Source organism: Papaver somniferum, chromosome 2 (genome assembly GCF_003573695.1).
Source record: "Papaver somniferum cultivar HN1 chromosome 2, ASM357369v1, whole genome shotgun sequence".
Classification (NCBI taxonomy): domain Eukaryota; kingdom Viridiplantae; phylum Streptophyta; class Magnoliopsida; order Ranunculales; family Papaveraceae; genus Papaver; species Papaver somniferum.
The window spans coordinates 146,181,859-146,253,947 of NC_039359.1; the positions used below are offsets into that span (position 1 = coordinate 146,181,859).

A 72,089-nucleotide genomic window follows, 5' to 3' on the forward strand; every position below is an offset into this window, starting at 1 on the left:
GAAAATTCTGGGCAGTAGCTTTAGAAAACAAGAGAGAGTCATCAGCAAACAACAGATGTGCCATTTCTGGAGCATCTTTACAAACTTTGATACCTTCTAAAGTTCCATTCTTTTGAAGGCTATCAATATAAGAAGACAAGGCTTCAGAGCATATGATGTAAAGATAAGGAGAAAGAGGGTCCCTTGTCTCAAACCTCTTTCCGGTTGGAAAAACCCAGTTGGGCAACCATTGAGAAAGACAGAGTATGAGACAATAGAAACACACTGGTTAATAAGTTTAATCCAGTGGTTTGAAAGTCCCATTTTAGTTAACACCTTTTCTAACAAACTTCATTCAAGCTTATCATAAGCCTTAGACATGTCAAGCTTGATGACAGCTATGCCTTCAATTTTGTCATTATGATTGACAACATATATGGTCTCATTAGCTAGCAGAATATTATCAGAAATACTCTTCTTTGGTATAAAGGCACTTTGGTGTTGGGAAATATGTTATTCATAAAAGGTTCAAGTCTATTAGCAAGAGTTTTTGAAAGAATTTTGTAAATGAAATTACAGAGCACTATTGGTCTGTACTGGGATACAAGTTCATGAAGGGGAACTTTAGGAATAAGGGCAATATTAGTATGGTCAAAAACCTTAGAAATATGCCCTGTTCTGAAACAAGTTTGGGTCATATCAATGACAGCATCTCCTACAATATCCCAGTGCTTTTGGTAAAAAAGACCTGTAAAGCCATCAGGTCCTGGAGCCTTCTTCCCCCTATTTCGAAAACAAACATTCTTAATTTCCTCTGGAGTAAGAGGCATATTTAAGAAGGAGTTGTCCTCAGTGGAGAACTTAATAGGGAGGTCAGCAAGGATTTCATCCTGGAATTGCGGAGGATGGGAGGAGTACAAATTTTTGAAGTAGTTTATAAAAGAAGTTCCAATACTATCTCTATCAGTTAGAATAATATTTAAAAAAATTCTTAATCCAGCTAATAGCATTTCTTTTCCTCCTAAAGAGAGTTACTCTATGAAAATAGGGTGAGTTTCTATCACCTTCCATGAGCCAAACCTCCCTAGATTTATCCTTCCAGTATAACTCTTCTAAATTATAAAGATACTCTTTGAGTCTAAAAGCAGTACTGGTATCAGTGGGGTTTGAGATATGTATATCAGTTAGATCTTTTCGAATGGTAGAAATATTAGTTTGAATATTACAAAAAGAAGATTTATTCCAATCTCTTAGACCTTTCTTAGAGGTTAAAAGCTTAGCTCTAAGCTTATAGGCTGGGAAACCCACCACATTGACAGACCAAGAATTACCAATAATATCCCTACGAGTAGGATGTTCAATCCACATAGCCATAAAATGAAAAGATCTAGGCATACAAACATCCTCATAATTGAAACCTATATGCATGGGACAGTGATCAGAAGAATCCCTGGAAAGATTATTAACACAAAGTTTAGGACAAAGGTCCTCAGCAGATTGGTTTATAAAGCATCTATCTAATCTTTCAAGGATTAGATCAAGTCCCTACCAGTCTTGAATCAGGCTAGTCGGAACTTGATTAATTAGCCCCAGCTCTGATGGCTCTCTGTGGGAAGATATAAGACATATAGAGAGTAAATGCCGAGTCGCATCAAGTTTCTCCAATCAAATGTGAAATGAACTCTTGGAAACTGAAGTAGTCAGACTGTCGTACATTATCCAATCCCATACACAACGAGATATGGTCAAAATTTTAAAAATAATGCACATGAAAATTATTAGAACCAGCTCAAATGGCTTATTCAAGCAACACAGACGCTTACAAAACAATCGTTTGTCCACATTTAGCGCAGGGACGTATGCAAATGCGCAAGGATCACATTGCACCAAACAATTTTAGTATTAAAATGTACAATACTGAAAGGGGTAGGTTCGAGTCTAAGGCTCTAAGCCATGTTGCGTATTGGGGTTTTAACTTTTACTAACGTGTTATATTAAATCAAAGTATGGCGGATTCTGGGGGAGTAGTTGCATTGAAAAACAGTAGTATGGGGAAAGTACACTAGTAGTTTGACTTTAATTCATAATGTTATTATCCGTGGTGCTAGCCTCGATCTTAACATTTCAAATGCAAGCCCCCATCATGGCATCATCAATCCTACACCCCCATTGCCGAGACTCAACCGGAATATGCTGCAAATGACGATTTAGTTGTAGTACAGACAAAGATGAGCAAGAATAGCTCAAGAAACGGGGCAGGCCATTATGGCAAACAAGATTCAGCAGAAAGTAAGAAGACTACTAAACAAGGAGAAGAAGCAGATGAGATTGCGGCGGTGACGAATCGAGTTCCGTTTTTCAAGCTGTTCTCGTTTGCTGATTCTAAAGTTGTCATTTTGATGGTTATCGGTACAATTGCAGCTTTGGTTAATGGTTTGAAAATGCCCATTATGGCCGTTCTAGGTGGGCAACTTGTTGATTCATTTGCAATAACTGGCGACTCCAATGAGTTGCTTAAACAAGTTTCAAAGGTATTTTCTCCGATTCTGTTATACCTTAAGCAAAATATGTTAGTCAGCTCAGCTAGCTAGTTCATTTATCTCTTGTTTATATTTTCAGGTATCTCTGCAATTTGTTTATCTCGGACTGGGGTCTGGTTTGGCGGCATTCATCCGTAAGTTCATATGTTTAATTCATATATGGTGGTACAAGAATTTGAAGTCAGACAATTAGTCTCTGAGATTAAAATCAATTTTTGATATTTTGCTAGAGGTGGCATGCTGGATGATCACAGGGGAGAGACAGGCTGTACGAATCCGAGGTTTATACCTGACAACGATATTGCGGCAAGATATTGCTTTCTTTGACAAGGAAACTACTCGGGGAGAAGTTATTGGGAGCATGTCAGGTGACATTATTCTCATTCAGGGTGCTATTGGCGAGAAGGTACTAGTAAATCTATGAAATTTATTAAGAACTCAAAATCTATGTTGTAATAGGCGCCCTGGGCGCTCTAGGCGCACTAGGCCCTCAAGGGGGGCCTAGAAAGAAAGGCGCCCTAGGCGCCAAATCATGTGTAATTCTGCGGATTTTTGAGTCAAAATCGAAAAACATGATTTCGGCTAAATAATTTAAAGTAGGTGGTTATCATCAAACTCTTTCTAATTTGCAGGCTGGCGAATTTTTTGAGCTAATTTCTACAGTTCTTGCTGGTTTTACCATTGCATTCGTCAAAGGGTGGCTTCTCACATTTGTCATGTTATCTACTGTTCCTGTTCTTGCCATTTGTGCGGCGTTTATGTTCATTTTAATGCGCAAGCAAGCATCTCGTGCACAAGCTGACTATTTGCAAGCAGGAATTGTTGTAGATGAAACTATCAGCTCAATCAGAACGGTTTGTAGCATCAATCCATACACTGGGTCACGTAACTACATTATTTTCCTATATGATATTGATTAACCAGCAAAATGCGTAATAATACATAGGTTGCATCATTTACTGGGGAGAATCAAGCTATCTTTAACTATGACAAGTCCTTAACGAAGGTGTACAAATCTGGCGTTCGGGAGGGAGTAGTTGCGGGATTAGGCCTTGGTTCGTTTTCATGTATCCTTTATTCTTCTTATGGCTTAGCCACATGGTTCGGTGCAAGAATGATAATTCAGAAAGATTATACTGGGGGTGATGTCATTAATGTCATAGTGGCAATATTAACCGGCTTCATGTAAGATCCTCTAGCTACATCTTCTTTGATTAGTATCTAAACGAAAACGTACGCATTCCTTAAGCTTTGAGAGACTCTTTGATATTTTCAGGCCTCTGGCGAATCTATCCTTATGCCTAGGTGCATTTGCCGCGGGACAAGCTGCAGCCTTTAAAGTGTTTAAGACAATTCATAGAATGCCAGAGATTGATGCATATGACACCACCAGTGGGAGAATTTTAGATGATATTCGCGGAGATATTGAGTTCAGGGATGTTTGCTTTAGTTATCCAACTAGACCAGACGAGAAAATATTCAAAGGATTCTCCTTATGTATACCAAGTGGTAAGACCTTTGCTTTGGTTGGCCAAAGTGGAAGTGGAAAATCAACTGTGATTAGTCTTTTAGAAAGATTTTACGACCCGCAAGACGGTGAAATTCTTATAGATGGTATAAATCTGAAGGAATTTCAGCTGTTGTGGGTTAGGGAGAAAATCGGGATTGTCAGCCAGGAACCTGTGCTCTTTACATCCAGCATTAAAGATAACATTTCTTATGGGAAGGAGAATGCAACTCTTGAAGAAATTAGAGTTGCAACTGAGCTGGCTAATGCTGCACAATTCATACAGAATTTACCTCAGGTTCTCTCTCTTTCTCGCGCACGTAGACACACATTGTAACTCAGCTGTATATGCTTTCAAGTTGACTTCCATATGCTTTATGCCTATATCATGATTTCAGGGTTTAGACACGTTGGTTGGTGAAAATGGGACTCAGCTGTCTGGAGGACAGAAACAGAGAATTGCCATAGCAAGGGCAATTTTGAAAAATCCGCGGATTCTACTTCTTGATGAAGCTACAAGTGCACTTGATACGGAGTCTGAGCGAATTGTGCAAGAAGCTCTAGATAAAGTAATGGTGAACCGAACTACAGTCGTTGTCGCACATCGCTTGAGCACGGTTAAGAATGCTGATACCATTGTGGTCATACATCAAGGGAATATAGTTGAAAAAGGTATGTGCCTAACCAAGAAAACCTTTAGTGTAGTATTTCCGCAAATCGTTCAAGGAGGTTTTGGGAACTAGAACACTATTAAAGAGCTTTTCCTGATACTTCAAGAAACTTTCAGGTTCACATTTGGAGCTCCTTAATGACCCTGATGGCGCTTACTGTCAGCTCATAAGCTTGCAAGAAGTTGACAAACCACCAGAAGCTAGCACATTGAAACCAGAAATTAGGATGGAGTTTTACAAGCATTCACGAAACTTGACAATCCCATCTGATCAGCCTTCTTCAGGCCTTGGTATTCAAGAAAAATCTATGGCACACCATGTTAATAATGTTGATTCTCCTGAAAAATCACAAATGCCAATTAAAGAGAAGGACCAAAAGGTTTCATTTGGCCGTCTTGCCAAGCTATTAGGAGAGTTAGATTTATGGGCTCGAGACCCATCTTCACAGTCTCAGTTTGAGACCCAAGACCACAGTCTCAGTTCACAGTTATCACCACTGTTATGGACAGTCCAATGATTCAACTGTTATGGACAGTCCAATGATTCAACTGTTATGGACAGTCCAATGATTCAACTGTTATGGACAGTCCATTGTAAGGTCGAACTCTAGGGTTGTATATCTTGTATAAGAGGCAGATTGAATGAATGAAGGATATACGAAACTATTTTGATATATGAGTTTTACAAAATCTAACATGGCATCACGAGCCAGAGTTGATTAACACGAATAAACCCTAGAACAGTAACCATGGCGGATGATACAGAATCATCTAAAAGAGGAAAAGAGGTAGAAAACAACATGCAAAAGAAGAAACCAGAATATCATCTGGGATCCAGTGATGGACCAGGGATTATCATCACACCTATTGTATTAAAGGGAGCAAACTATGATGAATGGGCTAGAGCAGTGAGAAGATCATTGATAGCCAAACGAAAATTTGGTTTTGTTGATGGAACCATCAAAGAACCAACAGAACCTGAGGAGTTAGAGGAGTGGATTGCAGTGCATTCGATGCTGGTCTCTTGGATCAGCAATACATTGGAGACAAATATTAGATCAACGTTGGGGGATTATGATGATGCGAGCATGTTATGGATGCACTTGAATAGGAGATTTTGTGTTGTAAGTGGAACTCGGATCTGCCAGTTGAAAGCTGCCTTAAGTGAATGCAAACATAAGAAAACTGAGGAGGTTGCAGTGTACTATGGGAGATTGAACAAGATATGGGATGAGATGGTGACGTACATGAAGATACCAAAGTGTAGCTGTGGCCAGTGCACGTGTAACATTGCAACACATGTTAGTACGTTGAGAGAAGAAGATTTCTTACACTATTTTTTGATTGGTTTGGATACCATGTATAGCTCCCTGCGTGAACAATTACTGGCAAGAGAACCACTGCCATCTATAGACGTGTCTTATCAAGCTGTGGTTAATTCGGAACGTCTAAAATTGGGGGAAGGAGTTGTGTCGTCTCAGACACAGGAAAATATTATGGCGTTCAAGGTTCAGTCAGATCAGCGTCCATACAATAATATGTATGATCCTAACAAATTTTGCAAGCATTGTAGCCGAGAAGGGCACTCACAGGAAGGGTGTTTTCAGCTGATTGGATACCCGGAATGGTGGGGTGACAGACAAAGAGGTGGAAGAGGATATGGTCGAGGAGGCCGAACTGGTGGTAGAGCTGGTGGTAGAGGACGTGCTGGTGCCGGTTTTGTGAAAAGCAGAGGAGGTAGAGGACAAGACAATATACGTGCGCATAATTTGAACATCTCGGGAGCAACAACATCATCTCATCCTGCCACTGGATCTTCAGGAGATGCATCAGGACTGACATGCGTGACTGCAAGTCAAGTTCAGCAGGTTCTTGAATATTTAAATTCAAGAAAAATCAGTTCCCAACTCCAAGGTAAGACAAATCAAACATCCTGGATTATAGACACAGGAGCTACAAATCATGTCACGTGTAAAAGAGATGATATGATAAATGTAAAAGATATTAGAGCATGTTCAGTGGGACTGCCGGACGGAAAACATGCTCACTCTGAGAAAATAGGAACAATTATTCTTCCTGGTGGTTTGAGATTGGACAATGTGCTTTATGTGCCACAGATAACTTGTAACTTGATTTCGGTTACACAACTCATTGATGAGGTAGTATGTAATGTTCAATGTACTAACACTTTATGTCTTATACAGGACCGGTTGACGAGGAAGGTGATTGGAGTGGGTGAGCGACGAGGTGGACTATATATGTTCTGTGGTGTGCCTCCAGTTAAAGTGCTTACCGTGAGTGAAGATACGTATGAGCTGTGGCATCAGCGATTGGGACATCCATCAGAGAAAGTGTTACAACAGTTACCAGGTCTGGGTAGATTATTGAAGAAAAATAATGATGCGTGTGATATTTGTCCACGTGCAAAACATCGTAGAAGTAGTTTTGCTAGTAGTTTGAGCAAATCCAGTTGTAGTTTTGATTTGGTTCATATAGATTTATGGGGTCCTTATAAGACGTGCTCGTCTTCTGGAGCACAATATTTTTTGACAATAGTAGATGATTTTTCAAGAGGTGTGTGGATTTATTTAATTCAAAGCAAAACTGAGTTTGCAACAATATTTCTTAACTTTATTGCGCTTGTGAAACGTCAATTTGGTAAAGAAATCAAAATTGTCAGAAGTGATAATGGAACCGAATTTAATGCATTGCGTGGCTACTTTAAGACTAATGGAATAGTTTTTGAGACATCCTGTGTAGGAACACCTCAACAAAATGGAAGAGTTGAGAGAAAACATCAGCACATAATGAATGTGGCAAGAGATTTGAGGTTTCAAGCAAATTTACCGATCAGATTTTGGGGAGAATGTGCTTTGACAGCAGCGTATTTGATTAATCGTACGCCTACACCGGTTCTAAATAACAAAACTCCATATGAAGTTCTATTTGGGAAACCGGCACCATATAGTCAGTTGAAAGTATTTGGTTGCTTGTGCACATGATCAAAGTAGTAAAGGGGATAAGTTTGCAAGTCGAGGAAGAATATGCGTCTTTCTGGGTTATCCTTTTGGGAAGAAGGCATGGCAATTATATGACTTAGACAAGAGACAATTTTTAGTTTCAAGGGATGTAGAGTTTCATGAACATCAGTTTCCTTACATATCTAGGGTGCCTGATCAGCCAACTGAGACAGTTCAGGCTAATAATGACGTGTGTTGGAGTGATGATGAAGAAATAGTGCAGCAAGAGAACCCAGAAGATATTACTGAGAACCCAATATACATTACTGAGAACCCAGAAGACAACACTGCGAACCCAGAATATATTACTGGGAACCAGGAAGGTATTACTGCGAACCCAGAAAACATTACTGAGAACCCGGAAGACATTACTGAGAACCCTGCAGATAATACTGAGAACCCAGAATATATTACTGAGAACCCTATGGTCTCGAAGGAAGTGACGGATGCTAGTATGGGTAAAGGAAGGAGACAGAAGATTCCGTCTAGTAGGCTCAAAGGTTTTGTAACGCACACTGTACGACAAAATAGTTCATCTCATGCTCACTCTCCACAATCGTCATCCTCATGTACGCCGTATCCTTTGACATATTGTTAGTTGTGATAAATTCTCTACAGTTCATAAAAAGTTTCTTGCAGCAATTACTGCTGGGTCTGCGCCTAAAAATTTCAAAGAAGCCATGAAGTATCCAGGATGGCGTAAGGCAATGGCAGAAGAAATACGAGCTTTAGAAGAACAAGGAACATGGGAATTAGAAGAATTACCGCCGGGAAAGAAAGCTCTTGGTAGTAAATGGATTTACACAGAGAAGTATGATGAGAATGGACAGTTGGTGCGGCTCAAAGCTAGACTGGTGATCTTTGGGAATCATCAAGTAGAAGGGTTGGATTACAATGAGACATTTGCACCAGTAGCGAAAATGACGACAATGCGGACTTTCCTAGCTGTGGCAGCAATTCAGAATTGGGAAGTACATCAGATGGATGTACATAATACATTTCTTCATGGAGACTTGGAAGAAGAAGTGTATATGAAAATACCACCTGGATTTTCTCAAGGTAAGTCTAATATGGTGTGTAGGATGAAAAAATCTTTATATGGTTTAAAGCAGGCACCTCGGTGTTGGTTTGCAAAATTGTCTGCAGCTTTGAAGAATTATGGGTTTCGGCAATCATATTCTGATTATTCTCTTTTTATCATGACTAAGAGAAAAACCCAATTTAATGTTTTGGTCTATGTGGATGATTTGATTGTTGCGGGTAATGATTTGGTTGCGCTTGATCAATTCAAACGTTACTTGGGACAATGCTTCAAGATGAAAGATTTGGGAAAATTGAAGTATTTTCTGGGTTTGGAGGTAGCACGGAGTGCACAAGGTTTTTATATGTGTCAACGCAAATATGCGTTGGATATCATCATGGAAGCAGGTTTATTAGGTGCAAAACCTGCAGAATTTCCAATGGAAACTAATCACCGTCTTTCTTTGGACAAAGGAGATTTGTTCACGGATGTGGAAAAATATCAAGATTGATTGGGCGTTTGATCTATTTGTCCGTGACTCGGCCAGACCTAGCATATTCTGTTCATATTTTGTCTCAATTCATGCAACTGCCGAGAATAGCACATTGGGAAGCAGCTCTTCGTGTGGTTCGATATTTGAAGAAGAATCCTGGGCAAGGAATTCTGTTGCGCTCTGATAGTGGTCTTAATTTGAAAGGATGGTGTGACTCTGATTGGGCTGGTTGTCCCTTAACTAGACGCTCGTAGACGGGTTGGTTTGTTCTTCTTGGGTATTCTCCAATATCCTGGAAAACTAAGAAGCAACATATTGTTTCTCGTTCGTCAGCTGAAGCGGAATATAGATCTATGGCAGCGGCGACGTGTGAATTAAAATGGTTGAAAAAATTACTGGGTGATTTGGGAGTTCATCATCCACATGGAATGCGTCTTCTCTGTGATAGTCAATCGGCTTTGTATATTGCTCAGAATCCAGTTTTTCATGAACGAACAAAGCATATTGAAGTTGATTGTCATCTGGTTAGAGATGCTATCGTGCAGAAGCTTATTACGCCTTCTTACACTCCTACAACAGTGCAATTGGCGGACATTTTTACTAAATCTTTAGGGAAAGCTCAGTTTCAGTTTCTTATGTCCAAGATGGGCATGTGTGACCTCCATGCTCCGTCTTGAGGGAGGGTATTAGGAGAGTTAGATTTATGGGCTCGAGACCCATCTTCACAGTCTCAGTTTGAGACCCAAGACCACAGTCTCAGTTCACAGTTATCACCACTGTTATGGACAGTCCAATAATTCCACTGTGATGGACAGTCCAATGATTCAACTGTTATGGACAGTCCAATGATTCAACTGTTATGGACAGTCCATTGTAAGGTCGAACTATAGGGTTGTATATCTTGTATAAGAGGCAGATTGATTGAATGAAGGATATACGAAACTATTTTGATATATGAGTTTTACAAAATCTAACACAAGCTTAACAAGCCATAGCTCCATATTCTATTGTTTGGTGTTTTGTTTGCAGTGGTCAATGGAATTGTATTTCCTGCTTATGCTGTAATGTTTTCTGGTATGATAACTACATTCTATGAACCACCAAGTAAGCTTCGGAAAGATTCGAGATTCTGGGCGTTGATGTATGTCGCCCTTGGCATTGTATCACTGGTGGCAGCCCCGGCAAAAGGATACTTCTTTGCAGTAGCTGGTTGTAAATTAATAAAACGTACTCGTTCAATGTGTTTCAAGAAGGTTGTGCACATGGATATTAGTTGGTTTGATGAGCCTGAACACTCTTCTGGTGCCATAGGTGCAAGGCTTTCTGCAGATGCAGCGACAGTACGCAGTCTTGTCGGGGATGCACTTGGTTTTCTTATTGAAAACATTGCAACACTAATTGTTGGTTTAGGTGTCGCATTCTTAGCCAACTGGAAATTGGCTCTTATTGTTGTTGTTTTGCTACCTCTGTTAGGACTAAATGCATGGGTTCAAGTGAAGCTCATGAAGGGATTTGGTGGGGATGCAAAGGTTTGATCTACTAACACCTAAAGATTTACCATGAAGTGTGGCATTCGTCTAAGGAACTACAGTTTCATGATTGCAGGTGATGTATGAAGAAGCAAGTCAAGTTGCTTCAGACGCTGTCGGGAATATGAGAACAGTTGCTTCATTTTGTGCTGAAGGGAAGGTGATTAACTTGTACCGAAACAAGTGTAACGGCCTAAAGAAGACGGGAATAAAGCGAGGTTTACTTAGTGGAATCATTTTCGGCATCTCCTTTTTCTTCATGTTCGGTGTTTACGCTACAACCTTTTATGCTGGAGCAGTATTACTCAAGCATGGCAAGATAACATTTCCGGAGGTTTTCCGTGTATGTATTTCATATACCACTGAGCCAATAAATATTGCAGGATATGCACCAAGGTGCATCTGCTGGTAAATTACCTGATATTTCTTTTGTTGGTCGACTGCAGGTTTTCCTTGTTCTCACTATGACAGCAATTGGTATTTCTACGGCAAGTTCGATGGCACCAAATTTCAGCAAAGCCAAGAGTTCAACTATATCCATATTTGCAATTCTTGATGGAATATCAAAACTTGATTCAAGTGATGCCTCTCGGATTACACTAGAGGCTTTGAAGGGTGAAATTGAGTTTCAAAATGTTAGTTTCAAGTATCCTCTAAGGCCCGACGTTCTGATATTTCGTGACCTTTGCCTAACTATTCAATCCGGCCAGGTACATATAACTGACTCATATTTGGCATTTATGAACTGAAATATGCATATATGGTCAACTTTATCGTGACAGATGTTACATTTTGTACGAGCAATCCTGTTAAAGGGGCGACATGTTCCATTGGAGGGGCGGCAAGGGTGATAGCAATGTCCCTCTTATTGGTTAGGGGATGTCCTATAGGGAGTGTAAATTGACAAGATTACCCTACTCCTATTTTTAACCTAATGGAATCAGAAAAATCAAAACAGTTTTTTTGATTTTTTTCATCTTCTCTTCTCTTCTCCTCCTCCATTAAAATTGAAATTTTCATCAACTCGATTAATCAGCGCTTTGAAAAATTGATAACCGTTGATTGAAAACTATATTTCCAAAAGACCCAGTTAGGATTTTGTTTATTGTGTTTGATTTAAGTTAGTTTTGTATCAAAAATTAGGATTTTGGATCAAAATTTAAATTGAAATTTCTGTGTTGCATGTGAGTTACGGTTGGTAATAACTCCAATTGGAACCGTAACTATAGATTTGGTTGATGTTACGGTTCATTTAACTCAAATACCAACCGTAAGTTCTTGATTTTGAGATAAAATATTCAGTTACGAATTTTTTTTCCAACCGTAAATTACTTACGGTTGGTCTTGTTACTTCAGTTACGAACCGTAAGTTGTCCTGGATGTTTCATTTTCTTTTACGTACGGTTTGTAATTGCATCACTGTTACCAACCGTATTTGAGTTACGACTTGTAACTCAAATAATCTTACCAACCATAGGTTAATTACGGTTGATCTCGATTCATTAATTACCAACCGTAATTTGTTACGGTTGCTATATGTTTTCATTCTACTAACCGTAACTGGTATTACGATTGGGTTTTCACCAAATTGAACCAGTTACGGTTGGTATTCGATACTTTTGGAACCGTAACTGAGAGTTGCGGTTGGTAACGAGCTAAATTCCAACCGTAAGTTCTTCTGAAATTTTAAAAGTTTCGATTTTTTACGTACTTTAGATAATTTTGAGCGGCAAAAAACTAATGGGAACTAATTTAGAGATTCACGCATCTCAAATTTGTCACTAGAATCACTCATTTTGGTTGAGTGAATCAAAATCTAGGGTTTCACAAAAATGTCTTTTTTCTTCTCCTCATAACTTTTTTTTTCAACTCTAAAAATCTGATTTTAGAGTTATTATAAGTGAAAAATTAATTATCAACACTAATCTTGATTATCATCACTAATCTTGATTATTAATAATAAGGATTAATTGATCATTTCCATTTTTTGATAAGGGGTGGCATGAATTACCATGTAATGACCCTTTTGTCTTATTAGATTGCCGCCCCTATAATGGATCATGCCGCCCATTTAATAGGATAGAGATTTAAGGTAGTTGCCTTGGTTGGAGAAAGTGGAAGCGGAGAATCAACAGTTGCATCACTGTTGCAGCCGTTTTACGAGCCTGATTCGGGCCAAGTTAGATTAGATGGCTGTGAAATTCAAAAGTTTCAGTTGAGATGGTTGAGACAGCAAATGGGGTTGGTAAGCCAGGAACCTGTACTATTCAATGGCACAATCCGAGAAAACATCGCATATGGAAAGGAAGGAACTGCAACAGAGGCCGAGATTCTTGAGGCTGCAAAACAAGCAAATGCGCACAATTTCATAAGTGGTTTACAGAAGGGGTATGATACAATAGTTGGAGAGCGAGGAATCCAATTGTCAGGTGGGCAGAAACAACGTGTGGCCATTGCCCGCGCCATTGTTAAAGGGCCGAAGATATTGTTATTAGACGAGGCAACAAGTGCACTGGATTCAGAATCAGAACGAGTAGTTCAAGATGCATTGGACAGAGTGATGCAGAACAGGACTACAGTTGTGGTGGCGCATCGATTAACGACAATTAAAAATGCTGATGTGATTGCTGTGGTGAAAAATGGGATAATTGCCGAGAAAGGAAATCATAGTACGTTAATGAGTATGGAAGATGGATTATATGCGTCTCTTGTAGCACTGAACATGGATGGTGCATCTTAAAGAAATTTGATCTGCTTACCTTATATATTCTTGTAAGAATTTATGTACATTGGATTTTATGTTACAAGTAGATATCACGGCAAATTGCAACACGAACAACATACTTATAGCTTTAATAAATCTCCACCAATAACACTGTAGGTTATTGTCTTGGTAAGTTCATCCACATTTTCTAACCTTTTCATCTCTTCCATCATAATGGGAGCTCCTTCAACCAATGTACCTATGATTATTGGAAATCCGGTAACACACCCAAATGGAAAGTAAGTAAGATCTACAACATGATAAACACAAGAACTTAAGTTTATTTATTAATCTCAAGCGAAATACAAGTTACACTCGTGAGTTACTAGGAAATCCTAATTCCTTCTCCAAGCCTATGAATTACAAGGAAACCCTAATTCTATCTCTCCTATTCTAGACCTTTCCCTATCCACCAGATCTCTCCCCTTACATTGCCCCAAGGTCTCTATTTATAGCCTCCAACAACCCTAATGGTATACAACCCACATTATCTCGCCGAGGTTACTTTATACTTCGCCTGGAGCATATTCCATAAAGTTTTCCCCCACCTTTCGCTGACTTCACGTGGTCTTGTCGGGACACCTGTCCTATTTCTTGCCCGATATTTCATCTACTTCGTGGGAGTAGCTTTTCTTCCAAGCCAAGTCACATTATTTCGTGGTCATTTCGTAATGGACATCTGATTCCTTTCGCGCTTTTCATCCCCTTTGGCGAGTTACCTCGTCCCAAACTTTACTTCACTGCCGTGCAGATGGATAATTCTGACTTGATTTGACAAGTCCCTGATGACGAATCTCGGGGCTTGAAGTAAGATCTTTTCACCATATTCCCGCGCCTTCCTATGGCCACGTGTCGGCTTACACTTTGGTAACTACATTTTGCCTTTTCTTATTCTGCTCGATTATAAAGGGAGGAGAATAAGAACCGTCTGAAGTTTGATAACCGCCTTTCCTCCCTTTCTTCGTCTTCCACGTGGTTTTCTTTTCCTCGTAACCGTCGATTACCGGTTCATATTCTTCAGTCGTGGGTTGTTTTACCAGTTATCAGGTATAAATACTCCTTCTTCACATCTATTTAAGACTTTAGCCTTCTCCTCCTTCCCCCCTTTTATCTCTAGTAAGCCCTGTTCTTCTATTTTTTAATGGCTCTCAGAAAGGTTCCCCCTCCAACCATATCCTGGACCTATGAAGAGTTTACGTCCGATCTTGATAAGGTCGGAATCACCTTATCTCCCGCAATCGATTCCTCTGTTACTTCTTTTATCACTGCTACTGATTCGATGGAATTAAACTACCGGTGGATCCAAGCTGAAACCTGGACTTCATCGAGGATGATCATCACCATTGGACAGTTAAGAGAAGGGATTTCTTTTCCCCTATATGATCCCAAGAATCCTCTGTTCCTTGAGATTTTAGCTCATCATAGCCCTGGTGTTTATCTGCTAAGTGGGAACGCTATTCGCTTGGCTAACGAATTTGTTCGAAGATCAAATGGCCTTCCTTCACAGATTCCTGAATTAGGGTCGTAATTTCCTTCTGTTGATTATAACGTCGAATCTTTTCTGGAAAATTACTTAGTCCAGTACTTGTCCACAAGATCGTACCAAGAGTGGGGTGTAAAGTTTACCCATAAGATCTTGGCTGACCCATACAAGGCATTACTTTTCGATGTCGATCCTACTGGCGAAAAGAGGAACATGTATCTTCGCTTATCCAACGTCGAAAATTGGATGATGTATCCTCTAGTGATCGAAGGTCCCTTCGTGTGGGGATTAGACGAGAATGGTGTGCCTCGTTCCGGTCCTCTTCCAGAGCACGACCATCTCGCCGAATATGAACCGGGTCGGTTTAATTGGCCCAAGATGCCCCATGGGGTAAGTTTGACTTTTCATTCAATTTTCCCTCTATTGACTGTACACCCCTCTAACACCCTTTTTTTTTCCTTAGTATTCCTTCCCTCCTCCTGGCATGATAAAGGACCGCTCCAATAAGCCACCTCCAGCTCAGGTCTCTATCTCGCGAATCATATCTTCTCAATTTCTTATTCCAACTTCTAATCTTTTACTTCGCAGAGGGGGGAATCTCAACCTGTAGTTGGCCCTGCTGTAAACACAAGAAAGCGTGTCCGCTCAAAGGTTTCCTCCTCCTCCGCTCAGGTTCGTCCCTATCTCGCGGCTTTCCTTTCTCCCTTTGATTCACCTACTAACTTTGTGGATTTTAGGATGACTCTTCAACCTCTCCTCGTGCTTGGGAGCCTCCTCAACATCGCCCTCGTACATTGGATGTAGGCGGGATGTCTCAAGTTCGTCCTTCGGGACTGACCCGTCCTCCTAGATCCTCTCGCCCTCAGGTTGATGATTCTAAAGACCCAAGATATCTTCCTGTTATGAAATTTCTTCGGGATATCTTCGTGACAACTCGTTCGAACCCTTCCTTGAGATCTGCGTCTGATGAATCTCTGACCTCCTTGAGCTCTGATTCCTTTCTAGACGCTGATCAAAGGTTTATCCAAAATGCTTCTTTGAATCTCTCCACTCAACAACATGCTGCCCTGCTGTGTTTGGTAAGTGTGACAGCTGATTTTATTTTTCTGAGACCTTAACAGAATTACCTTGCTCATTTCTTTCTTATTCTCCTTCTCAGGGACATAATCACAGCATGTCCCATCTCGTGTAACTTCACGAAAGCCTGGACCTTATTGGACGCAAGAATGCTCGTATCGCTCAGTAAGAATCGCAACTCGCTGAGGATAAAAACATCTCGTCTGCTCTTCGTCGTAAGTTTTCCTTTCTTATCCATTTGGTTTTGCCTTAGATTTGCCTTAGATTTCCAAATAACCTACTTACTCATCATTCTGTATCTCAGGGTCTGAACAAAAGCTTAAGGACCAAGTCTCTTATCTCCGAGAATATGTTTGTAGCTTAAACGAGGATCTCGACAAGATGGCGATGGACGCGGTTTTACTTGCAAAGAAGCTTCGCCGAAATTCCCAAGATGAAAAGGTCAGGCTCTTTAATGAATTCTGCGACTCAGAGAATATTCCTCGTGTTCCCCTGGAGCTTGAGGTGTTTTCAGATGACGAACCCGAACCAGAGCCTGCTATCCACGAATCAATTCTTCCTTCCGACGAAGGCACGGAGTCTGATGAAGATGATGGAGATGATGATTAGAGAACACGGTCCTTTACCCTTGTACTCGTCGCCTATGTATATAAACTTTAATCCTATATGTATATTATGATCTTGCTATTTTGTCAATTAGAATTGTTGTTTCCACCTTTAGTCTTTTCACACCCAAGTATATACTTGTGCCCTGGTTGTAAAAATATGCCTTCGACTTTGCTCTTTTCCTTCGTGCTCCTTTCTCTGATGTCTTGTCTTGTAGGTTTAAATTATGCCTTAAGCACTTCGTAGTCTTGAGAGGAGAATGCTAAAAAGGAACAAAAAATATAAAAAGTATATACTTGCCTCTTGTTCTTATCGAGCTTTGTCCGATCAAGACGAGATTGCCCTGATTACGCTCTTCATAACTACGCCATTCCGGTGTGTACGTCTATTTTTGGTTTACCTTTTGTTTTCTTATTTATGAGGTCTTAGTGCGCCTCCTAGTTAAGGTCTTATTGCGCCTCACCCTATTATGAAGGGTATTTCTTTGGAGAAGTCTCAAGCACTTGTTACCCTTGCGAATAACAATCCATCAACCTCGCCTTAACATCCTGATCAAGTTTTTCCTTGCGACAATATGACAGGCCTAACTATTTCCATGAGCAGTAGACCCATGACATTGCCGTATTTTTTGGTCACACATCTCCCTAATATGGAGGGTGCCATTCCTTTATATTCCCTCTGAGTTCCCCTTCAAGGAAGTTAACCCTAACATGCATGTTGTTCTCCTCCCATCCGGTTATTACGACATTCAGTTGTTTTCGTGACTTCTTATCCCCTTCGCCGATGAGGCTCAAGGTTACGAGGTCACACCCAAAGTGAGGTTTCTTTGGGATCGATTGCATCGTAGCCAAGACTTTCTAGAAGGACATGTTCGGTAACGCTCCAGACGTCCCAGGAACCCGCATCTCAACCGAATACGTCGGTTCCTTGGTCATATTTCTGCACCCTTACCGCAGGCCATCATAAAAGGGACCCTCAACGGATAGGTCTAATCATTTCCCCTAACTTTCTGCCTGAGAATTTTCCACGACATGCGTTAGGTATTTGCCTCTTGCATTTTTATGCGAACTAGGGTGCATGCCGTGGGTTCCCAGCCTTCCTAGGCGAAGGTTTTAAGTTTCCCTAGAAACTATTTATTTCGTCGTCATTATTTGCCTCCTAATGTGAGGTCGTATCTGCTCGTGTAAATGGATCCATTCGTATAAAATTGTAGAAATATTTTATTGATAAATTCTGTTCGCTTCTTACATTTAGGGATAATATTTATTAATGTAAACAGGATTCCAAGGATGATCTAGCCTTCTATCTTGTCGTTCTACTTCGCCGTAAATTATCTTCCCTTCTTCGTCGGTATACTTCCCTTCGCAGTCTGCTAATTCATATGCCCCGTTCCCAACAACCCTCTTTACGATGTATGGACCCTCCCAAGTGGATTCTAGCTTTCCTCCTGGTCCTCGCTGATAAGGTGGTATTTCTCGTAGCACCAGCTCTCCTGGGATGAAGCTTCTTGGTTTTACCCTTTTATTATATTCTCTCGACAGCCTCTGGTGGTAGTTCGTCATATGCTGTAACGCAATTTCTCTATTTTCCTCGAGATCGTCCAATCTTGCAAGAATTAAGTCCGTGTTTAACCCATTTTCCCATGCTTCTCTCCTCGTTGTGAGCAGGATGGTTTATGTTGGTAGCACTGCCTCTGCTCCGTACGTTAAACATAATGGAGATAATCCTGTTGCTTCTCGCCTTGTGGTTCTATATGACCATAGAACGTTCGGGATCTGCTCACACCATCCTTTATGATTCCCTTCCATCTTCTTTTTCAACGTGGAAGCCACCGTTTTATTTGTAGCCTCTGCCTGCCCATTACTCTGGGGATATAATGGAGTAGATTTCCCGGATTGAATCTTAAAGGCGTTGAACAACATCTTCACATTCTCCCCTTCAAACTGCTTTCCATTGTCTGAAACAACCAGGACTGGTATGCCAAATCTACAAATGATGTGCTCAAGGATAAAATCATATATATCCCCGTTTTTTGTATGCTGCACAGCCTTTGCCTCTACCCACTTCGTGAAGTAGTCTGTTGCTACAATCAAGTACCTTCTTTGCTTCGTCCTCGTGACAAATGATCCCGCGATATCTATCCCCCACATGGCGAATGGACACACGCTCAACACTGAGTTCAAACTTGTGGCCGGAGCACGTATTCTTTTGCCGAGCCTTTGACACGCCACACACCTTATAGAAATGTCTTTCGCATATTTATGCATGTAGGGCCAAAAGTAACCCTGTGTTCGGGTCTTGTAAGCTAGTGATCTGGTTCCGCAGTGGTTTCCAGCGTCTCCATAATGAATTGACTTCATAATTTCAATCCCTTCCTCCTGCGATAAGCACCTCATCAATGGGCCCAAAAATGATCGCCTATAAAGGATCCCTTCTCTCACCTCGTAATTCGTGGATTTACTTTTGATTTTGTTTGCCTCTTGTCTATCTCGTGGCAAGTATCCTTTTGTCAAGTAGTTGTTGGCAGGCCTCGAAAGGGGTATAAAGATGAAGCGTGATAAAAACGGGGGCCTACAGTAATACCGCAAGTGCACGGTCGTCAGTTGTAGCTCGTGCAAGTACGGGTCGATCCACAGAGATCGGGTGTGTTTTGGAAGTGTTTTAGCTAATTGGGTTCCTAGATTTGCTTTGGGCTTAGAAGCCTTTTGGCTTAAATTGGGCTTTAAGTACTAATGGGTTTGATAACAATAAAATGAACTGAGCTTGGGCTCAGTTGGTCTTTGAAGTGCAAATGGGCTTTGGCCTTAAACTTAGGCTTTTGATTAAGCCTGAATTGGATTGGGCCTTAATGAATTTGGGCTTTTAACCTTAACCTAAACTGTGGTTGGGCTTTAATAAACTTGGGCTTTGGTCTTAAACAACTGGGCTTTGGTTAAGCCCACAGTTGACTGAATTGGGTTTCAGTTTGAGTTGAGCTTTGGGCTTGAGTGCACAACAATGAACTGAATTGGGCTCAGCTGGCTTTGATCTTTACTTGTGCTGCAGGAACTGTAAGACTGCACAGCAGCTGCACAAGTGACAGAGAAGGCAATGCACAGCAGGAGAAAAGCAATGCAGCAGCAGGCAGTGAAGAAAATGCACAGCAGGAGAAAAGCAATGCAGCAGCAACAGGGTTGCAGCAGCAGAGAAGAAGCAACAACAGCAGAGGCAGCAGTGTAGCAGAATGTACAAGCAATGAAAGGCAGCAGGAATAACAAGGCAGATGGGTTGCAGCAGCAGCTGCACTGCAGGGTAAAAGTAACAGCAACAGCAACTGCAGCAGAACAAGCCAAAGGAAAACAACACAGTGCAAAAACAAGGAACAAAGCAAATTGAACCAAGGCCTAAGGCCAAGGGCAGGGATGTGAATGAAACTAAAATGAAGCAATACTAAGGCAAGAATACAGGCAAACCTATAGAATGGAAGAAAACTAGCTTGCTATGAGCACTAGTTTCTCCCAATGCACAATCAACACTGCAACCTAAGCATACAACAAGAATGGCAAGAAAATCAGCTTGCTATGAGCACTGATTTCTTCCATTGCACAATCACATCAAATGCTTCACAAATATCTAGCCTAGAATTCCATCAATTGTGACAGCAAATTAAACACAACAGGAACATTTGATGGCAGTGAGCAACAACACATGTTAACAGGACAAATATAACAGGAATGAATTGGAAATCAAACATGAAATTACACAAGCACATAACATTAACAGAACATAACATAAGCACATTTAACAGTGACAAAGCAAGAAATTAAAACATATACATTTAACTGAAATTGAACTGAAACATGAACTGAGCTGAAACTGAAAATTAACAGGACATGAAAGTCCTGGATGTTGGCTACTCCAAGCATAGTTTCTACAACACACCCACACCCATATATATATACCCACAGACAATTAGGGTTCTACCCATTTTCACCCAAAAATCCCCAAACTGACAGAGCTAGGGTTTGGTAATTACTCACCTAATTTGATACAACCACTCCATTTTGATGTCGACCCATTACTCTATTTGTTCTTCTCGACCTCTCCATGCCTTCAATTTCACTCTAGCTCAACCTAATTTACCAATTTTGCACGCTAGGGTTTCTGATAGAGAACGTGCAAAAATTGAGAAAATAGGTGGCTAAGGAGAAGGGAAACAGATGGTATTGGTTACTTTGGGTGATAGGGTGATGATGGTGGAGGTGTGGTGGTGGCAGTGAGTTGGTGAAGAAGGTGGTGGTGTATGGTGGTTTCTGCAGAGGAGTGGGTGGAGGAGAAGGCGACTGAGTTTGGGGTAGGGTGCGTTTGGGTGGCTGGTATAGGTTCGGTTGATAGGGTGTGAGGCGGCTTCATCCAATCTTGATGTTCTGTGACGCTGAGTCACTGGATGCGAAGCTGGTAGGTGAATCGGATGGTGATGCGGAGGCAAGCGAGGAGCGACCGTCGGATGAATGGATACGACGAAATGAACGGTACTTGATGGAGTTAGGTACTGTAGTGTAAGGCGGAGATATCAATCTTCGATGCACAGCAAGGGAGCGACCGTTGGATTCAACTACCATCTAATCTGAAGGCTTGGAATTTCAGCGCTGTGGTGCTTGGCAGAGACTTCAGATTTTGATGCTCTATGAAGGAGCGACCGTCGGATGCTTCTGAGAACTGATCTGATGGCTGAGAACGGATGCGCTTTTGTGTGTAGAAAATGAGGTTGTGCGCACCATTCTTTGCGGCTTCCTTGCGTGATTTCTCCCGGGTTTTCACTACTTTTCTGCTCTTTTCGCTCCGCGACTCATCCGAACTTTATTTATTACCTAAAAATGCAAAATTAATTAATAAAAATATTTATTCTTGAAAACAATGAAAATACAGAATATGGGATAAAATGTAGAATTAATGCACAAAAGATGAGTTAAAATGCCAACAAAAAGGGATAAATATATACAATATTTGGCACTCATCAGTTGTACATTGGTGTTCTCCAGTCCTCTTTGCTCATTACTGAGTTCCTTTCTTCTACCGTCATTACCTGAAGTTCTCTTTCTTCTCTGCTTACTGATGGTTGCATCAACCGCTGAATCACAATATGCCCGATTTTCAGATTCTCAATCATGGAAGCTATGAAGGATAATGCATCTGCATGTCGATTGTTATCTCTATTTATGTTTCTCCATATGATACTTCGTATTTTTTTGGCCGAATAGTCTTGCACGAGCTGCTGATATTTCTTCATCACTGGATCGGCTGCCTTATACACTCCTTCAATCTAACGAACTACCAGTTGTGAGTCACTAGTAATTATTATTTCGTCTAATTCCATTTCTATTGCAATTCTCAAAGACTGTATTACTGCCTCATACTCGGTTTCATTATTCGTGGCTTTGTATTCCAGCCGAAAACAAAATACTATTCGCTCGCCTGCAGGCGAAGTGAATACTATTCCTACATCCCCTCCACAGCTATTATATGCCCCATCAACGAATATTTCCCATCTCCTGGGATGACTTTGCTTTAACAGATCTCTTGGGTCCGGTCGGCTTTCGTCTATCTCCATCATGTCTTCCCACTCCCATCTTCTTCCGAAGGAAATTAAGCGAGAAACTCTTCTATTATATGCGACTTCGTCGAAGTCTGTACTTCGTACTTCATCCCGAAATGGTTGATGTGAGTGTTCCACCTCTCTACTCTCCCAACCCTTTGGGAATGCTTTAAAACTGACTCTATGGGTACCCTTGTGAGGACTTTGATCTTGTGGGTTTGGAAATAAGTCCGTACTTTTTGTGATGCATAAAATAATGCCAATATCAATTTTTCGATCTTAGGATAATTTCTTTCGGCGGAGTTCAGGATTTTACTCACGTAGAATATGGGTTGTTCTACTCCTCCGTCGTTCCTGAGTAGGACTGCACTAGTAGCATTTGGTGTGGATGCGAGACAGAGTAACAACTCCTCTCCTGGTTCCGGCTTTTGCAGGATTGATAACTTGATTAGGTGTTCTTTTATGTCCTTCAAAGCTTCCTCACACTCTTGTGTCCACGCTAAGTTTGCTCCCTTCTTTAAAATGTCAAAGAAGTGTTTACATTTATCAGATGACCGCGAGATGAACCTTCCCAGTGCCGCGATCTGCCCATTTAATTTTTGCATATCTTTTACGGTAGCTAGTGATGGCATTTATAGTATCGCCTGTACTTTTGTAGGATCCACCTCTATACCTTTCGAGAAACTATATGGCCTAAGAACTTCGCTGATTCTACCCCGAAAATGCACTTCAATGGATTGACTTTCATCTTGTATCTCCTCATCTGATCGAAGATCTCTTTTAGGTCTTCCACATGATCTCCGGAGTCTTTGGTTTTGACCCAACATGTCGTCTACATAAACTTCCAACGTTGTGTGTACCCATTTTGCGAATACTTTTTCCACCATTCGTTGGTATATGTCCCCTGCATTTTTCAATCCAAATGGCATTCTCATGTATCAGTACAGCCCTCTAGGAGCGAAGAAAGCCGTATGATCCTGGTCTTCTTCGGCCAAAGGTATTTGATTGTATCCACAATATCCATCCATGGATGATAACCTTTTGTACCCGGACGCTGCTTCCACCATCTGAGGGATATTTGGTAAAGGGAAACTATTCTTGGGACAAGCGGTATTTAGATCACTGAAATCAATACAGATTCTTATGCCATTGTTCTTCTTTGGTACAATTACCATATTCGCAACCCAATCTGGATATTTCGCCGGCTTTATGATGCCTGCCTTCATCATCTTCTGAAGTTCCTTGTCAATTTTCTCATGATAGGTCGTCGCTATCTTCCTTATTAGTTGTCTTACTGGCTTGATTGTTGGGTCTAATTTCAACCGATGGCACGCAACACACGAATCAATTCCTGGATTTCCTCCATGCTCCACGCAAATATGTCTTCATATTTTGTTAATAGTTCCACCAACCTCCTTTCTTCTTCCACCTCCATCTTCGTACCAATTTTTATGATCTTTGGTTCGTCTTCCGTTCCTAGAATTACATCTTTCGTCGGTTTGACTGCGGCGAAATTCAAGATTGGCTCCCCAACAGGGTTGGTTTTTTTATGGGCTTCGCGGGTTCTCCCACCTTTTCTGGTACCTCGCTAGGTATTTCCCACCCTTCTTTATCATTTTCCAGGTATACCCGTAATTCGTCATTCTTCTTTAGCTCCAGTACCTTCCTCTTTCGTTCCTTCTTCCTTTTCACTTTATTCTCGTAAAGATCAATATCTGTCTCGTTGCGGCTCTCGGCTTCTTCGCCGCTTCCTCGTATTTCGCCGATTCTACTTGGCATAGGGAACCGTATCATTTGGTGATAAGTGGACGCAACTGCTTTTATTCCATGCACCCATGGTCTACCTATAAGAGCGTTATATGGAGACTCCACACCTACCACACATAGAGTAACCTTTGTTTCCAAATCTCCTGCAAATATTTTCAAGCATATATCTCCTTTTTTCCTTGTCGCTACTCCGTTGAATCCATACAACGTATACGTAGAAGGTAACAAGTCAGAATCCTCGGACCCCAGAGCTCTAAACGTATGGTAGAAGAGGACGTCTACTGAGCTACCCATGTCTATCAAGACTTTGTCCACCGCCCAAGTCATCTCCTTATTTTGCTGGCCCCCTTCCGGGGATGCGGTCCTGGCCATAGCTAGGCTAATGCCTAGTGAATTCATATGCTGAGTTTCTCCTTCTGGTACGTCCTTCGCCAAAAAGGATATTTCTCTCCTTTGCCAGCCTTCTAATGGTTCTTCCTTCGGGGAATTGATTATCCCATTACCTTCGCAATCCACCTTGTACACTCTTGAGAGTACGTTATCTTCAAAATCTTGGAAACTTCCCCTGGAATGTGCTATGAACTTACAACTTAATCGTCTCCTTTCTCGGCTTACTTTTGCATGCTTTTTGTGACAAGTAATCATCGGTGCCTCCTTTTGGTAAATGTAATGCACAAGTTTCCCTTGTCCGATAAGACGGTGTATTATCTTCCTAATACTTCTACAGCTGTTGGTACGGTGCCCGTGAAAACGATGATACCTGCAAAATTCATGACTCTTGCTTCCCGGGACTAGTTCTCTCCCCATATTTGGTGGTGCCGGTATCTCCTCGGTTAATATCACCTCCTCCCATACCTTCTCCATAGTTGTGTTAAGTTCTGGAAGTTTTAACTCCGTCCAGGCCATCAACTCTTGTCCGATCTGCCATTTGTTCTTCATCTTATGCATCTCTCCTTCGTCTCCTCGTGGATCCTTTCGCCCGGATCCTCCCTTCTCCTCGTCGCCTTTTTATGAACTTCCCACCTGCATCCTTAAGCTTCGTATCTCTCATAAGATGTCATGGTCTATGGTTCTCCTTCTTATTTCATCAATGTTCACTTCTGTCTTGACGCGTTTGCTTTCTTCCTCACGTTTCCTCTCTTCCTCATACCTTAGCTCGCGATTTTCCCGTCTCGCCTCTTCCAACGGCCTCCTTAAGTCTCCTTCTCTATGGTACCCTTCTAACAACTCCATCATACCTTGTTCATATATCTCCTGATTTCTTTCATACTGGATATGCCTTTGAGATGACGTCGTGATCTCCTCCGCTTCATTGTTTCCTTCCCACATGACCTCATCAGTCATTTCTCGTTCACGTTCCTCATGCATCATCCGGTCATCTTCCTCCTGATTAGGGGTTTAACCCAGTTCTTCCAATACCTCATCCTCCTCGTCATCGTTTGCCTCCGCCTTTTCTCGGTTCATTTCCTTCTTCGCAGTAGTCCCGGCTTTCACAATCTGACTAGGTTTCTCCACAGTCCCAGCTTTCATTTTCGATCTGCGTTTGCCTTGTATCATGGTCCTTTGTCTTTCATCCTTTATCAATATATCGTCGTTTACCTCCTGATCCATATCCTCCAATCGTTTACTCCTTCTCAACACCGTTTGTGATTTCGTTTGCCTCACCTTTCCATTCATCATTTACCTCGTTCCGGAATCCGTCTTTTTATCCACCTCTTTGCTAGTCTTTTCCGCTTAATCCTCAGATCTCGAACCAGCCTTCTCAGATCTTTGGTTTCCGCTTCTTTGGTGCAACCTCAACTTTTCTCCCTACTCTTTAGACGAGGATAGATCCCCAATCTAAGATCCCTGTTTCTAGCGCCAAAATGTGATTACTGTAAATCCGGCAACACACCCAAATGGAAAGTAAGTAAGATCTACGACATGATAAACACAAGAACTTAAGTTTATTTATGAATCTCAAGTTAAATACAAGTTACACTTGTGAGTTACTAGGAAACCCTAATCCCTTCTCCAAGCCTATGAATTACAAAGAAACCCTAATTCTCTCTCTCCTATTCTAGACCTTTCCCTCTCCACCAATCTCTCCCTTTACATTGCCCCGAGGTCTCTATTTATAGCCTCCAACAACCCTAATGGTATATATCCCACATTATCTCGCCGAGGTTACTTTATACTTCGCCTGAAGCATATTCCATAAAGTTTTCCCCCACCTTTCGCTGACTTCACGTGGTCTTGTCGGGACACCTGTCCTATTTCTTGCCCGATAATTCATCTACTTCGTGGGGGTACTTTTCTTCCAATCCAAGTCACATTATTTTGTGGTCATTTCGTAATGGACATCTGATTCATTTCGCGCTTTTCATCCCCTTTGGTGATTTACCTCGTCCCAAACTTTACTTCGTTGCCGTTCAGATAAGGATAATTCTGACTTGATTTGACAAGTCCCTAGCGAAGAATCCCGGGCTTGAAGTAAGATCTTTTCACCAGATTCTCGCGCCTTCCTATGGCCACCTGTCGGCTTACACTTTGGTAACTATAGTACCTACACACATGAACGAAAAAAAACCCTTATTAGTAACGAAATATATGCACTTGGACCTTGATCTCTAATTTCATCTACTATAATGTCTTGTAGCAAGCTTCATTTAGGTGTGCAATAAATTTGAACTTACTTGGATTTATTTTCCAAAGGGTAACAGATCCATTGTTTTCTCCATTCATTTCTTCAACTACTTCGATACTCTTATAAGTCTCTGGTAGAAACTCGGGAAAAACCGAATGACCAAGATTTAAGAGTTTTCCAAAACTTGTCTGCTGAGCTTCTCTCTAAATTCTACTGCTAACTCAAGTGTACCAAGAACACCAGAAACAACCATTGTTATCAATGGCATATACTTCAACACTTGAGAGTTATAGAGAACGTTGTGTAAGGAACTAACTGCATGACAGCATGAGGTTAGTGTGGGTATATATAAGGAGTAAATTTTTGTACTCATCATCTATCATTTAAAGCCTTCACCCATATGTACAACACTCTAGTTAATACTCTTGTAATCGATTTACCATTCTCGAATATCAACTCAGGGTAACTGGTCGATAATATGGGTTGGGAAGAAAGAAATAACAGCCAGAATTATGTATAGATCAAAAAGTAAAAAATGAATTACTTCCTCCACTTTTGAAAAAGAGTTATTGTTATTTTTTTTATTTTAGCTTAAAAATAATTCAAATTGAAAAATGATAGTAACTATCGATATAATATAACATTACAACCGATTAATTGGAAACTCATCGATAAGTTTGGTCAAATTTTGGATGCGCCTGTTTAGAAACTTGGCGTTCGGAGAAAGGATGAGTACCATTTATCTCGGCGAAAATGTATGTTGCTCAAATGTATGAATCCACACACATTAAAAATGACATCAAAAATTCTTTATGAACCAAGAATCTAAATCACACCAAAACAACATACTCACAAATCTATATATGTGAGGCCCAATAGTGGCTCCCATGCTATGTCCATGTGGGCGGAGCCCATCTCATGTGAAGGAATTGTTTTCATGTTGTCTAGTTTCTCGGTTCGTAAAGAACCATTGTATTGAAATGACATACACATGCTTCCAACAGAAAAATTAAAAATGACATGCAGTGATACATATTAGATAGTAGTTACGTACTAATAATATATGCAATCAAATCTATGCCTAGTCTAGGTTCCTAGGTCCCTTAAAAGTTAGGTTCAAATCCGGCTCCCCCAAAAATTTGCTTTTAGTGGGCAAGTAACCTTTGGAGTTTGGACCAGGGTTAAATGGGCCTGATAAATAGACAGTTATGCCCTTATAATAAAAATATATATTCTCTTCGTTTCAAAATAACATGCAGGTTTTTATGTAAATTTTCACATAAAAACCGGTCTATTATTTTGAAACGGAGAAAGTACCTATCAGACAAAAATAGATAGAAAAAACAAATCATAATTTCTAAATTCTAAACTACGTACGGAATTAAGAGGATAAGGGCTTTTAATAAGGATAAACTCGTAATTCAAATTTTTCTTTTCTCTTACAACAAGCATGATAGGATCCGGAGATACCTATTTATATAAACCGCAATTGCACGGTGTCTAACTAGTAGAACAATGGCAAGTACAGGTCGTTCCCACGAGGAGCGGTGGAAATACGTAATCAATATCTCTAATGGACTAACAAATAAAGATGTTTTTGGATTTTTGAAAGAATAAAGACAATGAGAAGAATAAACTCAAGTAACAAAACGAATCAAATGGGAGAGTTGGTAATCAGGGTTTAATGTATCCACCACTATTTCTATTCAAGTACTGAAATGAAACATAATTCATGAATTATTTATTGTTCGTTCTATTGACATAACCTATTATATATATTAGAGTCGCAAATATCACTGGGACGCCCTAAGTATGGCACATCAAAAGACTAAACCAAAGCATGCACCATCAAATTGCATTAGCGAGAAATTTATACGAAACTAAATACAGGTTCTCAAATAATACCTGGCAATTCTAAGCATACCCCATCAAAGGATTTAACCAAAACATGAAATATCAAATAAGTAGACAAAGATATTTTTGATCTTAACAATTATGCACAAAGGTTATACGAAACCGGTGAAGCAACAACTCATATTATCATTAAATCAATATAATAAATCATGAAATTATTTATTCAATTCAAAATGGTCTATTGCTATATAATCCAATCAATCAAAAATGGCCTAATAACCATGTAGTTTCAACCAAAAAAACCCTAGTTACAAAATAATTAGCAAGACATCGCTTTCTCAAAAGCCATAAATAAATATATTAGATATTCACTAGCTAATCGAAATGAAATTGGAAAACGGAAGAACGCAAACCCTTCTTCGTCTCTCCTTCACGGCTCTGTAGCCGCCTCCCTTCTATTCGTCTCCCAAAACTGGCCTCAGAACCCCCACTTTTTCTTCTTCACAATATAGAAAATATATACCAAATAAAGGTGTGTCGTCATTCTCTTAATTATCCTTAATTGAAACTTGCATGGTGGTCATCAATGTGATCTCCCCATATATATATTCTTCTTCATTTTGCTTGCATGCATATTTGGTAGACTTAAAAAGAATCCCACTGGTGGGAAAGCAAAATCTTTTTAATTCATTTTTATCCCTCCAACAAGATATTCACGTGGACCCATTTATTTGTTCCAATATTCCACTATGCATATATGCAACGACACATGGAGTGGTAACCCCTATAATGTTTTCTGCTTATATGAAAATCACACGACTGTTCTTCTGAGCTCCACAAAACCATGATTCAGGGGAAAGCATGTGTACGTGCTTGACCTCCTTGTTTTCAATTAGACTGTCCCCCTTGTGTATCATCCCTTCTCTGTCTGGCTTTGGTGTCTCGAGTAACCTTGCTGATTTTTTTGTGTGGCAAGCACTGTTTTAGCTTCACATTTCGCCATTTATTCTTGGATGATTGGATTTACTTCTACTTTCTACAAAAGCATCAAAATAGTATTATTAGCAACAATATCGAGTCATAACTAATATAAATATGGGTACAAAATGTAGCACATACGTGCATATCAACACCCACACACTTATATTTTGCTGGTCCTCGAGTAAAACAAAGAATTGACCCGCTACACAGCTGGTCATACCATAAGAGAGAGTTAGACCCGCTACACAGCTGGTCATAAAATGAAATTTTAAAATACCATACACAAGACCCGCTACACAGCTGGTCATACAAAATACCCTACAAAAGACCCGCTACACAACTGGTCATAACCCCTAAAATCATAATGATAATATTTTTTTTAAGACCTGCTACACAGCTAATCATGTTTTTTTTTTAGACCTGCTACATAGCTGGTCCTAATATGCAATTTTTCTTTTTTCTTTTTTTTTAAAGCCTAACGAAAATGCCACTCCCTCACACTTAACGTTACATTGTCCTCAATGTAATTGAGTCAACCAACGTAGAAATTAAGATGGGAAATTCAAGCAAACAAATAAAAGATAGTGGAAAGAAAACAAATCTGATGGGTTGACTCCAATGAAGCGAAATCGTATGGGTTGACTCCCATAAAGCATAATCTTCATATCCATGTTTGCGCACATAAAGAACCCAAAATAAGGTGAGGTTGTACCAAAGTAAGCAGCAAAGCATATATATAAAGTCTGAAAAGTTGGGGATCATTCCAACAAATCAGGTCAGCTGCGAATATGAACCTGCAAACACTATAAACCTCCAAAAAGATATGTAAATCCATTCCCAATTGAAAACAGTCCTTGGTCGAGATAAATAAATCATTTACATGGACAGTAAATATAGAATGTATATTAGTTTCTGTTTGGGAAGCACACTGTAAATCGGGTTCTAAATCAGCTGAAATACATTCGGTCGACACATTATTTTCACTAGAAATCATAGGAAGCAATGTATTGACAATGTGAAAGAGCGAAGAATTATCAAACTCAGCACAATAGTTTAAACCTGTATCTAATGGTTCAAGTTTATCAAAATCAGTAACTCTTAAATCTGGTTCTAAGTCCGCGGAAATAACTTCCGTTGTTGAGTTACCTTGATTAACCATTGGAGGGCACAATGCATTGAAAATGTCAATAAGCATAAGATCATCAGAATCTGAAAAGTGTGCTAAACAAACTGAGATTGGTTCAAAATCAGTAGTTATCTGACTAGTACCAATCGCCTCCACATTCACATTAGCAATCAGGAAATCACAAGATGAGTCATCAAAGCAGGAGCTCAATGGAGAAACAATATCATGAATAATATCGCCTCATCGACTAAGTGATTTATAGAAATCTGACTATTCGAATGACTAGAAGGTACCTCAGTATGAATTTTTACTGTCTCTAAGTCGTTAGACTCAACAATAGTATCTTCTGTACAAACATGTTCCTCTAAATCATCAGCTGCATATAACTCTTGGCATGCTAGAACTCTCAACCTTTTCTCCAAACTAGATGGTGTATGTTTATAATGCTTCTCATATATTGTCAAAGGTGATTCTTCACTTACCATAGGTGGGGCAAAAACTCCATACCGTTGCCTCTGCATATATTCCCCAAGCGTCATATCAGAAGACATCTCCTGAGAATGTGAACTTCTACGCATATATTCTGCAAGTGTCACCTTAGATGAAATCTCGTGAAAAGAATTCATCATCCTCAAAAAGGTACCTGAAAGAAAATTCTTAAAAACAAAACGAGTCAAAAGGAAAAATAAATCCTAAGACAAAATAAAAAAATTGTACAAAAATAAAATAAAAACCTAACTATTTACCAAATCAAAAATACTAATTACAATATTCCACAACCGCTCCCCGGAAGCAGTGCCAAAAATTGATAGGATCCGGAGATACCTATTTATATAGACCGCAATTGCACGGTGTCTAACTAGTAGAACAATGGCAAGTACAGGTCGTTCCCACGAGGAGCGGTGGAAATACGTAATCAATATCTCTAATGGACTAACAAATAAAGATGTTTTTGGATTTTTGAAAGAATAAAGGAAATGAGAAGAATAAACTCAAGTAACAAAACGAATCAAATGGGAGAGTTGGTAACCAGGGTTTAATGTATCCATCACTATTTTTATTCAAATACTGAAATGAAACATAATTCATGAATTATTTGTTGTTCGTTCTATTGACATCACCTATTATATATATTAGAGTCGCAAATATCACTGGGACTCCCTAAGCATGGCACATCAAAAGACTAAACCAAAGCATGCGCCATCAAATTGCATTAGCGAGAAATTTATACGAAACTAAATACAGGTTCTCAAATAACACCTGTATATTCTAAGCATACCCCATCAAAGGATTTAACCCAAGCATGAAATATCAAATGAGTAGACAAATATATTTTCGATCCTAACAATTATGCACAAAGGTTATACGAAACCGGTGAAGCAACAACTCATATTATCATTAGATCAATATATAAAATCATGGAATTATTTATTCAATTCAAAATGGTCTATTGCTATATAATCCAATCAATCAAAAATGGCCTAATACCCATGTAGTTTCAACCATAAAAACCCTAGTTACAAAAATAATTAGCAATCCATCGCTTTCTCAAAAGCCATAAATAAATATATTGGATATTCACTAGCTAATCGAAATGAAATTGGAAAAACGGAAGAACGCAAACCCTTCTCCGTCTCTCCTTCACGGCTCTTTAGCCGCCTCCCTTCTATTTGTCTCCCAAAATCGGCCTCAGAACCCCCACTTTTTCTTCTTCACAATACAGAAAATATATACCAAATAAAGGTGTGTCGTCATTCTCTTAATTAGCCTTAATTGAAACTTGCATGGTGGTCATCAATGTGATCTCCCCATATATATATTCTTCTTCATTTTGCTTGCATGCATATTTGGTAGACTTAAAAAGAATCCCACCGGTGGGAAAGCAAAATATTTTTAATTCATTTTTCTCTCTCCAACAAGATATTCACGTGGACCCATTTATTTGTTCCAATATTCCACTACCTAACGGGATTTCTTTTCCAACTTCCCAAAACTATGCATATATGCAACGACACATGGCATAGTAACCCTATAATGTTTTCTGCTTACATGAAAATCACACGACTGTTCTTCTGATCCCCACAAAACCATGATTCAGGGGAAAGCATGTGTACGTGCTTGACCTCCTTATTTTCAATTAGACCGTCCCCCTTGTGTATCATCCCTTCTCTGCCTGGCTTTGGTGTCTCGAGTAACCTTGCTGGATTTTTTTGTGGCAAGCACTGTTTTAGCTTCACATTTCGCCATTTATTCTTGGATGATTGGATTTACTTATACTTTCTACAAAAGCATTAAAATAGTATTATTAGCAACAATATCGAGTCCTAGGTAATATTAATATGGGTAAAAAATGTAGCACATACGTGCTTATCAAAGCACAAGACACTTAACCCATGATATAAAAGTTTTCTCTTAGGGCATAAGCTAGGGACGAGGCTAACTGAGGCTATATCTCGTCCCTTGATTTGGTTAGGAATTTTAATAGTATACATGTCATATTGATTTGTAATATTAACTTATTGGGTTCAATCCGTGACATAACTAAATTTCTTCTCTAGTGGGGGCAAACTCGGTAAAAGTTTATTCATAGTGGGGGTTAGGCCAGTTCCTATGGGTGTGGTAAACCAAAGAGTTTGTCATTTTTGCACCCACTACGGAGCTGGCAAACTTGCAAACGGGTCTGGCTAAGTGGAAAATTTGCCACTTAGCCAGGCCAGGTCAAGTTTCTACCGACTCGACCCTCGGTCAAGTCTACACCGTTAGGTATTTATTACACCGCTAGCGGTTTCTGTAAGACCGACAGATCTAGTTTACACCGCTAAGTGGAATCTGATCCAATAGCCTTGAATCTTCCCCCTATAAATACCACATTACTCTACCATTTTAACTCACAGCTTCTCTTCTCTACTCTTCACATTTGTTAATCTAAAACAAATTTCATCATCCAACTCTTTCATTCACTCGTATTGTATAATTTCTTTAATATGTCTCAATCTAATACTCAATCTAATAAAACTAAGAAGATTAGGGGTGCAAAATTTACCGTAGCCGAAGATGAAAGCATTTGCAGAAACTATGTGTTTTATACACAAGATAATGTCGATGGTTCCCATCAATAATCTACTAAGTTGTGGGATAACATATTTGCTAAATTTCGTGATGAAAATATGAACATCAACGATCGTGATGAAAATGGATTGTCCGGTCGCTTCGTTATAACCAACACCCAAGTTTCCTTGTATGTCGCTGCTCTAATGCAAGTTGCTCGTGCTCGAGCGAGCGATCTTGTCGATGTTGATGTCGAACGAAAGTGTCGAACTGATTGGCACCACAAACATGGGAAAAATTTTGCGTATGAAAGTTGTTATCATATTTTGAAAGTGTTACCTAAATATAATCCACAAGTGTTAGCAAACATGCAGAATGTACCTGCAAGTTTACCATACACTTCTTCACCTTCAATGCCAGCTTCACAACCATCTCAATCATCTCATCCCCCTTCGGAGAATCCATTTTCTTCACCAGAAACCGCAACAAACAACAACTCCAACTTGAATGTCAATGCTGTGATTAAGAGAAAATTATTAGGAAGAAACGCTGCAAGAGCAACGAGAAAACCTGCCCAAGAAGGAGAACCAAGTGAAGGTTTTTTGGATACTTTGATAGAGAATCAGAAGATTGCCGAAAAGCAAAGAGATGTAAACCGGCAGTTTTTGACTAGGGAGATGAAAAACATCGACAAATTCAAGAGAAATTTGTATCATACTATGACAAGAATAAGTATATAAATGCAAACACAAGCTCTTTTTTGATATCCATGAATCGGCAAAACAAAGCAGCACGATCCCGATTATGAGGATTACATGTCTCAGTGCAGAAGGCATCATGAATTTCTAAATTGGTTTTCAATTTTATTTTCGTTAGCCGTGATGATGATTACGTAGCTATCATATTTTTAAACTGGTCAGAGAATCTGCTAATGAGTTATAAGTAGAAAACAACTTTATTTCTATAGTTTGTAATCTTTTAGCTAAAAACCAAAACTTTTCTTGCTCCCGAAGCTAATACAATTTTTATTTATCAAAAAAGAAAAAACCCAGCTTGGACAAAATCTACACACTGCATTATTTTGGTATACTCCGAAAAATTACTGGATGATTTTAAGGCAGGCCAAGGACAAGAAATCGGCTGGCTTATCCGGCTTATCAAGAAGGATACCCGCATCTTAGCAACAACTAGGGGAGTGCAACGGACGGACGGTTGCGGATTAGGGATCACCCGCAACCAAACCATCAAAGTTGTGGATTTGGAAAATTGAACCGTGACCGACCCAATCACCCGCGGATTTCACATTCGCGGATCAACGGGGAATGCGGACCGGATGCGGATTAACCGCGGATTTTATCAGGAAAAAAAAAAGTCTAAAGAAAAAATAGGAAAACAAACAAAAATTCTAAGTTTAGAAACTAGAATTTTAACAGAAAAGATAGTTAACAGCTACACAAAAGAGTATTGTCTTTTTTTTCTACGAAAACAAAAAAGTACTAATGCTTGCAACAATGAAAAGTAAACTATCAAATGCAACATTAAGTCTAGTGCCAAGCCAATGAAACTTCTGCTGCGTCCTTGGATTTGAGTACTTGTTCATTCAATCCATAATAGATATGTCAGAAATTTCCTTCAAAATTTGTTCCGTATCTGTAAAATGAGAAGGAGTTACCTGGTGATCAACAAAACAAGAGACATACTGAACACGGACCCATGGAGTACATAGACTTCATTATGATAGGTATGCTCAAGCATATATATACGTGTACAAAGACGAGAACATGAATTAATTCCCACATTTTCTTTCGAAATCTAATCTATACTAAAATTGTCTAACCATTTAAGTGATCATTAGGCTCAAATCAAATACTGGTGACCCATACAAAATTAACTATCATTCCTAATACTCAATGAACACATCCCTAATACTTAGATTTAATGCATGCATCTATACCCAACAAGCATTCATTTTATTAACATTTAGCAGTTAAACGGACATATGAAACTGACCATATTAATTCTTGTGTTTCACCACTTAAGCTAAAAAGATATGCCGAGAACATTAATGAATCTATATCTTACGGATGAATATGTAGGCACTAACGAATTCATAAAATCTTAATTTATTTGTCTTTTTTTATACAACAAAAACATACAACCCTATGTTTCTGTTAGAGTTTTTATCGTACATTTCATATTCAATCAGGAAAAAATAAACCAAGTCAAAATCCCTAAATCAGAACAATAAAAAATAAAATGAAAATCTCTAATTCTGGATCAGAAACTTACGATTTACCAGAGTTGCTGGACCAAAATCAAAATCCCAATTTGAATCTTTAGAATAAGCTTTGTAGCATTACTCTTTGGCAGAAACTTACTAACTTGTTTGCTTTTAACAGAAACTTAACGACACCACAAAATTAAAATCTGTATTTGAATCCTACAAATAAACTTGGGTTTTTGATATGGTTTATCATCGATTTAGGAATCATGGAAGAGAGACAGAAGGGTTATCATCGATTTAGGTTTCTGAGTTTCTCTAGGATAAAAATGTTTGTATATAAAACTCAAACTTCCAATACTATCCTTAGTAATTATATTAAATACTCTTACTACCCTACGGTGCGGTTTTACCCGCGGTTTTACAAAACCAACCGCAACCATACCGCTAAACCTTGCAGATTTCATAACTCAATTGTGACCAGCTCATAGATTCTTGCGGATTGGTTTTCACCCGTAATTTTGCAAACGATTACGGATGAAAACCACGGTTTCGGTTTTTCTGCACACCCCTAACAACAACCCGTATTAAATTTTCCAGTGTCGAACCAAGTCCATCACCAAATAGCCTAGCACCCCTTATATTATGGGTTTGCAATTATTACTTTGTGCGTCGAATGGATGATCGAGCCTTATATCTTGCATAACTAGCTGGTAATTGTTTCAACTGCACCATCTATTGGTTAATTATGAATTTGAATAGTTGATTTTGCCATGATAAAAGCTTGATCTGAAGTATGAAGTATCAAGATCCGAGAAATGTTTCTTTCAAAAAAAGATAATGATAAATTGGAAGAGAGTTTTATTGAAACGAAACAATACAACAATTATTACAGGGTTACTGACCGGATAAATGGACCTAATACAACACAGCTGGAGACTACAACACCTGGACCACTGTGACACACACGCGTGTACAGTTGTAACAGAAATAACAAACTGAAACAGGGAAAAACTAAGTTCCATCTTTATTTTTGGGGAATAATTATTACTATAACGTGGAGTAAGTTCGAGTGCGAATTCGTGCAAATTCCTTAACGGGTGTATATTTCACATTTCGTCGTATTAATTGAGAGCCCGTTTAGTGCATTGGTGTGTTCGATGGCCTCCATTTGGTTCTTGTCCTCATAACCTCCCTTCTATTCACAAATTGAAGCATGTGTTGACATTCGGTATACCCACCTCCAGTTTCAACAACTCTTGTCAAAGATTTTAGCTCATCGCCTACTCCACACTCCCTCCTGAACCCCAGAGCCAGGTCACAAAGCTCTTGACTTTTCAAAATCGGCGTAAGAGAATTCTGTAAAATCATTTGACACATGGTTTCTAACTTTTTAAAACGCAATAAGGCCAGACTCGAAATATAAGTATCTCATTTTGATATATCAATCAATACGCGATAAGAAAACGATAGGTGCTTAATTAATTTTCTAACTACCTCGAAGATCCATTCAATGTACTTGGAAAAATTCACATGGTGGTTAACATATAAGTCGCTCCAGTGTGCATACGTAGAAGACAGGAAACAGGTGTAAATGCGAGCGCAGTCGGAGAATGAAAGTACCGATAGAAGACATAACATAAGTTTTAAATAAAATTGTGCTAACGTACAATTACACCAGTTTGGAGAGAGTCAACTTCGTTGTCATGAACCTTGGACAGTTTGATGTCATCACAGATACGATTATCCTTCATATGAGGTATTATTTCATCTCTAACTTCCTCAGGGATTTTTGACAATTTTCTTGTTCTTTTATTCATCATAATCCACACACTGCATTAAGATTAATTCAAAGCAGGCCAATTAAGAAGTGTTTGGGGTAAACCTCAATGTACGTAGATTTTATGATACTTAATTAATTACTTAGTAAATACTTAATTTCATAATTACCTGTTAGCTTGAGCGAGAGTTTCACCGGTATCGGCATCACGAAGAAGCCAATGGTTAGCGAAACCATTCTTCACAGGTGCACCACCAAACCGAGTATCTACTTCAACTACATCACCCCTGCAACCATATTTATACCATCACTTAACTAAAACGTAAGGGTATCATTTTTATTTTATTTTTGCAGGAAGGGTATCATTTCAAATGCATGTCTTGCTGACAACGCAACGCAGAAAAGGCAAAAGAAGCAAAAATTAGCTTACCAACAAGGATATCGATCTACGACAACCCGCATCTTAGCAACAACCCATATTAGGTCTCTTTTACTCATCTCCGGCGTCGAATTAAATCCATCTCCCACCAGCCCCACATCCCTAATATGGTTAGCAGCTGTTTCCTGCATGCCATTGAAATGAATCGAGCCGAAGACACTTTAACTTGCATGACTCCAATGAAAAAAAAAATATCTTGAATGCATAACTAGTTCTATTAATATCTAGAAATGAGACTTAAAGTACGAAGTAAATACTTATTCTTACCTGTAAATGATTCAACAATGTTCCTATAGTTGCCATTTGATTAGGGCCAATCTCATACGATCTAATTGTGAAGTTTCCTCGATGAACGCAGTCATTGATCTTTTGAGGTGCTTGGGTCCTCGCTGTAACCCTCAACCCCCTAAAAGACGGTTTCGTGTTTGATTTCATGCCGAGAGGAATCACATTGTCTCCACTAATCTTCTTTACCAGTACTGTTGTTCTTAGTGAATGATTAGCAGGGGAAAATGTTGACATCATAATGCTACTAGCCATGATTACAAAAGAGTTTAGGAACAGTATTATCAGATATTTCCACTGAAATGTGTTACGCTTGAATGCACTTCTAAGAATAAATGAAGGAAAATAAGGAACGAAGTATAGAATAAAATGAAATGAAAACCTACTCACGTACACACTGATCAAACAGCGATAAGCTTCAGTTGTTGTGATTTTTTAGGCACTTCAGTATTTGCTTAAATAGGGGCATATCACTATGAAAAGTCATTTAGGTGCATTTAGTTTTATCTAGCGGTCTATTTGGGCGCATTCAAATCATTTGCGCACACTTGAAATGCATCTAAAAAAAATAACCACAAAAAAAAAACGTTTAACATGATCAGTAAATAGATGTAAAAGCAATTTTGAACAGCTTTTATTGGTTGGAATTTATCCTTTATGCCACTTCAGGGCAAACAGTGTGGTTCGCAAGAATTGGTGGTTGGTTGAACTTAAATATCCACCAACTTTGCGCAGAAATCCACACCCGATAAAAAAAAACTACTTCCACAGAAATGTGGTTGTTGGCATTTTTGTACGAACGTAAAAAAATAATTAATCTTGGGAAGCCTTAAAAGTGGATATTTTGATGAAATCAAGGTACATCTATATCAAAATTGCAAATAAGGGATATCAAATTATTTGGGGTTGTACCAAATTATATATAGGACAATATATATATTGGTATATCCCAAACAATTTGGTACCCCATCAGCAGTCTTCATGTATATGGGGTAATAATTACGTGAATGAATACTTTTGTTCCTTTTGGAAAATGGAAAACGTGCTTATAGGTTGACAATGACTACGCCCAAAATAGTTAATACATGTATATCTAGCGGTTCACTTGGTGGATTAGAAAGGTATATTTTGCTGGTACGCTATCACATCTGCATGCTACCCAGAAACCAACACCTTAAATGTATCACTCCACAGTCCACACCAAATGAAAACATTAAAATACAAGTCTTCATTTCGAAAATAGAGAAAGTATGCTATGCCCCGTCATCATGATATCACCCTTCCAATTCTTTTTTTTTTCCTATTCTCATATTGATGTTATTATGATTCATCAAAACAATCACAGAAACACCTACTTTACAATCATCAACTTACTAAATTGCGTCTTTCAAATCTTCATCAGACTCTATTGTTATTTAGTATCTTTCAACACTAAGAATAGTACCCAAAGGAGAAACATTAAAAATAGCATTCAAAACAATAAAGATAGTTTCAGACATAATGCCATCCTGCCAAATTTTCTTACAGACCAAAACATCAATATCCATAATCAACACTACAACCTGCAATCTCCCACTGCAATTACTACTGAGATCACTTTACAAGAAATTTTTTCCACCATCATCATAAACACTATCAACAACACTATAAAAAAGAAACAAGAAACTAAACAACATCCTATAACATCCGACCGAAAAGAGAAGGAGTACTACCATATGTTAACTCTCCTCCCCAAAGCAAACTTTTTTCCAAGTAACTAATATAAAATATAAGAAAGCCATCATCAGGAAAATTCAGAAGAAGCAAAAATCAGAAGACCAGGAGCAAACATCGAGAAAGCCATTTTGGAAAAACTTGTTGATCATTTTCAAACTTTTTTCAAAGCCTGAAAACTTGGATATTTTCGACGCTCCAGAAGAGAACCTTACCAATCCTCTTCATCGTAGCTCCAATCTTCATCCTCTGCATAGCGTTCACTGCAACTGCTGCCTGATGAAGCCGGAGAAGTATCACCATCCCCAGAAGCCGAATCATCCTCATCACTTTCATCTTCTTCTTCACTACTGGAGGCATCAGGAAGGTCATTATTGGAGTCACTGGAATCTTCCTCTTGAGAAGCTTGGGGATGTATCAAAACTAGTTTCTCCTTCTCATCCTTGGGTTCTCCTTCCTGCATGGTTCTGGCAAATATCTTTGGATTGGCTCTCTCAAACTCAAACCGTCTTCGCAATTGCCAATCTTGATATTTCTCCATCCTTAACCTGTCTTCAGCAGCATCAGATCCTTCTTCACTGGTGTTCACCTTTTCCAAGTGATATTCGTACCCTGCTGCAGAATCTGCTTCGGAATCACTCTCAGTTGCACTACCAAATTTTGGACCCTTCTGATGTCTTTTTGACCTCTCCTCCGTTTTTTGATCTGACCTCTCAAAATGTTTCGGCAACCATGCAGCATCCAATGATTCACTCTCTTCATCTTCCCTCTTTTTCTTCTCATCCTCCTCTTTCTGACGATCAACGATTTCAGTCGCACGTCTGTTTATCTCCCCTTGAACCTCATACCTCAATCTCTATAAATCTTCCATCCCCAAGGAAAATGCATGATGTTTTGCTTGATTTTATTGATCGGAATTGGCAAGATTTGTCGGAGCTGAGGTACTGGAACTTGCCATTCTTTACTGAAATCTCTCTTAACCCTCCCAATTCTAGTAAATTTGTTAATGGTGATGTTAATCTCTCCCAAAACCCCCTTTTAAAGGCACAATTTTATTCATTAACTGCCATTTATGGCGCTTAGTTAACTGTCACGTCGATTTGTTCTCTACGCACATTCAAAGCCATGCGTACCTCCTTCACCCTAATGACCATCATTACCCTATCAAGACCTATTTTCAACACCTAATCTTCATTATTACCTTTACTCTTCTCGGAACTGCTATTAAGGGAGGCTTTGGTAGGTCACCAAACTTTAAAACTTCTTTTTGGGGTCTAATTGAAATTTTATGTTTTATGCAGACTAGAAGAATGCAGCACCAGTGGAGAGGCACCATTGCAGTTTGGGACATGTCAGGCAGATGCGTTACTAGCTCAACTACTAAGCCAAATCACTCAATGGACCTTCTACAACCTTCCCAAAACCATTCAACCCAACACAAATTTTCCCTCCACTTTTCTACCATTATTACATTTGGATTCTTGCATCATCATACAAACGTCAGCCCAAGAACAGACAAACCTGATAAATATCCAACAACCTCAAACTACGCCATGTGTCCCCAACAATGTATTATTAGATCTGTCCATATGTGGATTTCTTTCCACAATACTCACGTGAATACTTCAACCCGAATATACTGCCCATAAATCAAGGATATGAAAGTTACATTCCATATGTTAACTCTCCTCCCCAAAGCAAGTCTTGTAGTACAACTACAATTACATTACACCAATTTTCTCCTGAAAGATTTTCAATCCATAGTCAACAATTTTCTCATTCCTTTTTTAAGGTTCAAATTCATATACAAACAAACCCCTTTTGTCTCTCCTTCATTCATATTGTCTGTAACCAATATCAGAACAGTACCAACAATAGATTCTTTTCTGTACAACTGTATTTTATATTAGTTACTTGGAAAACTAATCTCCATCAATCCATATTCATATATATCCAATTCTCTTACATGATGGAAAACCCCTCTTCCTCTGAGAACACTCAAAATCTAAACCAAGAAATCCAAACCCTTTCTGCTCAAATGCCTGAGAAATTAATTTTACCATCTTCACTTGCTAAACCAGTCTTCATTGATAAAAAAAAGTGATTTTAGCTGAAGCTGACACCAATTGGAAATGGTATATGGAAGGATATGTTTGCTGTGAAACTTTGATCCCAACCACTTCAATCAGGTTCTATATTTGCAATAATTAACCTTTAGCTCAATACCCTACTATAACTACCTTCAATGGTCAACGAAACAAAGTTCTTATCCGTTACTATAACAGAATCAATTCTCAAAAACTTTGGTCCGTCTGTGGCTATCTAATGGTGTTAAAAGTTGTTCCTGTTGAAGGCTGGCCTCCAAATTATCAACTCACATTTGATGAAGAAATCATGTGGTTCATCTTATACAACATCCCTAATGAATGCACAAAATTTGAAGATCTTCAAAAACTCACTCTCAGTATGGGGGAACTAATGGAAGCCCAAAATATTTTTGGTAAACATCCATTTAAGAAGAATGTCAAAGTGTGCATTAGAATCTCAGTTCAGAAGGCCTTACCAACAGGCATCCCTCTCTTCACAAGTGGAAGAAGTGAACCCTTCCTAGTTGAATGTAGACACATCAAGGTTCCAATGTATTTCTGCACCTCCTGTTGTGTCCTTGATCACAAAGATCAGAACTGCCCTGCTTGGAATCTTAAGCAGAAAAATATTAAAGAAATTGAAAAATCCTACAGTAGTAATACTCTCCCGACTGTTTCAAAGCTAATGATGCCTGCTACAATCAAGCAAGTTGACCCTTCATCAGTGGTCATTACTGACACCATTATGCAACAATCTGAGGTAATACCAGAAACACAAATTAAATCAACTGCTATCGAAGTAGGAAACAAAGGAAAAACTGCTGCTATTGATTAAAGAATGGAAAATACTTTTCAAATGGGGCCCTTTATCAACAGATCCACTACTCTGAAGATCTTCGATGTTGGTTTTGTACAGAAGCATTTGACTCAGTTGAAAAATGGCTTTCCAATTGTTCTAAAGCAAGTTACTACTCAAAATGTTACTGTTGATGCCTTTATTTCTAGTTCTGAGTTAACCCCTAGTGGCCCGATTCGTACTACAAACTCATCAAGAAGATTCAAAACTGCTGCTATCCCAAACACCAGTCCAATCATCAACAGGGGTATGGTTACCTCTGCTGAACAAGAAGCTCTAGCAAATCTCAAAAGGAAGATGAATCCCAGGGCTGATTTACGGAAACGCACTAGAGCTAACTCTAGTGTGGCTAGAATGGTGGTTATCACTGAAGAACAAACATCTACTGAACCTGATTATGCTCAATTGTGTCCTCCACTTACCAAGTTGGGATACCTACCAGCCATTGACCTCTCTACATGCTCCCTCAATACCCAACCGATCTTCAACTCTTTTGGGAGCTATAATGTACCTGCCGACAATTCCCCAAGCAACAATGGTGTCTGCAATAATTCCCCTATCAATGCTACTAGTTCTAGTCTCGATTCCAAAATGCTTCTCAAAGTGGTGACGGTACCAGTGCCACGCTTGGTGGTGGATCTGTCTCTACCACTCAGGTAAACCACCCTCATCTATCCCCTTTAATTGATACTGCTCATAATGCCATAAATCATTTCCCTGTCAATAACATCAACATGATTGCTTGGAATCTTCGAGGTTTTGGTAAAAAATCTTCCAATAAGGAGCTTAGCTTACTATGTAAGAATGTCAACCCTGACATTATTTTCCTCTCTGAGACCAAAATGAATAAAGACATGGCAGCTAGAAAATTAAGAAACATGGGATTTCCTTGTACTTTTAATGTTCCCTGTGTTGGCAGAAGTGTAGGTCTTGCTCTTTCCTGGAATAAGGAAGTTCACCTCAACATTATTTCATCCAATATGAGGGACATCTATGTTACTTCTACTGATATCATCCATTCCAAGAACTGCCATATTCATTTCATGTATGGTGAGCCTAATAGTAGTCTAAGACAAGACTTCTGGGAACAACAATGTCAGCAAATGAATGTCCCTTTAGATGAACCGGTTTTTTCTATAGGAGACTTTAATGCGCTTCTAGGAACGGAAGATAAAAATGGTGGCCTAGAAGTAGATGACCCTGATTTTGAAAATCTTAGGAATTTCTGTTCTGTTTTTAATCTGCATGACCCTGATTTTTCTGGACCCAGTTTTACTTGGTCCAATATGCAACAAGGTACTGATTTAATATTGGAAAGATTAGATAGATGTCTTATTAACCAATCTGCTGAAGATCTTTTTCCTAAACTTTGTGTTAACAACCTTCATAGGGACTCTTCTGACCATTGTCTTATGCATATGGGATTTAATTATGAGGATATTTATATGCCTAGACTTTTCCAGTTTATGGCCATGTGGATAGAGGATATCCTACTTGCAGAGATATTATAGCTAACTCTTGGTCTGTTAATGTGGTAGGCTCCCCTGCCTATAAACTTATAGCTAAACTCTTAAGCACTAAGAAAGGCCTAAGAGATTGGAATAAGTCTTCTTTTGGTAATATTCAAACTAACATATCTTCCATTAGGAAAGAGTTAGTTGACCTCCAAATATCTAATCCAAATGATACTAGTAATACTTCTAGACTTAAAGCTAGGCTGGAGTATCTGTATAACTTGGAAGAGTTATATTGGAAGGACAAATCTAGAGAAGTCTGGCTCTTGGAAGATAACAAAAATTCACCATATTTTCATAGAGTAACTCTATTTAGAAGAAAGAGAAATGCTATTAGCTGGATAAAGAAATCCTTAAATATCATCCTAACTGATAGAGATAGTATTGGAAGTTCTTTTATAGAGTACTTCAAAAATCTTTATTCTTCTCATCCTCAGCAATTTCAAGATGAAATTCTTGCTGATCTCCCTGTTAAGTTTTCTGAAGCAGACAATGCTTCCTTAAATATGCCTCTGACTCCAGAGGAAATTAAGAATGATATCTTTCAAATAGGGGAAAAAAGGCTCCTGGTCCTGATGGGTTTACTGGCCTCTTTTATCAAAAGCATTGGGACATTGTGGGGGATGTTGTTGTGGATACGACTCAAACCTGCTTTAGAACAGGTAATATTGCTAAGGTTTTTAATCATACCAATATAGCTCTCATCCCCAAAGTCGCTCTTGCTGAACTGGTAACTCAATATAGACCAATAGGTCTCTATAATTTTATTTACAAAGTCCTTTCCAAAAATTTGGCCAATAGGCTAAAACCTTTTATGAACAATATTATTTCTCAAAACCAAAGTGCTTTTATCCCTAAGAGGAGCATTTCTGATAATATTTTGCTAGCTAATGAGGCCATATATGCTGTTAATCATAATATAAAGTTGAGGGCATAACTGCCATCAAACTTGATATGTCTAAGGCCTATGATAAGTTTGAATAGGATTTTCTTGAAAAAGTTTTAACTAAAATGGGTTTGTCTTATGGTGGGCCCGGAAAGGTGTGTAAAAATGAAGAGCAATGAAACGGGCCTATAGTAATACCGCAAGTGCACGGTCGTCAGTTGTAGCTCGTGCAAGTACGGGTCGATCCACAGAGACTGGGTGTGTTTTGGAGTGTTTAGCTATTTTGGGTTCTAGTTGGCTATTGGGCTTTAGGTATCAAAGGGTTGTGGTACCAATGGGTTATGAATACCCTTTGGAACTGTTGGGCTTTGAATACCCTTTGAGTAAATTGGGCTTAATGGGTTTGTTGTAATGATGAAGTGGTTTTGGGCTCAGTGGGCTTTTGGATTGACTGTGAACTTATGGGCTTTTGGTCTTTTGAATTGCACTGGGCCTTGGGCTAATCAGTGACTGTGAATTGGGCTTTAATGTTTCACCTGGGCTTTGATTAAGTCCACAGTGGGCTTTTGTGATGAAACTGGGCTTCAGCAGTAGCAGTGCAAAAGACTTCAGCAGCAGCAGAAGGGGGAGAACAAGGCAGCAGAAGCAAAGGCAGACAGGAAACAAAATCACACAGGGCCAAGGATGGCATTTACAATGACAATGAAGATGGTAGTGAAACAAACTAACAATGATCATGGAAAAGAAGCAAAAATCAGTGGCAATGAGGCACAAAGGCAGTTAGCCTAAGGCAAGGGAGCAGCAATGAAACAAAAGGTAACAGTGGCAGTTAACAGGAAACAAAACCAAATAAACCAAGGCTGTTAGCCAAGGGCAGTGGGAGAACAAGGCACAAAACAGTTATAAAAAAAAAACAAATTGAGAGCTTAGGCATACAACTAAAGTGGGAAGAGAACCAGTTTGCTCACAGTCACTAGTGAGCACTAGTTTCTCCCCACTGCTCAATCAATCCAATGCTTCAAAGGCTTTAGCCTAACATTCACACAAAACAGTAAACATCACAACTAGGTTATGAATCCACCTTGTGACCTAGCCAGATGGTGTAATTCTATGTTAAATCCTTGTCCCTAATGGAGCTAGGTGAAGGTTCAAGCCTGCCTATGTTCCAGGGCATACATAAATGGAATGGAAGGAGAAGAAGCTTGCTAATGAGCACTAAATTCCTCCATTTCTCAATTAGCTCAATTTACAAGAATTATAACCTAACATTCCACCTCTAACAGTGACTTAAGGAATCATCTCAGCCTAGCTATACACATACACATGAGAGCTCACATAACAGCAACAACAACAAAACAATTACTAAACAGAGCATTGAACTGAACATAAACAAACACAGAAGACATAAAACAAAGACATGAACTGAATTGAAACACAAAAACAGCAACTGAATTGAAACTGAATAAGAGTAATGGAATAAACATAAAAATAGTTGAAAATTAAACACTAACCCTTGAGACACTGGCTATTCCAGTGCTATAGGGTGACACACTGGCTAACCCAGGCATGAGCTTTACATCACACCCACAGTCCCCTATTTATACATACAATGGAAATCCCAAAAAATCCCCAATTAACAGCAAAATTAGGGTTTGTAAAAAAAATACAATTAAACCCAAAATTGGTTCACCTAACCTTCTGATAACAACCCAATCAACCAACCCATGCTTCAATTAGACGTACAATCATGTTCCCCCAATTATCCCCAAATTATGAAATTAGCGTTTATAAGAAATAGAAATTAGGTTTACCTAATCACTGCAAACTCTTGATAGCTCTCACCCATGCTTCCTTACGGTCTTCTGATGCTTCCCACGCCTCCAATTGATCTATATCATCAACTAATTTCACCAACTCACTCCTAGGGTTCAGAGGTGAGAGAATAGGCGAAATTAGTTGTATGAGAGAGATTAGAACGTGATATAGGTGATGGGTCGAGTGTGTATGATGATTTGAGAAGAGATGGTGGTGGTTGTGGTGGTTGAGAAGGAGTTGGTGGCGGAGCAGGTGGTGGTCGTGGAGTTGCAGAGGAGAAGAAAGGGGGAGAAGAAGGAGAAGCCGATAGTTTTAGGGTTAGGGTGTGTTTGGGTTAGGGTATAGGTATTGGGTACTCGGGTGTTGAGCGGGATATCAAGATTCGATGTTGGCGAATCTGAACTGCGGGATGCGAAGATGGTTGGTAGATCTAACGGTGAGATGAGAGATGAATCACTTCGACCGTTGGATTGTGAAATACAACAAAGTCAACGGTGCTAGATGATGTTAGGTACTGTAGTGTTAAGCGAAAGTATCGAGGTTTGATGCGCAGGCAAAGAAGCGACCGTAGGATGCAGATGCGATCCAATCTGACGGTCGGGAATGGAGGAGGGTATGGATATAGAAAATGGGTTTGGGTAAGGGTTTTGGGCCTTGGGTATGCCAAGCCCATATCTTCTTCAAGAACAATTCTTCCTTCTTGAGCCCATTCCTAGCTTTTTGGACGTGCGCTCCATTCTTTGCGGCTTCCTTGCGTAATTCCTCCCGGCTTTTCACTACTTTTCTGCTCCGCAAATCATCCAGACTTTATTTGGTACCTAAAAATGTAAAATTAATTAAGAAAAATATTTATTCTTGAAAACAATGAAAATACAGAATATGGGATAAAATGTAGAATTACTGCGCAAAAGATGAGTTAAATGCCAACAAAAAGGGATAAAATTATACAATATTTGGCACTCATCAAATACCCCCAAACCTGAATTTTACTTGTCCTCAAGTAAAACAAAACTAAGGAAATCCTAACTATACCACTGTCGCTGGTCTCTCGAATGCATTTAGCATATGCACTAAGCCTTTTAAACCACTAAGTGTCCCTAGTGGACGAGTTGAAGTCTCGTGAAGGTTTGCTTAGAACGTACCTACAAAGTTCTAGGTCAAAATATAAGCTCATATTCCATCAAATGTGACATGTGCAAGTCAGTTTAAGCTCACAGCAAAATGGAGATTTCAATCTAGCTATCCAAGGCACAATCCTAGCACTGATAACAAAAAAAAAGACATGTGATAAGAGTGTAAAGTGTATCTACACATGTGTAAAGAAAGATCTGAAGTTATGACTACTAATCACCAAGAGATAGTTTCTCAGGCTAAGAACGAAGGTCGAAATCTAGCTAGCTGTCCGGACTTTACGAGAATTGTGAATGAGTTGGAGGTATTTCACAATTAGTCGCGTTGTACATCAATGGAATACACCCTTCCTTTCTTATTACAATAAAACACAAAAGATGACTCTTTACATGACTCTTATTTACATTGACTACTCTCTTTTTATTTTTGGAACAAGAGATGATGGAATTGATAAATACTTGATTTTTTTGTATTTTTCTGATTTTTTTTTTTTTTAAATAGGAAACACTTTTGATACAAATACAAAAGGAAACAAAAGATTACATGACACTTTGCAAGAGGTAGCCCTTTTTGATGCACCCAGTTAAATTCGATGGTTGTCTTTCTTAATGTAACCTCCACCTTCTATCCCAACCAACCAAAGAACAAGCTAGTCAAGTTTCGTTCAGTATTATAAAGTAATTGGCAATCGTAACTTCCTATCAAACACCTTGAAGATCGAGGCCATACATGTATTGGTAGATCGTGCGCGTGCAAATTTCTTATCACTATGTGAATTGTGCTAGAATCAGGGTGCCTAAATATCTAGACTAAGACTCCTAATAATTACATATTTGCACAAGAGTCAACATTTCAAGGTAAATGAGCTCCATTTTTATGATTTTTCATTTTTTAATTTTTTTGAATTTTTTTTCAATTTTTTCAAAAGAAGAAAGAGTTCGTTTTCAATTATAGCATATTATCATGGTATCTACTCTATACCCCCAAACCTAAACTAAACATTGTCCTCAATGTTTCAAAATATGGAAAGAATTAAAATGCAACATATGGAAAGGGACATGCTGAGTAGAGTAAAAGGAGAGAGAATACCCGATTTCGGCGAAAGCAGAATTAAAACTCTGTTATCCAAGGCAAAACTCCAACATATTCGAGAGAGAATACCCGATCTAGGCATACAACTAGAGTGGGAAGAGAACCAGTTTGCTCACAGTCACTAGTGAGCACTAGTTTCTCCCCACTTCTCAATCAATCCAATGCTTCAAAGGCTTTAGCCTAACATTCACACAAAACAGTAAACATCACAGAGATAACATAGTAACATACACAAATCAGGAGCATTTACAGTGAAATTAAACAGTGCAACATTCTAATTAAACTATCCTAACATAGATTAAACAATGAAACATTAACAAAATTTACAAAATAAAATTAACAGTAGCACAGACAATTAACAGCAAACACTAAGAATAAAATTGAAGCATGAAATTGGAATTGAAATGCAATGCAATGAACATGAAATTAACATAAGGTAAATTGAACTAACAGCAAAGCAAAAAAAAATTGAAATTGAACTAAATTAAGAACCCTAAAATTTTAACAGTTGAAATTGAAATTGGAATTAAACCTAAAATTGAAATTAAACCTAATTGGTAACTTGGCTAGTCCAAGAACAGTTTTCTCTCTACACAACAGTTGCCTTTTATAGCTTTTCAAAAAGCCCTAATTTTGTGAAACCCTAAAATTCGAAAACCTAAATTTTTAATTGAAAAAATTCCTTACTGTTCTCGCGATTTTGATGTCGACCCATGCTTTATCTTCTCTTCCTCCTGCTCCTGCTACGTTTCTAGCTTCATAGCCATCAACCTAGTTCGTCACTTTCACACGCCAACAGTGAGAAGAGGGGCGTGAAATCGACGAACTCGACTGATAGCTAGTAGGGGAGGTCAGTGGTGATGATGGGTTTTAGTTGTTAGGGTTGTAGGGTGGCTGTGGTGGCTGGTAGGGGCGGAGAAGGTGGTGGCAGGGAGTAGGTGGTGGAGGTGAGGCTGTTGCAGACGGAGGTGAGGGAAGATGGAGTCGATGGAGAAGAGATTAGGTGCTGTTTGGTTTAGGGTATAGGGTTCGGTCGCTATGGTGTGTAGAGGGATCATCGAGTTCGATGGTTGGCGAATCTCGACCGTGGGATATGGAGATGAAAGATCAATCTGACGGTGAGATGAAGTGGATCCTGCAGCGACCGTTGGATTATACAATACAACAAAATTAACGATACCAGATGGAGTTAGGTGTTGTAGTGTTAAGCGGAAGTATCGAGGTTTGATGCGCAGGCAAAGAAGCGACCGTAGGATGCAGATGCGATCCAATCTGACGGTCGGGAATGGAGGCGGGTATGGATATAGAAAATGGGTTTGGGTAAGGGTTTTGGGCCTTGGTTATGCCAAGCCCATATCTTCTTCAAGAACAATTCTTCCTTCTTGAGCCCATTCCTAGCTTTTTGGACGTGCGCTTCATTCTTTGCGGCTTCCTTGCGTAATTCCTCCCGGCTTTTCACTACTTTTCTGCTCCACAAATCATCCAGACGTTATTTGGTACCTAAAAATGCAAAATTAATTAAGAAAAATATTTATTCTTGAAAACAATGAAAATACAGAATATGGAATAAAATGTAGAATTACTGCGCAAAAGATGAGTTAAATGCCAACAAAAAGGGATAAAATTATACAATATTTGGCACTCATCAAATACCCCCAAACCTGAATTTTACTTGTCCTCAAGTAAAACAAAACTAAGGAAATCCTAACTATACCACTGTCGCTGGTCTCTCGAATGCATTTAGCATATGCACTAAGCCTTTTAAACCATTAAGTGTCCCTAGTGGACGAGTTGAAGTCGCGTGAAGGTTTGCTTAGAACGTACCTACAAAGTTCTAGGTCAAAATATAAGCTCATATTCCATCAAATGTGACATGTGCAAGTCAGTTTAAGCTCACAGCAAAATGGAGATGTCAATCTAGCTATCCAAGGCACAATCCTAGCACTGATAACAAAAAAAAGACATGTGATAAGAGTGTAAAGTGTATCTACACATGTGTAAAGAAAGATCTGAAGTTATGACTACTAATCACCAAGAGATAGTTTCTCAGGCTAAGAACCAAGGTCGAAATCTAGCTAGCTGTCCGGACATTACGAGAATTGTGAATGAGTTGGAGGTATTTCACAATTACTCGCGTTGTACATCAATGGCATACACCCTTCCTTGCTTATTACAATAAAACACAAAAGATGACTCTTTACATGACTCTTATTTACATTGACTACTCTCTTTTTATTTTTGGAACAAGAGATGATGGAATTGATAAATACTTGATTTTTTTGTATTTTTCTGATATTTTTTTTTTTTTTTAAAAAAGGAAACACTTTTGATACAAATACAAAAGGAAACAAAAGATTACATGACACTTTGCAAGAGGTAGCCCTTTTTGATGCACCCAGTTAAATTCGATGGTTGTCTTTCTTAATGTAACCTCCACCTTATATCCCAACCAACCAAAGAACAAGCTAGTCAAGTTTCGTTCAGTATTCTAAAGTGATTGGCAAGCGTAACTTCCTATCAAACACCTTGAATATCGAGGCCATACATGTATTGGTAGATCGTGCGCGTGCAAATTTCTTATCACTATGTGAATTGTGCTAGAATCAGGGTGCCTAAATATCTAGACTAAGACTCCTAATAATTACATATTTGCACAAGAGTCAACATTTCAAGGTAAATGAGCTCCATTTTTATGATTTTTCATTTTTTAATTTTTTTGAATTTTTTTTCAATTTTTTCAAAAGAAGAAGGAGTTCGTTTTCAATTATAGCATATTATCATGGTATCTACTCTATACCCCCAAACCTAAACTAAACATTGTCCTCAATGTTTCAAAATATGGAAAGAATTAAAATGCAACATATGGAAAGGGACATGCTGAGTAGAGTAAAAGGAGAGAGAATACCCGATTTCGGCGAAAGCAGAATTAAAACTCTGTTATCCAAGGCAAAACTCCAACATATTCGGAGTCACAATGGATGAGCACAAAATATATACAAAAGGAATTTTAACTAACACATTATCTACAAGAAAATTTGGTTTTTAATGGGGTTGGACTTTTTGGGAAAAATGTGGTTTTGAAAGAAAAATTTTGGTTTTTTTTAGGGAAACATTTGGAAAACTTTGGTTTTTATGGGAGAAATTTTTGGTTTTTGAAATTAGGAGCAAGCCCACTGTTGGTCCTCTAATGGAATGGGAGGAAGGCTGCGGCCCACGAAACACTAAATTTTAATTTTGAAAGTTTAATTTGGCCCAGTTGGTTAAGGCCCGACGTTTGTTTTAAAACTTTGGTTTCGAGGTCCACTCTTGAGTGGAAACAAGCCCACAATCGGTTACAAGCTCAGCTGGGTTTAAACCCAGAGTCCAAAATACAAGTCCAATGAAAGAATTTAAACAAGCCCACAAATTAAACAAACAAGCCCACAAAAATTAATTACAAACCCAACAGAAAATAAAAAGCCCAAAAATTGGCTTTAATATTACAAGCCCTAAATTAAAAATTGGAAGCCCACAATTCGGGTTCTCTTAAATGGGTTACCTTTTTAGCACAGCCCAGCTGCTCTGATATTGTTGCAAAAACCATGTTGGGTTTAGGTTCTTTTTCTTGGTGGCGTCCCAGCAGAGGAAAAACAGGTTCAGAACAGCAGGTCCAACAGCAAATGAAGTGAAGCAGATGCAGATGCAAATGCTATGCAGTGAAATGCAAAAATAGCTAATAAAACTACTAGAAAAACACAGCACCAGTCCCCGGCAACGGCGCCAAAAACTTGGTGGACCCGGGAAAGCGTGAAAATTAAGCGTAATAAAAACGGGCCTACAGTAATACCGCAAGTGCACGGTCGTCAGTTGTAGCTCGTGCAAGTACGGGTCGATCCACAGAGACTGGGTGTGTTTTGGACTGTTTAGCTATTTTGGGTTCTAGTTGGCTATTGGGCTTTAGGTATCAAAGGGTTGTGGTACCAATGGGCTTTGAATAACTTTGAAGCTTTTGCTTTCACAATAAGAGCAAGATGGGCTTTGATTAACTGTGAAGCAGTTTGGGCTTTTGGTCTTTTGAATTGCACTGGGCCTTGGGCTAACAGTGACTGTGAATTGGGCTCAATGTCTTTTGATGTGAACTGGGCTTGGTAACAGTGAACTGGGCCTTAGCTTTTTGGAGTGAACTGAGCCTTGGGCTCAGTTGGCTGGGCCTTTAGATTAGCTAGGCTTTAGGTCTTAACCTGAACTGTGGTCTGGGCCTTGGAGAGGAAGCAGCAGCAGCAGCAGCAGTGGTGGCTTCTGCAGCAGCAGAAGCAGTGCACAGCAGCAGCAGAAGCAAGCTGGAGCAGCAGCAGGAGAAAATAGCAAACAAAATGAAGGACAAGTAAAAGTAAAACAATGGCAGTGAAGGAATGAGGAAAAGTGACAGTGCAATGAAACTAAACAAGAACAATGGAAGTAAACCAAGGCCTAAGCCAAGGGCAGGGTTGTGAAGAAGACAGTGAAGTAAAAAAAAGGAAGGAAAAAAAAAGCAAAGCCAAGGCAATGGCTTTAGGCATTCATCTAGAGTGGGAAGAGAACCAGCTTGCTCACAGTCACTAGTGAGCACTAGTTTCTCCCCACTGCTCAATCAACTCAATGCTCTAAGGCTCTAACCTAGCATTGACACACAACAGTAAACTAATCCTAACATTTGAGAAGCTAACAGTTGACAAAACAAGAGAGCCTAGGCATATAACTAGAGTGGGAAGAGAACCAGTTTGCTCACAGTCACTAGTGAGCACTAGTTTCTCCCCACTGCTCAATCAATCCAATGCTTCAAAGGCTTTAGCCTAACATTCACAAAAAACAATAAACATCACAGAGATAACATAGTAGCATACACAAATCAGGAGCATTTACAGTGAAATTAAACAGTGCAACATTCTAATTAAACTATCCTAACATAGATTAAACAATGAAACATTAACAAAATTTACAAAATAAAATTAACAGTAGCACAGACAATTAACAGCAAACACTAAGAATAAAATTGAAGCATGAAATTGGAATTGAAATGCAATGCAATGAACATGAAATTAACATAAGGTAAATTGAACTAACAGCAAAGCAAAAAAAAATTGAAATTGAACTAAATTAAGAACCCTAAAATTTTAACAGTTGAAATTGAAATTGGAATTATACCTAAAATTGAAATTAAACCTAATTGGTAACTTGGCTAGTCCAAGAACAGTTTTCTCTCTACACAACAGTTGCCTTTTATAGCTTTTCAAAAAGCCCTAATTTTGTGAAACCCTAAAATTCGAAAACCTAAATTTTTAATTGAAAAAATTCCTTACTGTTCTCGCGATTTTGATGTCGACCCATGCTTTATCTTCTCTTCCTCCTGCTCCTGCTACGTTTCTAGCTTCATAGCCATCAACCTAGTTCGTCACTTTCACACGCCAACAGTGAGAAGAGGGGCGTGAAATCGACGAACTCGACTGATAGATAGTAGGGGAGGTCAGTGGTGATGATGGGTTTTAGTTGTAGGGTTGTAGGGTGGCTGTGGTGGCTGGTAGGGGCGGAGAAGGTGGTGGCAGGGAGTAGGTGATGGAGGTGAGGCTGTTGCAGACGGAGGTGAGGGAAGATGGAGGCGATGGAGAAGAGATTAGGTGCTGTTTGGTTTAGGGTATAGGGTTCGGTCGCTATGGTGTGTAGCGGGATCATCGAGTTCGATGGTTGGCGAATCTCGACCGTGGGATATAGAGATGAAAGATCAATCTGACGGTGAGATGAAGTGGATCCTGTAGCGACCGTTGGATTATACAATACAACAAAATTAACGACACCAGATGGAGTTAGGTGTTGTAGTGTTAAGCGGAAGTATCGAGGTTTGATGCGCAGGCAAAGAAGCGACCGTAGGATGCAGATGCGATCCAATCTGACGGTCGGGAATGGAGGCGGGTATGGATATAGAAAATGGGTTTGGGTAAGGGTTTTGGGCCTTGGTTATGCCAAGCCCATATCTTCTTCAAGAACAATTCTTCCTTCTTGAGCACATTCCTAGCTTTTTGGACGTGCGCTCCATTCTTTGCGGCTTCCTTGCGTAATTCCTCCCGGCTTTTCACTACTTTTCTGCTCCGCAAATCATCTAGACTTTATTTGGTACCTAAAAATGCAAAATTAATTAAGAAAAATATTTATTCTTGAAAACAATGAAAATACAGAATATGGGATAAAATGTAGAATTACTGCGCAAAAGATGAGTTAAATGCCAACAAAAAGGGATAAAATTATACAATATTTTGCACTCATCATCTAACCATTGGGTTAAATTGATAAATCAGTGTGTCTCTACTGTGTCTTACTCTGTTCTCGTTAATGGTAGCCCTACTAGTTTCTTCCAACCTGAAAGAGGTCTAAGGTAGGGAGACCCTCTATCTCCTTACCTTTATATCACTTGTTCTGAAGCTCTATCTTCTTACATTGATAGCCTTCAAAAAAAAGGGGACTTTAGAAGGCATAAAAGTCTGTAAAGAGGCTCCTGAAATGAGTCATCTTTTGTTTGTTGATGATTCTCTCTTGTTTTCTAAAGCCACTGAAAAACTTCAAAGTCATAAAAGACTATCTTCAAAAGTAATGTTTAGCCTCTGGGAAAGAAATAAATTTTGAAAAATCTGGCATTTTATTTAGCAGGAAGATCCCTGAACATAGGAAAGCTCTTTTGGCTAATATCTTAGATATCCAAAGCATAGATTTAGCAGAAAAGTATCTTGGAACTCCAACTGTTTTCCAAGCTTCTAAAATTCAGACCAATATGGGTATTCTCCAAGCCATTTATGCCAGAATTTCTATCTGGCTTCATAAGCTCTTATCTCAAGCTGCTAGAACTACTCTTATCAAGCACATTGGCCAAGTTATTCCTCTATTTCAAATGGGATCTTTTCTAATCCCTAAATATCTTTGTAAACAAATGGATTCTCACCTTTGCAAGTTCTGGTGGGTGAAACACTAGATCTTAAGGATAGAAAGTTGCACCTCCTTGTTGGGATATTTTATGCTCCCCCAAAGCTGAAGAAGGTCTGGGGTTTAGAAAGCTTGAATTAAACAACCTAGCTATGCTTGCTAGGAATGCATGGAGAATCCTAATTGTTTACTTGCTACTGTTCTTAAGGCCAAGTACTTTCCTAAACTGATTTTCTGAATGCTAAATGCACTGCCAAATGCTCTTGGACTTGGAAGTATTTGCATGCCATAAAGGAGCTTATAAAACCTTTTTATTTCCTGGATTGTTGAGGATGGTCAATTTATTGACCCATGATGTGACAAATGGATCCCTTCTCTAGGTTCTTCCACACCCAACCCACTTGTTCCTCCTGATCCTACCATTAAAGTTGCTTATTTTATTGATTCCCAAACTAGAAGTTGGGATGTGTATAGACTTAACACCCATTTTGATAATATTTCTGTCCAGAAGATTATCTCCATTCCCTTAAGCCAGCTTTGCACTCCTGACATGAGGGCTTGGGATTTTTCAAAGAATGGAAAATTTTCTTCTAAATCTGCCTACTTGGGGCTTAGAGGCCTTAGGCCTTCCCCTGTAAAAACCTTTGGAAGCGTATTTGGAAAGTTAGAGTTCCTTACAAAATTCAGGTTTTTCTGGAGAGCAGCTAAAAATGCTTTGCCCTCCAGAACTGTCCTCCACACTAGAATGCCTATGCATAGTTTGGATTGTCCAAGGTGTTCTGATCCTCAAGAAACTATTATGCATGCTTTGGTCAATTTCCCCTTTGCCAGTAGGGTCTGGTTTATCTCTGATTTCAGCATAAACACCAATTTTTTTCTAAACAAATCTTTTTTAGATTGGCTTTCTTTTTGTTTAATTGACCCTCAATCTAAGTTGTCTGGGGATGATCAATGTCTCTTTGTGGCTATATTATGGTCTCTCTGGACTAGTAGAAAAAACCTCATTTTTCAAGGTATTAAGGAAAACTTCACTGTTGTTTTAGCTAGAGCCAGAGCTATGCTCCTCACTAGGAATTCCAGGAATCCTAGTTTGACTATCCCTTCCACCATGCATGTCAATATTTGTCTTTTGGTTGGATAAAATGTAATAATGATGGTGCCTTTGATGATATCTCTGGAGCAAATGGTGCAGGGTATGTGATGCGATACTTCTCAAGAAAAGCAACCTTTTGTGCTTCCTTAGTCTTTGATGTTCTCTCTGCTGAAGAAGCTGAAGCAAGAGCCATCTGGAGAGTTCTGAAGAAAGTTGTGGAACAACACCCGACTCACATCATCATAGAAAGCGATGCTAAAGCTCTCACCGACCAATTTTCTGATGGGAATTTTGATGGAGACTCGCGAACGGATGCTATCTTTAAAGACACTCTTTTTTTCTCTTCCAAGTTATTTGCTTGTATTTTTAGTTTTTAACCTACATGTTGTAATTATGTAGCTCACGAGCTTGTTCAGTGGGCAAAACAAAACAATTCTACTATCTATTGGTCTAAACCCCCTGTTTGGATTATTCCAACAGTTGAGGAGGACCATTAGTCTTTTTAAAGGCCTTTGCTTAAGAGAGAAAAAAAAATCCACACGGTGTGGTCTCCTCCCAATCTCCCTTCCTGGGCCGGCCCAGACATTGAAATGCCCATAGTAGATACAAAAGATCTTGCCCCACTCACGATTTGACCAGGTCAACAAATATTGACCACGAGTGAGGAGATGTTAATACTGTTATATCATGTGTGGAGCTATTTTACATAGTGAATTGTAACTGCACTGACTAAACTATGGGCTTTTTATTTAAATAAAACACCTTTGATTGCTATAAGTGTAATAAGATATTACAAATATTAGTCATTAGTACTGGTAATAATTGTCCTGATCGCCCTCATCATATATATATATATATATATATATATATATATATATATATATACCAGGTATTATCCCGGCCTACGGTCATGGATCAATCTTTTTTGAGTTTTGTTTACTGTTCGGCCAGCTGGTCAATATCCTCACATAAAATTTTAGTCAGCTTGTAATGATCGTTTCGTGTTTGATCAGTCGGGTCATAACAGCCGGGACCTACGACCCCGACCGTGAATTAGAAAATTTAGAGTCAAATATAGTCCCCGCATTAAAATTAATCAACGTGTAATGATCGGGTCGTGTTTAGTCAGTCGGGCCATAGCAGCCGGGGCCGTGGATTAGAAAATCAAGAATCAAATGTAATCCCCTAACTAAGATTTGATTTATTGATTTCATATATTCCTAACTTCCTAAAATTTATATTTTTTTTTTCTTTTCTTTTTCTTTTCGTGTTTCCTATATTCTAAACGTACTTAATTTAGAAACCATTATGTAAATAGAATTCTAATACATATCTTATACGAAAAATATAACTGAGGTAAATCAACTAATTAAATCTAGCACAAGATACTGCCGTAATGGGGTAGTAATACTCTAAGTTTGTCGTGAACCTTAGCTTATTGAATCTCCTTTACTAATATTAAATATGATTAACGTGTCGTCCTCCCGCATGCACCAATACCGACACGAGGAATGAAGTTATTGACTTGATAAGTAGATGTTCTTTTAGCAAGCAGGTCTAGCAACTCTGTATGCATGTCGGGTGAGCATGGGCCGGTATGGACCGGTTTTCACCGCATCCGCATCCAATCCATTGCACTACGGATTTCAAATTTGGCATCCGCATCCAATCCATATGGATTTGCATCCAATGGATGCACGGATGGATGGATTGGATGCGGATAATCCAGTGGATTTGTTTTAGTTAAAATTTATAGTAAAGAAAATAAAGCTAACACAAATGACTCCTTATAAAACCTATTGTATATCTTATATATGTATGCAAATATAAAAATGCGATGTACGTCACCCCAAGCAAACATCTTAAAAACTCCTTAATGATCCATAACATTTTCTAGAACTATATAAATGTCCTTAATTTAACGGATATGAATGTCCAACGGATTTTCAAGGTTGCATCCGGGCCCAATCCTTTATCCGTTGGATTTCAAAAATTCCATCTGCATCCAACCCATTAACGAACGGTCCGGACACCCATCCGCAAATGAACGGTTGGTCCCGGTTAAATCCACTGATTATGGATCAAATGCTCACCCCTATGCATGCGTCCATACAAAATTTGGGAGAGCTGTGGAGCCCATGTACATAGATATTTAGTAATAGCTGTCTAGCCCATTACAAAATTTAGTAATGGGTTCTCAAATGTGTATGCATGCGTCCTGGCTAATCAAATCGAGTAGACCACGAATTTAATTGGTCGCGGTAAGGTTAGGGTGCGGTTCATGAAACCTAAAAATTGATCAAAATAAAATTAGGGAATTTTGGTTGGGTCGGACATAATTCACGCCGTCCAAAATTATATGTTAAAAACGGGATCGGACGTACGTCTATATAGAGCATATAACGAATCGATCCGAACCGTTGGATGACGAAATCGATGGTCGGATTTGTAAGGGTACACAGACCACTTCTTTTTATAATATATATATATATATATATATATATATATGTACGAGGGGTGTAATGGCAGTGGAGTGGAGTCGTAATACAAAGCAAATGTGAAAGTGTGTTTTCACCTTTAATTAACCAAAAAATGGGCCCATATCACAACACCGTGTTTGCCTAATAAGCTGATTGATGTTTATTCAATCTCCTAATCTTTAAAGAGCTTAGACTGCAGTAAGAACCAATATTTTTTTGATGTCCCCTTTGGAATGCTGCCCAAAGCAGTACTTCGGATGCTTAACCCAAGGCCGGGCCTGCTCCCTTCCTGTGTTACTTATAGCAGAGGGGCTTATTTTTTTTAGTGCTTGTTTCTTTTATTTCTGATTGTTTTTCTTTTTGGTTAATTTTGTTTTGGCTATAAAAAAAGAAAAACATTAAAATCCTTGGATAAGTAAGAGTTATTAAACATAAATTCATTTTTTTAGTAAAAAAAATTAAAGCTTGCGTAATCTTTTCAAAGGATCAATTGTATTAGTAAAGCTCATCATCGTTAAATTTCCTATCCAAGGGAGTTTTGTTTGTTCCAGCATCATAGTAACAATCTTACCATAGAAGGAGCATCAAATGATGTTCTGTTGTTCCTCATTTTGATCTCGGTGTCGATCTTGGTTTAGGTGCTATCTGATTGGATCATTATGGGCATTGTTTGTTGGTGGTACGTTTTGTGATACCAATATTTTCCCTAATCACTGCTTATTGTAATTACTAGCAGCGATATTTCTTCACCGGTTCGTTTGGTTCTATCGATTATTATCAACCTTTAGGAGATTAATTAGGGTATACTCAATTTTTTCATGAGAAGAGATAATTTTATTAGAGATTTTTTTTTCTTTTTGCAAAAGTCTACAAAAAGGTAGACAAGAGAATAAAATTAGATTTTTTTATTTTATTTTATTAAGAGCCATTTGACGTAATGCGATCAGCAACACTGCCAGATTGTAATCCATCAAAACTTGTAAATGGATGTAAAAGAGGAGGCCAAGCAAATATTGCCAGACCATTATCACGCCAGAAAGATATGATATTGCCAGAATGAATATCAAGATTGGAGTCTGCAGAGATAAGAGTAGCAACATTAGAAATAGTTCACCGACATACAAAGCAACAATTAATCATGTTATTCATAACTTATAAACTAGTTCAACATGCCCCTCAACATATCACTATAGCCACTAATTAGCTCCTTTGACAAGATACCTTTACGAGTTAAATTCGGTTAGTTTTCGGAAATTGAAACTGTCATTCAGGTATTGACATGAGGTTGAATTTGGCATATTTATTATGTTTCCTAATTTTGGTTTTCAAACAATTAATCATTCTTTTCATTTCCAATCAAAAAATGAAAAATGAAATAAGTCAGAAAAGATATGATTAATTACCTGATACGTAGGTTTGGTGAATCCATAGAAATCATAGAAGGTATCATTGACCATGAAGACGTATACTGTAGGCTTGTAAATGGGATAACATATTTTAGAATAGTTTATCTTAATTTAATTTATGATAATTTTGTTATTGGTTAGTATTAATGTTGTTTATCCAAAATTCTATTGTATCTTGGGCTAGGTTAATTTGTGTTTGTTTTACTCCAGAAATAGGTTAACATAAGTAATTATTTTTAAGACAATGATTTATGTTAAAGGAAAATAACCGTCCAACCCAGATGAGGATATACATATACCATTTAACCATTTTTTACTGGATATCCCAACCTAGGATGTGATATCCAGGATACCAAACACGGCCGTAATGATGAGAACTGATTTGGATGTTTCTGGTAAGATTTTCTCTTGAAACGATTGTAAGAAATGTCTAGCAGGTAAAATATCATCTATTGAAAGTGTTGGTGATCCGTGAGAAACGTGTCCATTTGATTACTCCTTGGTTTGCTCATTCAGGTCAAATTTCATAGTTAACGCGCGCAACTTAGCCACAGAGGTTACTCCATGTTTCTGCCTGAAAACTTCAAGCATGTCAAAAGAAAATGGATAGTTCTCAAACTAACCAATGGGATCATTATCCGTTGAGATGAGAACCAAATAACAAGCACTGCGATCCTTTTTTCCTCAATTTCTGGTAAGCCTCAAGGTTACGAGCTGAGCCGTTTCACCATGCTCGGGTTCATACATCACATGCTCAGTTATTTCTTGCAGCTCATTCTCATACAAGAAGAAAAAATTCTTTCAGAGCCGAATATTGTAGTTGCCATCGTCCAATTTCTCTCCCTTGTTCAAATCAGTGATAATATTTTTGAAAGCCATTAAGTCTGTAAATAGAGTATGTGATACAGATATTAAACTTATGGCATAATATACACTCTAAAATAACTTTGCAGCATGCATCTAAATCAAAAAATAAAGAATATTGCTAGTATCCCAAGATCGAAAAATTGTTAAACACCTAATCATCTCCAACGCCACAAATAGTGTTTTCTACACTTATTTAATTTATGTGTAAGGTCAATGGCTTTTGGAATCAAGAAATTAACCAAACAACCTCTCACTTAATAGTGCTACCACTAATACAAAAAATAACATTTTATTCAAACAAAAAGAATTATCAATTTAATCAATCAAGCAACATGTTAGAAAGTCATCCAATTCAACAAGATTATGAATTATTTTAGCCCATTAGATTCAGTAGGTATCAAAACCCTTATATATTGAACGTCAAAGCAATCAAACAATCATACATCATACAACTACCGTTCTTATATTATATGAATTAATATGTTAATCATAAATTATAAAGAAAATGCATCATATGAATCTAATAAGGTCCTGAAAATAGTTTCATTAGATTTGGATCGTAGAAAACCTTTGAGTACCAAAATTGTGGTCATTCAGATAACCAGGATGAGAAAAAACAAGCACGAAAGTACACCTGAGTTGGACCGCGGGCTGACTCGCCGGTCTGGACCGTACTGAATTGACTCTCCGGTTTGACCGAACTGATTCGGTTGACTTACCGATTCAACTCTGTTACTGTTCATCGTCTTCGTCAAAATTCAGCAGCGAATAGTCGCGCGTAGCAAAGTTTGGGAGATCATATCTCACATATACGATTTCCGATTTGCACAAATAAGATGTCGATTTAAATATCTCAGAGAGTACCATCTATATACATTCATTTCAATTAAGATAGATCGACATATAAAAATCAAATCATTCACAAAACATGCTCACTCAAGAACATGATTTTGATTTAGGGTTAGCAATATATATATTTCAAACAGATTGACCGATTCCAAAGAAACTTTCCAGGATGAATACTCATATAACAAGCAACGTACTCATACAAGATTCATCATTAAAAATAACCATTCATAAACAACGAAAATCATATGAACCCAATAATGAGTTTTAAATATAAACCCTCAACATGATGCTATTATGTTATCATCAAACCAGCCACTTATATGAAGCACGAAAACGGATACAAGCCTAGCTCTAGATGCCAATATTAGATTTTAAGCGAATGCAAGTGGAGGTGGTTATGGTTCATACCTTGTTCTTGAGCTCTGAAACAAGAAGAGAACCGAAGATCAGTTGCGTCTCACGTTTTCAAAACGATCAATAGGTACTACAATCTTCTAAGTGTTAACACTACTTTTAGGTTTTCTCTGGTTTTGCCGTGATTAATGTTTTTACAAGCGTAACCCTATCAAATCCTAAGTGGATGTATTTATATGGATTCCCAAAACCCTAAGGAGTTGAAGAAATCTTTAATGGATCGCCACACATACAGATGTTCTATTGGGGTCCAACCCGAATTCATAGCATATAAAAGTTTAGACACAGAAGTATATCCGAAATTCATATATAAAGGTATATTATAAAATCCACAAAATGAGGAATACTCATAGTTAAGTGGATCTGAGTTTTGTCATGAGGGGAGGTTTTAATGATGAAAATACTATACTTCTTTTATGTCCTTTTATCTTAATAAAGTTAGAGAAAAACTAAAATCTATAAAATCTAAATGCAAGTTAAAATAATAATAATCCTAATTCTCTTTTTCTCCTCAAATTAATCTGAAATCTGGAAATGAAATTATGTTTAATTATTGATAACAATCGGTATTGAGTGCATGATGACAATTAACATCACATTCACGATGAATACAATGACGAATGTAACAATCGACTTGATCCCTTAAAAAATGGATCAAGAGGGTGTAGTTAACTAAAATCGGTGAGAGGCTAAATTGGGATTCTGAGGTTTTTGAAAGTGAGTTACGAGAGGTTGAGCACACACAGTCTTTTCCTAAACCACGCAAAGTGGTTGTTATAAGGCTCCTTCAATCATAAGAGAGGTTAGGGTTGGTCTTAGGGAGGAAAGCAGATGAAGAGAGAGATCAAAGAATTCTAGGGTTAGAAGAAGAATTGCTCTGAGAGTTTATCAGAAAGTTGTGTGTTATCTTGGAGAAATTGAAGACCTATTTATAACTGAATTATATAATCTCAGGTCGGTGAAGAAAAGGATTGCTTTCCATGCAGAGCGCTTCTCCCGTCTCTTCAGGAACAGATAAAGATAAACTAGGTTGAGTTTATCTCATTATTCCACCGTCTTTACTCTCTTTTGCGGTGAGAAATTGGCCGGATATTTCTCACACGTGCCGTAGACCGTCAGACCAAAACTCTAATTGATATCCTCTCGTTTGTGTGAAGCTGAGTTAGCCTGTGATGATGTGTTAGAGTGAAATATTCTCTTTAGTCGAGTTGGCCAAGATAGAGAGATATTCTCTGATTTTCGAGAATGACTAGGATGAGTCACGTGAAAAGACATGGAATGCCTCAGAAATAGTATGTCGAGTGTGAGAGAAGCTGAGGTTGAGCTCCCTATCTCCATGGATGGTCACATATGTAATGCGGAGACCGTATTATTACTTGTGGGTCTTTTTGTTGAGCATGCGAAGCTCAAGAGCTTATCCACGTTTTTGGATAGACATGTACTGTTGAGGCTTAATTTACCAACCGTGAGTGTGTTTTGAGATGCTGAGAAATAGGCGTGATCCCTAAGTAAGGCTTGTGCCTGAGTGTTATTCCCGTATAAATCTCTTCACACGAGATGGCTCAGTTCGGATGAGGCCATCTGAGGTTTTTCCCGACGCGAGTGAGGCTGTCTGAGGCTTGACCGACGCGATTGTAGCTTTATAAGACTTGGCCGATGCGACTGAGGTTGTCTAAGACTTGGACGACGTGACTAAGGCTATGTGAGACTTGGCCGACGCGATTGAGGCTGTCTGAGACTTGGGCGTCGACCGAGTCTCCCCGAAGTCAAGTGCGACATGTTCTGGAGAGAAAGGAAATCTTGCACACCTAATAATGTATCTACGAGACTTCAGCTCACTTGTCTTTGACTAGCTATCTTATAGAGATGTGTTAGGAGTCAATTGTGTCTGTACTATGGAGCCGACATGACCAGTGTATCTTTAAAAGATGTTTTAGAAGTCTTTCTAAAGGGACCAGATGCAGAATAACTAGCGTATATCACGGGGATGACTTAGGAATTATTCGGAAGCCTTAGTAAGTCGAGTAAGAGCCTAGAGTAGACATGACCAGTATATCTTGCGATGATGTACTACCAATCATTCCTTGATCTCAAATAGGGTGAGTCGTGCTTACAAGAGACATTTATGTCTCCGCTCTGGCTCATAAGTCCGCTGGGTACGTTGTGACGCATCTACAGAGCCTACATGACCAACAGTATCTCATCGAGGATGTATACTAGGAATTATGGCATCACAACCATCTGCTTTCACGAAGACATGCTAGAATTATGGTCGTTCTAGTTCATAAGTATCTTCGCGATATAAGGTTTGCTAGTTAGGAGCTAGATTTCGTAATGGTAAAGAACATATCATTTACGTGGTTCGGCCATTAATGGCCTATATCTACATAGGTTTTGGGTCGTTTCCAGTAATGGAGGTTTGGAGTTACAAAGATTATATCATTTATCTTAGTAGGGAGAGAGAAAGTTCTAGAGATAATAAGTTGCAGAGAGAGAAGAAGATCCCTCATTTGTCTTTGCAAGTGGGTCTTTATACTAATCACAAGGAGGTTATCTGTAAAATTACTCTTTTTTTCTTCGCTTCCGCTTCTTGATTCGTGACGATGACGTCATTAGGACTTTACTTTTCCGCCAAGCAATCTTCACGTCCTGAACTTGATATTTATCTTTCATCTGGATATGAATTTCAGGTCGAGCTCGTAGGTAGAGGTCGATCTCACAGGTGAAGATCAAGCTCATACGTGGAGGTTGGGAGTAACTTGGAAGTTCCTAAGACTCTCTACTACCTAATCTAATCTAGATCGAAGTAGACTTGAGTATGCAATAAGTCAAGATATAGGATCTTGGCATCTAAATTTGACAACAAACTTGACATACCAACATATTTAGGTTCAACCGAACATTCGCTTTAATACTTATTATCCACACTATCAGTGGACTTCAAAAGAAATAAAAATCCTCTTATGGCTTACCATATCAGGTATTGTTGTAGTATTAATAGCAATTGATGCTGATGCAATAACTTTGCATTTGATGCCAACCAACGTTCATTGTTTGTATAATAATAACATAAGTTGCAGTTTAAATGTCTTATTTTGTTTTGTTTCATTTATTTTGCGAATTTAATTGTTAATTTACACTTATAAATCCTTCATCAGATATGAGATGCGGTCAAAATCTCTTAACTCATCCGATTTGCTCGCAAATATTTGTTATTCGCTACTTGACCGCGTCGATTGTTAATTACACCCATGTTTTTAACAAAATAAATTACATAGTAACTCGAAGGGTATATATTTCATAAAATAAACTTTTTCGAAAAAATTTGAGGATGGTTTCAATTAAAATTTTAGGAACCAGGTTTATTAGGCACAACTTTTTTCATTTTTCCATATTCATCTTCAATTCCTGATGTTATTAGGAATTTGATCAATTAAGAGAAAGTGAGAAAATGGTGTTGGTTAGGAGCGGAGCCAATCTAGTGCAAGGGTGTGCACTTGTATCCCCTTCCAAGATGGCTCTTCAACCTAATTTGAGGGAAGTTTTAGATTTACGCTATTTTTTAGGTTATTTTTACATATTTAGATCACTAGCCTAACTGACTTTATGGATAAGTGAATTTTTGCACCCCAGGCCACGAAACCCTAACTACATCCCCGGTGGTGGTTTGCTTGAAAGACATAGGAAAATATAACTGCTTCAAAAATATAACTAAAAAATGAAAATATGGGGGGGGGGGGGGGGGGGGGGGGGGAGAATAGTCAAATGGGATTTCTATAGACTTTCATAGATTTTTTATTCGAGTGACTCCTGGAGACTCTCTGAAAATTTAGAGATTTCTAGTGATTCTCAGAGAGTCTTTATGACTTATAAAGACAAAAAAACGAGAATTGTAAAGAGTCTTTGTGTTTATAGAGACAAAAAATGTATAACATCTAACTAAAAATTTAAAACATGTACCGATTTCTTATTATACACCTTATAATGTTAACAAAAGTACCATAACTAACTAGTAAAATATTTGTTCGTTTTCAGAATAAATCTTACTGATGTCCTATGCCTAAGTTTTCAGTCATCCCACATTTTTTTATTTGCTATGCTATCTCATCACTGGTAAACATATTCTGGTTGTTTCATCTGAAGAGATGTCCTTTGAAATGGCAAAGAGAAAGCTTGGTCAGTATACACGAGGGAAATTAAAAAAGAGAAGAGATGTCCAATATATTCATATGAGGTTGGTTGTGTTGCTACGCAAATGGCTCGTCCCTTGGTCATTAGCTCAAATAGAAAAAGAGAAAAAAAATTGGTCCTACTCTCAAAAACAAATATTCCCTAAATTTCCAAGTCTCCCAAAATATCATCTCTTGAGGAGAGATTTCTACCATGCCTATTTTCATAAAATAGTCTCATCACATCTCCGAAAATTACAAATCAATGACTTTTAATTCTCCTTCGAGTAACAGGGGTATTGGAGTGACTCTTACAAAATTCTAATCCAATAACATGGAGTTTCAAAGAATTTAAATGACTTGAAAAAAACCTCTAACCAAATATTATACATTTTTTGTCTTTACAAATCACGGAGACTCTTTGTAAATCTCATTTTTTTGTCTCTATAAGTCACAAAGACTTTCTAAAATACTCTCAGAGAATCACCAGAAGTCTCTAGATTTTCAGAGAATATCTGGGAATCACTCAAATTATAAATCTACGAAAGTCCATATAAATCTTGTTTGACTACCCCTGTAATACTAGATTTGGAAACTCTCCAGAAGTCATTTAAAATCTCAATGGACTACACAGTGAATGTCAACGAAATGATAGTTGAATTTTCTTGCCTATTTTGGAGCATGCTCCACTCAATGATAATTGTTTTAGGGCCAACTATTTTTTTTGATGAGATAGTACAATGGTTAGTTGTGGTTCCTAAATACTACTAACAATTACAAGGTTCAGGATTCGATCCCTTACCTCTTCCAAAGGAGGGAGCATGAGAACCATCAGGCCACTTGATGGTTCTCAGGGCCAACTAATTCACTTTGGAGTAAAATCCACTCCCAATCCCAATAGCCCTGGCTAGGGGTTAGTGTTTTGGGGTGTTTGTTTGAATTCTCGGTCTATTTGGATCCACTCTTCAACGAGACCGTCCCCAACAACAAAATTTCCACCAATAAGAAGTCTCGAAACACGTCATCGGCAAACCACTAAAACACTGTACAGTCTTTGTTTCTTCGTAGTAGAAGTCTCAGATTTGAATCAAAATTTTCTCATAGACAGAGATCAACACTTCCTCTCCTTCATCAATGAAGCTCAAAATATCGTCAATTGTATTGGTATTTTCAGTTTTACTAATCTCATCATGTATACCAGTTTCATATTCAGCTAAGAAACCAGTTTTAACAGCAAGAAAAGAAGACATTCCATTTATAAAATGTCAAGTTTGTGAAAAACTTGCAGCACAATTACATCAACAAGTTGATAAGAAACAAACCCAGATCTCTCCTAAGAAGGTAATTCAATTAAAAAACCCATCTTGATAGGTATAATGGGGTTTGTTCTTCAAAATTTGTGAATTGATTTTTGTGAATTTTCAGGTAACAGAGTTTGATATTATTGAATTAGCAGAGAATGTTTGTAATTTGAAAAAGGAAGAAGGTGATTGGATCTTGAAAATTGATATTGTTGAAAATGGGAAGAAATTAGAGGTATGTGAATTTATTATGTGTAATTTGTAAACCCTTTTTCGTCAAATAAGATTACAGTTTTAGTGTATCTTAGATGCTAATTGTTTACGTTGTTTGCTAAATGTTGAAATTTGCTCAGATTATGGTGTGTAGATGCCAATTGCTTAGATTATTTGCTGCTACTGGCTAATTTAGTTTAGATGAGGATCTTATAATTTCATATTGTGTGGGTTGTCAGCTAGTTGAACAAGATACTGAAGGAGAGTGCAATTCGGAGTGTAAGACAATCGAGCGGGCTTGTCAAGAGGTGAGTTTTCTTTTTTCTCTGGCTCCTTAATTTTTTGATTGACGAGTCGGATTTATGTTTCACAAACTTAAATGGTTGTAGATAGTAAGAGAATGATAACAGATCGTTGCCCGGTATTATGTTCATTTTTACTTGGGTCTATGCTACTGAAACCTCTTGATTGCATTTCGTTACCATTTGAATTTTGGTGCAATTTCTTTTAGTGATTGCAGATTTACTGGATAAGTTGGATCTTAATATTTGCTTAAAATGTTGTCTTGTTTTTGTTTTTCAGATTTTGGGCTTATCTGATACTGATGTTGCCGAGTATATGTTCAAAGCCAAGCCTAAGATTGATGTACTGGTAAATTATCTGTGTAAAGATCTTACTAAAGCATGTTCAGTCAAGCCACCTGCCGTTCCCAAGGTAAAGTTTCTGCAATTTAGCATCTTTCATTGCCATATAACTTAGAAGTGTATGTTTGTTTTCTTTTTCTTTCTACTAGTGTGTTACGTGACATGCAAGATTTCACTTAGTTTTCGACCCAAAACTTTTAGTTAGGTGAAGTTTAGGTGATCATGCCACACACCACCAAGCTCTGACATTTCTCTGTAGTTAGTGAATGGAATATATATTCTGCAACACTCTTTTTTTATAGCTTCATTTATGCTTAAGATTTACAAGCAGATGGAAATCAGCACATGCACAAAATATTCCCTGAAGAAGATTGAAGCAAAAATGAAGCAAGATGTTACCATATTTCAACAGTATGGGTCATTGAGCTAGTTCTTTATTCTCAAATGGGTAAACATTTGACATATCGTAGCAGTATGTGAATCACGGCTCTTGGGAACCTCTCAAATTTGAGAGACAATGGTGCCATTGTTTGTATTGGACTTGCAGCTAGTAGCCTGTAACCATGAGATGAGCATAGAATATGCCTGTAGTCATAACATGAGAACAAAAGGAACCAACTAAGAACTCAGAACTGTTTTGTTAATGCGCACATATGAGTTTAGTAAGTGGCATAAGCCTCAAACTTGTTGATCCTTACAACTCTCTTGCTATATTAACTGTACTTTTATTTAGCTTTGGATTCCTAACATTTGTTGTTTCACTTTTTAAGTCTTTTTTTGGATTCCATGATCTTTCATCAACGAACATGATACTAATGTATCAGTGCTCCTGTAATCTACAGAATCGTGCTCCAGGAGAACCTTTTATACCAAAGTCGGATAAGCAGGCTGAAATGGAGAGGTTAATGAGATCAATGCAGGTTAGTTTGCACGATACCTAGAAGTTCCGTGCAATGCAAACACTTTTCTCAATTTCTGATGATTATCTCTGCTCTTATGATTTCAGGGTATGCCAGGAGCACCAGGAATGAAGATGTACTCAAAGGATGACCTGTTAAAGAAGAATTTCGGTGCCGAAGAAGGTGATGAAGATGATGATGATGAAGATCAACAAGATTTCCCTTCTAATTTGGTACTAAAATTTAATTTCATTAAATTATCGGACACATTCCATGCTCGTCTCCTAAACTATGTTCAGGAAATTAACATGGACCTTTTCTAATATTTGCAGGGTAAAGTGTTGAGAGAAAAAGAAAGTGCAAAAGAAGATTGGATGAAGAAGATCACAAAGAAAATTTCAAACACTGGTGCAGCATTAAAGATACGCGCCAATAAGGCAACACGTAGACTACAACAATGGTGGAGAAAAAGGAAAGCAGCAAGTTCAAAAAAAGGAACTAAGTCAGAACTTTAATACACTACACAAGCTGTTCATTTTTCTGAAGAGCATATAGCCTGTTTCATTTACAGCGTTACATAAACTTTTTTTGGTTAGTTTGAGCAGAAAATAGAATCAGATTAGTAAAGTATCATCCTTTAAATTGGATAACTGTAGTCTGTATTGTTAATCTTTTTGTTCAAGCTCTAGTTATATCCTCCAACATTACCATAAAATTACAGGGTGATATCTGAACTAGTATAGCTGCAGAATTACAGGGTTTTGAGAAATTAATATCTTGAAGTTACATTCAAAAACAACAGTTCTGAACAACTTGTGCAATGCATTGTGCATCTCCAGAAACCTCTTACATTGCTACTTGCTGCAAGTTATATTTTGAGGTCTCCAGTTCAGCGCACCCACTTCTTTTTTCCCTTTTCCATAAAATTATGAAATTTTCTCTTTCTTTAACCTCTTGGTTTACAAGTATATGAGAGAGAGAGAGAGAGAGAGAGAGAGAGAGAATGGATATACTATTTATCCATGAGAGACTTGCATCAAGTTTGTGAAAAACTTGCATCACAGATGTATCAAAAAGTTAATAGTAAGAAACAAACCCAGATCTCTCCTAAGAAGGTACTATGTGAAAAACCCATCTTTATCATGGTTTTTTATTCTAGGTAAAACATAGTTTGAAATCATTGAAATAGCTGAGAATGTTTGTAATTTGAAGAATGAAGAAGGTGATTGGATCTTGAGAATTGATATTGTTGAAAATGGGAAGAAATTAGAGGTATGTAAATGTGTTCAGTCTATTGTATGTGTAATTTGTAAACCCTTTTCTTTAAAAGAAAAAGATTGCA

At 38.4% G+C, this 72,089-nt stretch overlaps 2 protein-coding genes and 2 pseudogenes across 2 annotated transcripts; 3 read left to right on the top strand and 1 right to left on the bottom strand.

The window, feature by feature from the left end:
• The first annotated feature begins 2,056 nt into the window (after window positions 1–2,056).
• Window positions 2,057–13,499, top strand: LOC113352147 (annotated as a pseudogene).
• A 23,528-nt stretch (window positions 13,500–37,027) lies between these two features.
• Window positions 37,028–38,750, bottom strand: LOC113352148 (palmitoyl-acyl carrier protein thioesterase, chloroplastic-like). Its single transcript, XM_026596010.1, has 5 exons — window positions 38,374–38,750; window positions 38,098–38,231; window positions 37,838–37,954; window positions 37,558–37,720; window positions 37,028–37,246 (listed from the first exon to the last, which is right to left on the bottom strand). Exons 1-5 carry the CDS (start codon window positions 38,644–38,646, stop codon window positions 37,028–37,030), a joined length of 906 nt encoding a protein of 301 aa, XP_026451795.1. The 5' UTR covers window positions 38,647–38,750.
• Window positions 38,751–68,727: 29,977 nt separating this feature from the next.
• Window positions 68,728–71,543, top strand: LOC113349375. The gene is made up of 7 exons (XM_026593347.1): window positions 68,728–69,031; window positions 69,116–69,226; window positions 69,444–69,512; window positions 69,787–69,918; window positions 70,691–70,768; window positions 70,855–70,980; window positions 71,080–71,543. Exons 1-7 carry the CDS (start codon window positions 68,825–68,827, stop codon window positions 71,260–71,262), a joined length of 906 nt encoding a protein of 301 aa, XP_026449132.1. The 5' UTR covers window positions 68,728–68,824; the 3' UTR covers window positions 71,263–71,543.
• A 226-nt stretch (window positions 71,544–71,769) lies between these two features.
• LOC113352149 overlaps window positions 71,770–72,089 on the top strand; it is a 2,104-nt pseudogene continuing 1,784 nt past the window's right edge.

What these genes read in the sequence shown, in the direction of transcription:
- LOC113352148 (XM_026596010.1), bottom strand. Translation starts at nt 38,646, where the DNA reads ATGGCTAGTAGCATTATGATGTCAACATTTTCCCCTGCTAATCATTCA. An exon ending in ACTCTCGCTCAAGCTAACAG is followed by an intron (nt 37,721 to 37,837) that starts GTAATTATGAAA and finishes ATCTTAATGCAG; the next exon opens with TGTGTGGATTATGATGAATA. An exon ending in CTCTCCAAACTGGTGTAATT is followed by an intron (nt 37,247 to 37,557) that starts GTACGTTAGCAC and finishes ATGATTTTACAG; the next exon opens with AATTCTCTTACGCCGATTTT.
- LOC113349375 (XM_026593347.1), top strand. Translation starts at nt 68,825, where the DNA reads ATGAAGCTCAAAATATCGTCAATTGTATTGGTATTTTCAGTTTTACTA. An exon ending in TCGAGCGGGCTTGTCAAGAG is followed by an intron (nt 69,513 to 69,786) that starts GTGAGTTTTCTT and finishes TTTGTTTTTCAG; the next exon opens with ATTTTGGGCTTATCTGATAC. An exon ending in AGCCACCTGCCGTTCCCAAG is followed by an intron (nt 69,919 to 70,690) that starts GTAAAGTTTCTG and finishes TGTAATCTACAG; the next exon opens with AATCGTGCTCCAGGAGAACC.